The sequence below is a fragment of the Pelophylax lessonae genome (assembly GCF_965119305.1).
Source record: "Pelophylax lessonae genome assembly, chromosome: 1".
Taxonomy (NCBI): domain Eukaryota; kingdom Metazoa; phylum Chordata; class Amphibia; order Anura; family Ranidae; genus Pelophylax; species Pelophylax lessonae.
The window spans coordinates 330692963-330753541 of record NC_138768.1 but is presented as its reverse complement, the minus strand read 5'-3'; the positions used below and the strand labels follow the sequence as shown (position 1 = coordinate 330753541).

General features: G+C 43.1%; 1 protein-coding gene across 2 annotated transcripts; it reads right to left on the bottom strand.

The window, feature by feature from the left end:
* Window positions 1-14841: 14841 nt before the first annotated feature.
* Window positions 14842-59125, bottom strand: EFS (embryonal Fyn-associated substrate). 2 transcript variants are annotated; one of them, XM_082270432.1, is made up of 6 exons: window positions 58843-59125; window positions 35098-35400; window positions 32825-32929; window positions 26193-27170; window positions 25905-25985; window positions 14842-15465 (listed from the first exon to the last, which is right to left on the bottom strand). In XM_082270432.1, the coding sequence occupies exons 1-6, from the start codon at window positions 58846-58848 to the stop codon at window positions 15046-15048; spliced, it is 1893 nt and encodes a 630-aa protein (XP_082126558.1). In that variant the 5' UTR covers window positions 58849-59125; the 3' UTR covers window positions 14842-15045. The 2 variants fall into 2 exon arrangements, with proteins under 2 accessions (XP_082126558.1, XP_082126557.1); XM_082270431.1 differs by lacking the exon at window positions 58843-59125 and adding an exon at window positions 36521-36649.
* Between the last annotated feature and the right edge of the window lie 1454 nt (window positions 59126-60579).

The window sequence follows — 60579 nt, the reverse complement described above, 5'->3', positions numbered from 1 at the left end:
CATTTTTCTTCACTGCAAATATGCCGCTGACGAAAATGTTTTCGTCAACAAAATTAACACTGAATGGATATGAATATACCATGTATTCTGATGTACTCCAAGAAAAGGATTTTACAGGTAAACCAAAAATCCTTTTTTATTGGCATAGCAGAGCGTTATGAAGCAGGACAGGCATGGAATGATGCTGACACCCTGGTACTGATTTATCAGTGGAAAAGTAGTAGATCTTAAAAGGGTTTACCTATTATGCCTAAGAGTCTCACCTAGCAGAACCATATAGACCTCCGTGTCCTCAGCTGAAAAAAGCTGCAGTTTGGGTACATTTAACAATCGTTTGGTTATGTTGGCTGATGCTGCCACAGAACATGCCAGTTAATAATAATCACCAATTATGTTGGCATATACACTCAATCACCACTTTATTAGGTACACCTTGGTAGGACTGAGTTGGACCCACTTTTGCCTTAATTCTTTGTGGCATAGATTTTGATCCATATTGGTGAGATGATATGAGCTTTGTGACATGGAGCATTATCCTGCTGGAAGTTGTGTAAGAAGATGGGTATACTGTAGTCCTAAAGAGATGGTCAGCAGCAATACTCAGGTAGGCCATTGCCTTTAAACTAGGGATAGACCGATTATCGTCAGGGCCGATATGCCTTTTTCCCGATAAATCGGTATCGGCCCCGGTATTCTGCCTTTTTAGACCGCCTCCCTCGCCTTGGACAGCCTCGTCTGGATTTGGGACTAGTCTTGCGGGAGTGTATCACAGCCATACACCCACCCACAACAGACCGGTGCCAGCCACCCACATCCACAGGCCCTGTACCAGCCAGCCAGCCACAGGCACTGTACCAGCGAGCCAGCCAGCCAGCAACTGGCACTGTACCAGCCACCCACCCACCACAGGGTGCCAGCCAGCCAGCCACCCACCCACCACAGGGTGCAAGCCAGCCAGCCATCCACCACAGGGTGCCAGTAAGCCAGCCATCCACCACAGGGTGCTAGCAAGCCAGCCATCCACCACAGGGTGCCAGCAAGCCAGCCACCCACCACAGGGTGCCAGCAAGCCAGCCACCCACCCACCACAGGGTGCCAGACAGCCAGCCACCCACCACAGGGTGCCAGCCAGCCATCCACCACAGGGTGCCAGCCACCCACCACAGGGTGCCAGACAGCCAGCCACCCACCACAGGGTGCCAGCAAGCCAGCCATTAAGCGTTAAACGAAAATTAACATGTTCAGTACCAGATTTGTGTCAAAAATTATCTTTATTTTTCAAAACTTTAAACGTACAAAATATCAGCCCATAACGGCCGATACTGATACGTTGTGACCAAAATAATGGTATCTGTATCGGCCCTTTAAAAATCCATATCGGTCTATCCCTACTTTAAATGATGCTCAACTGGTACTAAGGGGCCCAAAGTGTGCCAAGAAAATATCCCCCACACCATTTTACCACCACCACCAGCCTGAATCGTTAATGTAAGGCAGTATGGATCGATGCTTTCATGTTTATGCCAAATTATGACCCTACCATCTGAATGTCGCAGCTGAAATCAAGACTCCCCAGACCAGGCAATGTTTTTCCAATCTTCTATTACATTTTTGTGAGCCTGTGTGAATTGTATCCTGTGTCCTGTTCTTAGCTGACAGGAGTGGCACCGGATGTGGTCTGCTGCTGCTGTAACCCATCATCTTCGATGTGTTGTGAATTCAGAGATGGTATTCTGCATACCTTGGTAGTAACAAGTGGCTATTTGAGTTACTGTTGCCTTTCTATTATCTCAAACCTCCCTTTTTCCCTCTGACTTCAACAAGGCATTTTCGTCCACATAGCTGCCACTCACTGGATATTTTCTCTTTTTTTGAGCCACTCTCTGTAAACTAGAGAGATGTTTGTGTGTAAAAATCCCAGCGGATCAGTAGTTTTTACAATACTTAGACCAGCCCACCTGGCACCAACAAAGTCACTTAAATACCCTTTCTTCCCTATTCTGATGCTCAGTATCAGCTTCAGCAAGTAGTCTCCATCACGTCTAGATGCCTAAATGCATTGAGTTGCTGCCATGTAAATTGGCTGATTAGCAATTTGTGTTACTAAGCTATTGAACAGGTGTACCTAATGAAGTGGCCGGTAAATATTTTTTCCTTTAAATTTAGACTCAAGACCCATGCATAGGGCAGACTGCATCAAATACTGTCAATCACATGAACAGAAAATGGTCTAAGATAAATATCTGAAAAATCTATCCAGGAATTTGGGGCTTATCTGTAACAAAGTGACAAAAACAGCAGATGGCTGAAAGAGCACATGGTATGTCTTGGCCATCTTTTATCTAATGTCTGTGGGTATGTTGCTTTGTATGCCTGCACAGACTTTGGCACTGTTTGTGTAATAATCCCTACCATTCCAGCCAAGTTTTGAGGAGCGCTGTTGCTGAGAGAACAGTTAAGCACTTAATTTAAATAAATATACATCCAATAGGACACAGCAAAAAACTGGCAGGGGTTTCTGCTTTATCCAAAATAAAGGTGTTTTAGATTCTTGTTAATGTATGGTTGCGTTCTGCGCAAGAGGGCAGTTAATGAATTGTACGGCTCCTAAGTATGTCTAAATCCAAAAACAAAAATGTATCATATTGCAGATTATTGGTACTTGTATAGCTGCATTTATTTTCAACTGATGATCCAGCCAGTAACAATTCAATCGTGGCTTTGAGCAGTCTTAGGCACCGTACACATGGGCTGAAATCAGCTGTTACGGTAGAAACCAGCCAAATTTCGACCCATGTGTACAGCTGCTTGTCTGACAGAAGCAGATCTCATGACCGGCTTCTGTAAATTGAGCATGCTGGAAAACCAGCAGCCGATCTCATCTGATCTAAGCTTCCACCCAATGGCTGCAAGCACTAGACCTGTGTGTTCAGGGGGGGACAAAAAAACAAAGAGGGGGGGAGATAGCCGTGCTAACATTGCATAGCTAGCACAGCGACCTCTCAGTTTTCTTTCGTTCGGCCCACTGGGTTGAGCGAAAAAAAAAAATAACGGAATGTGTACCAGGCTGTAGTAAGCGTCAGCTTTTTTTACTTGTGGAAGAGGGTATTGGATTACCTGTATTTAGGGCCGGTTTACACTGGATACGGTGCAAATTCACAGCGAATTTGCTGCAAATTCGCACTGCATCAAAATTGCAACCGATTCATGCAGACTGATTGCGAAGTGTATGTTAACCACACGCCGCAATCAGTTGGCAAAACACATCGCGATTTGCAGAATCAGATCACATAGGTGTAAACAGCCCTGCGATACGATTCAGGTGCAGACAAAAAAGGATCCTGTGCTAGTTTGGTTTGAATGCAATGCAAATTCAGCCATACAGACATCACATGTGATCAGCAATGCAATGCAAATCACATGCAATGTCTGCCATTGCACTAGTATGAACCGGCCCTTAGGTGAGTAAGAATTCTAGCTACAACTTTTTTTAACCCATTAAAGTTTTTCTTTTTTAATAAAGATTTTTAACTAAATGGAGGCTTTCACTAAGAAGTGAAAAGTGAGTGTAAAAATTGAGTACCATCAAATCTGCCCCTTGATGCAAGGCTAAAGCTGGTTACACACTATACAAGTTTCCTTATACTTTTTCCTTTAGATTTACCAAAACCATATAATATGAGGTCAAACCCAAACACTTGCAGTTTGTATGCAATCAGGCAGACCCTTGCACTACATAGTTGAAGGTAAAGCCCCGTACACACGTAGCGATTGTCGGCCGTAAATATTCGGCCGCCGAACGATCGGCTGATTGTCGGCTTGTTAGTATGATGCTTCCGACAACCGACAGCGACTTTTCGGCCTAACAGAATCGGGTGTGCAGGCATTAAAATTTTTGTTGGCCAACACCAGAACGGCCGATTGTTCGCCAGTCAGTACAGAATTCGGCCGACAAACAGCCGATTAGCAAGACTGGGCATGCTCAGAGAAGAAAAAACACACGGAAAGTTAACCATCACATGACATCACTACTGCAGTCGGCTGTTGTTGGCCGACAAAATTCATGTGCAGTCTTTTGCAGTTTTCAGCCGACAGGACAGCACCGGACAAAAGACGGCCGATCGTTCGGCCGACATTCGGTACGTGTGTACGGGGCTTTAATCTAAAGGAAATCTAACAACAAAATTTGTATAGTGTGTATCCAGCTTAAGTGTTGATCTAGACCTGCCTGAAGAACAGATGGGAATCATCCCACAAAGTACTTTCTGGTTTGGAAATGCCAAGCCTTTCGACATGTGAATAAAAATGATTGTAAAGTCCAGGCCATATTTTGCAATATGGCACTGCGTTACTTTAACTGACAACTGCAGGGTCGTGCAATGCTGTACCCAAATAAAATGTATGTCCTCCTTTTTTCCACAAATAGAGCTTTATTTTGGTGGTAGTTGATCAACTGTTTTTTTTTTTTGCACTATAAACAAAAACAAAACTGACAATTTAAAACATTTCTTTAACGTCCTCTGACAGTCGCCGCCCATTCAGTTAGCCTTCAGGAGTGGGTAATGGCGCCCTCTGCAGGAGCAGGCTAGGCAGTGAAAAGGTTAACAAACAAAAGCCTTTACACATAAAACACCTCTAGGGGGCTGTTCCTCAGCTATTACCCATCAGCCACTAGGAGCTGCTCTTCAGTTTTATGCTGCCTAGTGTGAGGAGTAGGCTAGGTCTTCCCTGCTGGGACCTAGTGTCTCAGTTTCTTTATAATTTTTTCCTTTGGCCGCAAAGTTTTGTGCGCTGCGGTTGTTTTGCAGAGACATGTGTTTCTGTCTCTTCTTGGGGTGTATTTGTCCAGGGTTGGCTCCTGTTGAGCTTTTGTTGCCCTGTTGGCTCCGTTTTTTTCGACTCTGGCCTGGTTGCACGTTGCCTTTTCTTTGGTTGCGTCTTCCCACCCCTTACACCTGCACTGCTTTGGGACATCCCATTTATGAAGGCTAACTGAACGGGCGGCGACTGTCAGAGGACGTAAGAGAAAATATAATTTTTGTAAGAACTTACCGTAAAATTATTTTCTCTGAGTCCTCTGACAGTCACCGCCCCTCTTCTTTTTGGGGTTGTTAGTCTTCATGTACTGCTTGCTACAAAACTGCTACAAAACTGACGAGCAGCTTCTCGTGGCTGATGGGTAATAGCTGAGGAACAGCCCCCTAGAGGTGTGTTATGTGTAAAGGCTTTTGTTTGTCCTTTTCACTGCCTAACCTGCTCCTGCAGAGGGCGCCATTACCCACTCGTGAAGGCTAACTGAACGGGCAGCGACTGTCAGAGGGTTCAGAGAAAATAATTTTACGGTAAGTTCTTACAAAAATTCTATTTTTTTTAGTTTCTGCCATAAAACCCAATAAAAAAAAAATTCTTAATCGATTTAGGCCTACATGCTACCTATTTTTGGTAAAAGAAATCCCAAAAAGCATGTCCTTTGTGTGAGCTAGGGGATCCTTGGATCTGGATATGAGTTTCTTAAATTTGTTGTTGCACCTGGAAGCCAGGAGCTCTGTGTCTCGCATCCTTCGTCTGTGACCAAGATCTTGAAATGCCTCCAGGTGAAGAGAGAGTTCCTTGGAGTCCAGACATTAATGACTAAGGAAATCCACCCACAACTTTTTTACTACGGGAAAATGGATGGTGGATAAGGCTGGAATGTGAAGTTCTGCCAAAGCCATAATCAAATCTGCCTCTTTTTCAGCAAGACATCTGGTTCCCCTTGGTGGTTTATGCAAACTGCTTAAGGGATAACCAAATAGTTCTGAGCTCCAAAATATTGATCAGGACATAAGCTTCCTGCAGAAGCGAAGTGATTTGAACCCAGGATACACAACCAACTGTGAGCCTATTGTAAGCTGGCCAGGCCTGTGTTACTGCTGCCTTTGTGGTTGTGATCCTGCATAACTATGCAATCAGTGAAAGTGTCCCCAATGGGTGGTGAGCTGAGGCCTGCGCGCGTTCACTGGCCAGACTGGGGGGGGGGGGAGGCCCCTTTGGATCTAGATTATCCAGTCCGTCGCCCAGTCCGGCAGTTGAATGTAGCTTCTCACAGAAAACAAAATAACAAAGATAAAAAAAAATTCCATGTAATAGGAAAAAAATTGCCAGGACCAGTGTAGTAGTGTCCTACTTCTGTAGGAGGCAGCATAACCCAATGGTCAAGAAGATAAGGAGCTGTTTCCATTAATGAACGAAAGAGGAAAAATGGCCTGGTCATGAAGGGGGGTACGTTTTCGGGAAGTAAAGTGGTTAAGGGTAGATTTGGATGTGAATCTAAATCTACCTCCTTCTCCTAAGGCATGTAGTAGTAACTTGTAGCAAATAATTTCCCATGCCTAGAGCAATGAGCAGATTTTAAAATTTGAAAAAAGAAGGTGCAAGAAAACACCTTTTTTCTTTTTTTCAAATTTTAAAAATGTGTCTGTGATGCCTCTTTGGATGTGGCTCCTTTGATTTCAAGACTGTCTGTCTCAGCAGTGGTCCTTATCTGGATGAAATGCTGGTCTGCGGATCAAACTTCTAAGAAGGCCTTATCTGACCCCCCATTTGTGGGGGATCGCCTGTTTGGAGTTTCCTTGGATGACATCATTAAGGGCCTCACAGGGGGGAAGAGTACTCTTTTTCCACAGGCTTCCAAGGTCAAGGAGCCCCGTCGTAGACAGGGGGCCATTTTTCTCAGATCATAAGAGGCCTTTTGTTCCTCAGGGTCTCAAGACAAGGAATCTAAGCCCACCAGAACCGGAGGTTCCAGGAGGACCTGGTCTGATAAGTCACGATCGGGCTCTTTCAGACCTGCAGACAAGGCTTCCTCTGCATGAAGGGGGCGTCCTCACGCATATCTGGGGTGGGGGGACATCTTCGCTGGTTTCCAGATCCGTGGACCTCTCTGGTAAAGGAGAAGTGGGTCCACGAAGTCATTCGGTGCGGCAACAAGATCGACTTTCGGTCTTATCCTCCAGAAAGGTTTTTCCCTTCCAACCTGCTTGTCCCCAGATCGCTTACAGGGTCTCTTTGGGGCAGTGCAAGACTTGTTACTTCAAGGGGTGATTGTCCCGGTTCTGACTTCCGAACGTTTTATGGGTTTTACTCAGACCTGTTTACAGTTTCCAGGAAGGGAGGCAAGGTACGTCCGATCCTGGACCTCAAAGCTCTAAACTGCTTTGTGCGGGTACAGAAGTTCCATAGTTACATAGTTAGTGAGGTTGAAAAAAGACATCAGTCCATCCAGTTCAACCTATGATGTGTGTGTGTGTTTTCTTTTAACCGTACATTGTATACCCCTGTATGTTGTTGTCTCTAAGGTGCCCATCTAATAGCTTTTTGAAACTATCAATGCTCCCTGCTGATACGACTGCTTGTGGAAGAAAATTCCACACCCTTACCGCTCTTACAGTAAAGAACCACTTACGCATTTTAAGGTTAAACCGCCTTTCCTCTAGTTTTAGTGAGTGGCCACGTGTCTTATTGTATCTCCTGTCTCTGAATAGTTTGTTCCTTATGCTAGGGTCGCCAGTACAGTATTTGTACATTGATATCATATCCCCCCTCAATCGTCTCTTCTCCAGAGAAAATAGGTTCAGTGCTTGTAGTCTTTCCTCATAGCTGATGTCCTCCATTCCCCTAATTATTTTTGTTGCCCTTCTCTGGACTCTTTCCAATTCCAGCACATCCTTCCTGAGGACCGGTGCCCAGAACTGGACAGCATATTCCAGATGTGGCCGGACCAGAGTCTTGTAGAGTGGTAGAATAATCTCTTTATTTCTGGAGTGAATCCCCTTTTTTATACATCCCAGTATTCTGTTGGCTTTGCTTGCAGCGGCTTGGCAGTGCATGCCACTGCCAAGCCTGTTGTCTACCAGTACCCCCAAGTCTTTTTCCATCCTAGACTCACCCAGAGGTTCCCCCCCTAGTGAGTAGCTTGCTTTCTGGTTTCTGGCCCCCAAGTGCATTACTTTACATTTTTCAACATTAAACCTCATCTGCCATGTAGTTGCCCACCCCGTTATTTTGTTCAGGTCCGCTTGTAAGGTTTCCACATCCCGCATAGAAGATATTGGCAAGCTTAGTTTAGTATCATCCGCAAATACTGAGATTGTACTAGATATCCCCTCCTCTAGATCATTTATGAATAAATTAAACAGGATTGGTCCCAGGACTGAACCCTGGGGGACCCCACTTTCCACACCTGCCCAATCCGAGTACTCCCCATTAATCATCACCCTCTGGATTCTCCCCTGGAGCCAGTTCTCTATCCAGGTACTCACCTTATGGTCCATACCTACCTTCCTTAATTTGTACAGTAAGCGTTTGTGGGGAACGGTGTCAGAGGCCTTTGCAGATACACCACATCCACAAGCTTTCCTTTATCTAGGTGGCAGCTCACTTCATCGTAGAAGGTTAATAGATTGGTTTGGCAAGAACGATTTTTCATGAATCCATGCTGATTACTACTAATAATAGTTTTCATTACTAAAGTCTTGTATGTGGTCCCTTAACATCCCCTCCAAAATCTTGCAGACTACAGATGTTAGGCTGACCGGCCTATAGTTACCCGGGATACACCTCGGCCCCTTTTTAAATATTGGTACCACGTTGACTTTTTTCCAATCAGCTGGCACCATACCCGTCTGTAAACTATCCTTAAAGATCAAGAATAATGGTCTGGCAATCACCTGGCTGAGCTCTTTAAGAACCCTCGGGTGCAAGCCACCCGGTCCCGGTGATTTATTTATGTTAAGTTTCTCTAGTTTAGTTTTAAGTCTATCTTCTGTTAGCCAGACGGTATTTCCTGAGGTGTGTTGTTTAGTTCGGCCTTACAAGCTAGGTTCTTGTAGCCCCCTGATTCTTTTGTGAAGACTGAAGAGAAGAAATTATTTAACACTTCCGCCTTTTCTCTGTCCTCAGTGGCCATATTTCCTTTGTCATCTTTTATGGGGCCAATGTGTTCTGGCCTCGCAAGTTCCGAATGGAGTCCATTGGCATGGTAGAGGTGTCTCTACATCAGGGGGATTTTCTCGCTTCTGTCAACATCAAGGATGCCTACCTTCACATTCCAATATGTGCCGGTCATCAGGGCTTCTTCTGCTTTGCAGTGGGCGAGGAGCATTATCGGTTTGTGGCGTTACCCTCTGCTCCTTGGGTCTTCACAAAAGTGTTGGCCCCGGTACTAGGATTGTTGCATCGGCGGGGGATCGCGGTACTGGGATACCTGGACGATTTTCTTCTGTGAGCAGAGTCTCTGACTGCTCTGATGGACAACTTGGAGATTACTCTGTGAACTCAGAGGGAGTTCAGTTGGATTCTGAACATTCAGAAGTCTGCTCTGGTTCCTTCCACCCGTCTGGACTATCTGGGTCTGACCCTGGACTCGGCCTCAGCCAGAGTGTTTCTTCCTCTGGAAAAACTCCAGAAATTGCAGGGGGCTATGACTAGCAGACAGTCATCCCTCTGAGCTTGAATGCGGCGCTGGGCCTGATGGTGTCTACCTTTGAGGCGGTTCCATTTGCACAGTTCCGCACGAGATCGCTGCAAAAAAAGATCCTGGTGAAATGGGACAGGAATCCTCAGTCTCTAGACAATCCTCTGTTGAGCTGGGGTACGAGAGGGTTCCTGATCTGGTGGCTTCGTTCTCCGGGACTTCTACAGGGTAAATCCTTTCTTCCCCTATACTGGACAGTTGTCACCAGGGATATCAGCCTGTCCAGGTGGGGAGGTGTTCTTGGCCCAGATTGTGCTCAGGGGGTCTGGACTCTGTCAGAGTCCAGACTGCCGATCAATGTACTGGAACTCCAAGCGATCAGACTTTGGCTCATTGGAAAATTCGTCTTCAGGGGTGTCTGGTATGTATTCAATCGGACAATGCCACGGCTGTGGCTTATATGAATCACCAAGGGGGCACAAGAAGTGCCCTGGCGGCTCAGGAAGTGCATGGAATTTTAGGGTGGGCAGAATGATTCTTTCCAGCTCTCTCTGCTGTACACATTCCAGGGGTGGAAAATTGGCAAGCAGATTACCTCAGTCGACAGGCGTTGGACCAAGGGGAATGGTCACTTCATCCGTCTTCGATGGGTTACTCCCGAGGTGGACCTGTTGGCCTCTTGTCTCAACAGGAAGGTACAGAGGTTTGTGACACGGTCTCTGGATCCTCTAGCCGATGCCACAGATGTCCTAGTGGCTCCCTGGAGTCAGTATTGTCTGATTTTCGCCTTTCCCACTCTCAAACTTCTGCCACGACTACAGCGCAGGATTGAAGCAGAAGGATTACGGTTGTTCTAGTGGCTCCAGACTGGCCTCACCGGTCTTGGTATGCCAATCTGGTACGGTTGGTCATTGACGTTCCGTGGAGACTTCCTCTTAGGGAAGATCTGCTGTCCCAAGGGCCAATCTTCCATCCTTCTTTACAGTTGCTGGCTTTAACGGCTTGGCTGAAAGGTGCAAAAGGATAGAGTTTCGTCAGAAATCATTGATTCCTACACTGTTAAAAGCTAGAAAATCTACCATCGTACTTGAAAGACGTACATTGCGTAGTGTGAATCTCTTGGAGTTCTCCCTTGCTCCTTTTCGGTGGCTCGGATTTTGGCTTTCCTCCAATGGGGGGTTGAGCAGCACCTGACCTTGAGTACCATCAAGGGTCAGGTTTCGGCCTTGGCGGTTTTCTTTCAGTGACCATTGGGCACACGTTCCTTTGTGCGTACCTTTATCTAGGGAGTTCAACACTTGGCTCCTGCAATGTGATCTCCATTGCCGCCATGGGACCTCATTTTGGTGCTGTCGGTGCTTCAGAAACTTCCCTTTGAAAGTCTTCGGGAAGTTCCCCTGCTTATGTTGTCCCAGAAGGTGGCCTTTTTGGTGACTATTACTTCTGCGCGCAGGGTGTTAGAGCTGGCTGCGTTATCTTGTTGTTCACCTTACTTGGTGGTTCTTTGTCCGTGTCCGTCATTCCTTCCAAAGGTCGTCTCTGATTTCCATTTGAATTGAGACATTGTGTTGCCTTTCCAATGTCCCAGGCCTAAACATGCTAAGAAAATTGCCTTGCATTCCCTGGATGTGGTTCGGGCAATCAGGGTATACCTGGCAGCTACGGAGTCTTTTAGGAAGACAGTGATTTAGGCCTATTCACTTAGGGGTCAGGTTCCTCCTTTCTCTGTTAAGGCGCACTCTACTCGGGCGTTTAATGCCTCCTGGACCTTCCGTCATCAGGCACCAGTGATGCAGGTTTACAAGGCAGCCACCTGGTCATCTGTGCATACTTTCACAAAGTTTTATAAGGTGGATGTGTTGGCATCTGTGAATGCTTCTTTTGGCCGCAAGGTTTTGCAAGCTGCTGTTTAGAGGATCTGGTCCTCTTTAAGGGTGTATTGTTTTTTTCAGGTGAGCTCCAGTTGTTTATGGTTGAGCTACATGTTACCTGGTTGGCTGTAGTTTAGCTTTGGGAAATTGTTCCTGCTGTTCCCACCTCTCATATTTGACACTGCTTTGGGAAGTCCCAATGGTTAAAAAGATAAGGAGCTGTGTACGTCAATGAACGAAAGAGAAAACTGGATTTTTGACTTACCGTAAAATCCTTTTCTCTTAAGTTCATTGACGGACACAGCACCAACCCCTCTATGGAATTTGTTGGAGTTCTTCTGACACTTTTTGTAACAAAACTGAATGGCTATAGCCAAGAGTGGGAGTATACCCCCAGGGACTGCCGAGAGTGGGAGTATACCCCCAGGTAGGGCTGAAACAACTAATCGATTAATCGTCAACTAATCGATTATCAAAATGGTTGTCAACTATTTTCATAATCGATTAATCGGTCAGCCGATTAGTTGTCCTGCATACAGAATGCATTATTTGTTTACATATCAGAAAATACAGTGCAACGCACATACAGCTTAGTACACCGTCCATATATGTCAGTAGATGACAGAGAACTTGTGAATGTGTGAGGAGCAATGCCTCATGGGAAATGTAGTCATGGGCAAGAGAAGGAACCAAGTCATTCTATAAGCAGAGTTTTTTTGTTACCTTGCTATAGGGACACTCTATACAGTATTATACTTTGCTGCTTTCTATAGGGGCAATTTGAAGGCAGGAGGGGCCAGAAGTGCCGTGGGGGTGGGGGGGGGCGCAGAAGACGAGAATCAGTGCTGCTCTGTGAAAAATCATTACACAGAGAGGGTAAGTATGACAAGATTGTTGTTAAAAAGAAGAAATCCAACGTTTACAATCACTTTAATGGCTCCTTGCAGGGGAGATGAGCATCTGAACCCAGAGAAGGTGGAGGCCGATAGACTAGAGGTGATATAAGGAATTACAACATTTAAAGTAAAAGTTTCCTAGTATTGTGCATTATATTTAAAATTATTATATCCATGAAAAAAAAAAAAAAAAGTCTCAGCTTTTAGTACTTCTTTAATATATTAAGTTATTCCCCCCCTCCACCCTTCATATACCTTCATGTCTGACTCCCAGTTACAATACCCTGCATATCCGACTTCTGGGCATATTTTTTTATATACATACACATGATACAAAATATAATACTTTCACTGTTTCACAGTAGAAATTATAATTATATATTATAGTAGTGATATTTGCTGTTTTTTTTACTATAAAGGGTTATTTTTTTTTTTTATCCCCATCATGACAGGTGATAAAAAAGCATGCTGCTGCTACTAAAGGTCTTCTGCTGCCCATATATGTATTCGATTTTTGGACAGAAATATTTGCATCTATATTTATACAAAAATTATTTGTATATTTGTTGAATGGACGAGTGTTGTTTTAAAATTCCACTTGCTTTTAACAATACATTTTAAAATGAATATAACTTCTGAGCAAAAATCACATACACTATGTGAAGATTTGTTTGATTGAGAAGTTTTCTACTCTGCTTCTTCAAATTTTCCTGTCACTGTGGTTTACACCGAACACCGAATAGACCCCACTATTGGTTAGAAAAATCAGATGAATGTTTTTAAAAATGTTCTAAAAAAATGTTGTATGTGTATGGCCAGCATAAGTGACAGCAGCCGCAGGGAGCTTGTATCCAGCTAAGGGAGTCTATCATGAATATTATATACCAATCCGGTCTGAAAATTTGCAAAACAGTGTTTTAAAAATATTGATCTCTGAGTCTTATATGTACCACATTTAAACCTCTAATAATACATAGATCTGTCTCAGAGTGGATTAAATATCCAACTATATAGCTGGATAGTTATATTTACCACTGCATATAGATATTCAAGAATATTAACTAAATTATACACTTTTTTTTCTTTAGAGGTTTTTATCCGATTAGTCGATTAATCGAAGCAATAATCGGCCAACTAATCGATTATGAAAACAAACGTTAGTTGCAGCCCTACCCCCAGGGACTGCCCCATAGGCGTGGTCAACTTTTTTTCCCCTGCCTAGTGTCATCCTCCTGTAGGGGGCAGCATAACCCAATGGTCAAGAAGAGAAGGACCTGTGCCCGTCGATGAACATCAGAGAAATTGATTTTACGGTAAGTCAAAAATCCCATTTTTTGCTATATGGCACTGCGTTACTTTACCTGACATTTACACGGTCACGCAATGCTGTACCCAAATAATATTTTTGTCATTTTTTCCCACAACTAGAGCTTTCTTTTGATGGTATTTGATCTTCACTGCGTTTTTTATTTTTTGTGCTATAAACAAAAAAAAAAAAAAAAAAAGACGAACAATTTGAAACAAAATATATATTTTTTACTTTCTGCGATAAAACATATCAAATAAAAAAAAATCTAATGTCTTTAAAAATTTAGACCAGTATGTATTCTGCTACATATGTTTGGTAAACCAATAAGCTTATAATTAATTGGTTTGCAAAAAAGTATATAATATAGTAATGGTGGTGATCAGTGACTTATAGCGGGACTGCTATATTGCGGAGGACAGTGACACTAACTGGCACTTTTTGGGGACCAGTGACACTAATACACAGTGATCAATGCTTAAAAATATGCACTGTCCCTGTACTAATGATACTGGATGGGAAGGGGTTAACTGTGTGCCTAGACAGCGTTTCACTATACTGTGTGAGGTGCTTTCACTAGGGGAAGAAATTTAATTTTTTCCCTGGTTTGCAGGGATACAAATTCCATCCCTTCCCTCGTGTCAGAACGGCGATCTGCCTTGTTTACAACTTTTTTTTTTTCCTCTTCCTTTTGGATAGAGCAAAGAGGGGTATGACCCTTGTCCGATTTTTTTTCGCCATCTGTGTCCCATTGGGGAGATTTCCCTTCACTTCCTGTCCCATAGCCAAACAGAAAGTGAGAGAGAATCCCTGCAAATTAAGGGAATCTCTTGGGAACCCCCAGGTCACCAGAACTAGTGCCCCAATTGGAAGATTTCCCTTCTTTTTTTTTTTTTCTAGGGATTTTCTATTAGTTTCATTTTCAATGATAATGGAAAACATGACAAAAAGAGGGGGTGAATCTCCCCAACAAGGGCACAGACAGCAATAAAAACTGACAAGCATTCTAATCATTCTCCTCTCTATCCAAAACAAAAAAAAAGTTTTGCCTTTAGTTATACTTTAAGAGTCGGTTCACACTATGGCGACACGACTTCGGGGGCGACTAGTGAAGTCGCCGTGCACCGTGACTTCGGTGCGACTTGCACGGACTTCACATAATGGAATGAGTCGAGTCACTCCTATTAGAACGGTTCCCATAGCACAGAATGGAGCACAACTTGTCAGGCGACCAAGTCGCGGTAGTGTGAACCGGCAGTTAGGCTTACTAGTACTATGTTGTTATATAAGAAAGAAATGTTTATATGCTACAAATAAATACAATAAGAGTGAATTTATTGTAGTTTTTCATATATATTTAAACATAACAGAGATCTTGATACAAAATAAATACTAAAATGAAAAAGTCAGTAACATGATTAGGCAGGTAGTACCATGAATTTCTCAAAATTATTGTAGATTTTTCTACCCATAATCCAAATCAACCTTCCAAATGTCAGAAGTTCTGTTTTTCATGAGTCAGACAGCCAGTTTTTGTAGAAGTTCTGTGAAGCTATGGGCACAGGTGCAGAGTACAGATACACTGGCTGCCATGGCTTTTAGTGCAACAGGAGATGGGTACAGTGCAGCAGCCTCCTTTGTGGCTAGCACAACTTCTTTAAGGGCTTGGCATAGGGCTCCTCCTTCTCCTGCTAATTTAACTTGCAGTTGAGTACAGCTGAGCAACCGGCCAAGTGTGTCCCCGATGAACACAAGCTTGTGTGCAGCAATCACCAGCTGTTTTCCATGTCCTACAAAAACACGTGGTGGTTGTGAGCTTGCACTTCCCAGAAATGTACCCACACAGGTCTCAAGGGTCTGTAGGTGTCCGTGACTTTGAGATGCATAAAAGCGCAGCAAATGACGGTCTTCTTCTGATGGCTCTGGACAAGGGTCAGTCTGGAATAAAAGAGTTCCAAGGTGAGTGTGCTTCCATTGTGATTCCTATATTGTAGTTGTACATTTTATTAACAGTCTTAAGCAGTATAAAAAAAAATAGGGCAAAGTGCAGCTAAAGCGTTGTATAATCTACATTTATGTCTACAAGTTAGGAAAAGTGTATGCTTGCAATTATTTTTTTTATGCAAGGAATACATTTAAAAACACAACTAATAAACATAATAACATGCCAGGGTTTCTTGTGTTCATGGTTATTACTAGAGATGGGCTCAGGTATGTTCAGGATCCTAGTCCCAACCTATCTGCCCGATCCCGCCAGGAAGCCCACACTGTACACCGCTAATCACAGGCAGTGAGATGTTCCTGGTCCACACCTGCACAGATCGGGAAATGTCTCACTGCCTGTGATTAGCGGTGTGCAGTGTCTGCTTCCTGGTGGGAAGGGGCGGATGGGTTGGGACTAGGATCCTAAATATGCCTGAGCCCATCTCTAGTTATTACTATTGCAGGGCACCCCTGACTTCTACCAGTAAGGGTGGAGGGTATTGTGTAAAGTTGGCCATAGAAAGTTCAAATCCCTGCTGAACCAGTTAAGATTCGAACAATGTATGGGCAGACTGATTGTACCCATGTTGATCGATCAACTTGGGTACAACCAGCATGTTGGATTTTTCATGTGATTATTGCCAGCAGTTAGAGACGGTAGCAATAAGCACTGTGTTCTCCTAGTAGCGATGGACCCCGCTGGAAGAACACCATAGCTCCATGGGAGGGATTTCCCCCATCAACACTGTGTTGATGGGAGAATCAAGCCATTTTCTTTCCTGCAGAGAAGAAAATGGCTTCATCTATTGTTGGCTTACTAGTATAACCTTATGTAACGATGCATTGTTTTTTTTTTTTTTTACCACAGGCTACATTATGTCAATCTCCTGCCACTCAGCAGTGAGTTGGCAATAAGATTGGCATGAGGTTCTAGAGGCACAACTTTCACAGCAGAACGGAATGGAGTACATTTTTGTTTTTCTCATTTAAAGCCATGCTATACTCACCTTCACTCTAGCGATGCAGTGTCTTGGAGCTCCCCTTCAGCCATGATATCTTCGGGTGACCGGCTCCCAGGTACTGCTTTCCTTGGCCGGGCAGAGATGATGTCCCACATGCGCAGGAGTTCTGTTATCCCGGCATTGTGGAACTTGTACAGTGAGCTGCACATGAGCGGCTCACTGTACAAGGACGGCCTGGCAGGTAAGTAGCTTTCATACATGGCCTGGCAGGTAAATAGCTTTCATGAGGAAGTGACAAAGCATGTCTCTTCTGCATTAAAAATCCTGCCTATTCACCCTTTTTTTATTGTTTTCATAAAGTTCCACTGTAACACATATACATTGTTATGACTGCATTAAAATGATTAAACTACACAGATACAATGGAAATATGCTTCATATATGAATTTAGAATTCATCTTCATCATGAGAAACATTCTTTCCAACCTGTTCAAAGTATCGAAGTAGGATTTACATACCAATCCAATGAATCTGCAAGTGATAGTTATTTATAAAAGAATTTGATGAATATCCCCTAATTTGGCATCTCCTGCACCTCTATGCCTGGAAAGCTACATATGATATTGTACAATTATTAGTACATTTTTTTTTTTTTTGCCTCATTAGAGCCTGCATCCCTTCTTTTGTCCACCAGAGGGGGATATACTAAAGAAACTACAATCTAAAAAAAATTCCATCTGAATTTAAATGGCGTTTCCTCTAGTCTCACAATTGTTTTAGAGACATCGTTACCACCTAGTCCTCTGAAAATATAAAACTTTTAACAGAAAAAAACTTTCTCTTACATTGACAGGTGGGGATTTTAAAGAATTTTGTTAGTTTGTTTCCTCTAAAATCTCAAAAATGAAATGCAAGATTAACATGTTGTGAAGTAAATATGGGGATTTCTATTGCTGACTTCCTTCAGACGGTCATTGACCTGGAACAAGGTTGCAGACCAGGGAAGTCATGTCTTTATTGACATACTTGCCATGGACTATTGATGTAAAGCTCTGATGCTAAAGAGTCAGCATGGCAGCCAGGTAACTAGTTTTGTTTTTAAGGAGTTCAGCAAGTGCATCCTCCATTTCTTTCATGACAGGTAAAACTGGCCACTAATACATTTTTATGTATTGTCGTTCATAGCAAACCTTTCATGAAAGAAATGCAGGGCCTGCTATTGCTGACCTTGTTCTGAAAAGATGCCTGGCTGTCAAAATTCTCCTTCCCATCTATAATTTGAGTGACTGACTAGTGACAAGCATGAAGATAAGGAAAGGGAGAGCTTTTTATCTGTATTCTTGTTCCAGGTTACTAATGCAAGTTGAACGATGGGGGTCAACATGACAGCCAGACAACTGTAATTTTCAGGAGAGGTGAGCAATGGCAGTCACCATGTTTTACACATTTCCTATAACAGATAAATGTACAGATGTGCAAATATCACCCCAGTATCAACCTTTCTCAGAAAATATTAGCTACAAAAGTCTTGCCCAGATTAAAACTACACAAGAAGCGTTCCTGGGGGTGTCTGCTGAGATGATAAAAGTAACACTACCTAATGCTGTATTTATCACCATTTAACTGCTAAACATGTAGGGATCACAAGGCACTCATCTAAAGATTTCACTGAAAAACAAAGCACACATCTGAACTTGCTTTATAGGAATAGTCCACCCTTTGACATAAATTCATAAATGCACCCAGATTGATCTTCTGCATACTCTTCTCCGAGCCCCAGCTCCATACTGAGGTAAAGACCTACCATTATTGGGCTGTAGGAAGTACACAATGGATTACAAAATTGGTGACATCAATGCATCAGAGAGAACTTTGAGTCCCTATGCCGTGGTGGCAGACTTGTAGTCTTCCCATTCACATAATTATGTGAATAGATCTGTGAACGGATGACATGGCCGTGTGGATGAAGCCATGTGCCAGATTCAAACACAGACAAAAGGCTGCAAGAAGAACCCTGCCATTCAAGTAAGTTGGTGTGTGTGTGTGGGGGGGGGGGGGGGGGGTTGGAGAATGTACCTATGTTTCATGTTAGACCTAGGGTCTCCAAACTTTCCAAACAAAGGGCCAATTTACTGTTTTTCACACTTCAGGGGGGAGTAGTGTCTCATTATTGGTATGGGTGTAAGGAATATTGTCCCATCAATGATGTCAGTGGGAGGAATAGTGCCCCATCATTGGTGTCAGTGGGAGAAATAGTTCGCCATCATTGGTTTTGGAAGAATTAGTGCCCCCATCATTGGTATCAGTGGAAGGAATAGTGACCCATTATAGGTGTCAGTGAGAGGAATAGTGCCCCATTATTGGTGTCAGTGGGAGAACTAGTTCCCCATCATTGGTATTGGAAGGAATGGGAGGAATAGTGCCCCATCATTGGTATTAGTGGAAGGAATAGCCCATCATTGTTGTCAGTTGGAGAAAAAGTGTCCTAAGGGCAAGCAAAGGGCCCTTTGGAGACCACTGTGTTAGACCTTAAATATTGGTGTAACATGAAACATGGTCTCAAAGGTGAACTAATCCTTAAAAGCTATCAATAGACAAACAGATTGCTTAAAGTATACGTAGCTTTTAATAAAGCATGGAAGAGTTAAGACCCCTGTCGTTTTTTGTCTGCCTGTGCCTCAGTGGGGAGATTTCCCTTCTCCACGCTATCCAAAATATAGTTTTTTGCTGGCACTGAGCATTAACTTCTTCACAGTAATGGCTACTGCCCATTATTAATTGTAAATTCCAAAAAATTATTAAGTGGATCTAATAAAAATTTTGTTTGCAATTCAGCCTCTGGTCACTAAAGTTGTAGAAAGTATTCCACTGCCCTAAGGCCCACCCTATGAGGAACAGATGTGTACAAAGACTCAACATCAATGGAAACAAGCATATCTTGTATTCCAATTGTGTCAAGTCTAAAACTTTGAAAATATCTTTACAATCTCAAACATAGAAGGGTTACCAGAGCTTTAGGCATCCTATCTACATATTCATCTACTCTATGGTTGGGGATACCTATAGCAGAAATGATTGGGTTTTCCTCTACACTCACAGTATATTCATACTCATCCTTTTGTAGAATACCCTCCATGTACAACCAATCTAACTTTTGATTCAATTTCCATACTAATTCAAGTACTCCTTTGCAGTGTTGCACATGGTGGTATATGGTGTTGGTATTTTGGTACTGATAAATTTATAAGGAAAATGTAGTGAAAGCATGTTTCTACCTCTAGTGTTTTTAAAAAGAACTGTATTTTTGTATCCTCTGATTCTCAGTTACCTATCATCTTTTTCCAGTTTTACTAACATGGTTAGAGTGCCCAATAAATTGTGTTGAGTTCCATTATCTAAGGAGAATCTGTAATAAGAGAAACTGCAACAGGTATAAAATGCAGGTATCTTTCCTTTCATGGGGGAATGCTGGATCATTCTGACAACCATTAAGTGTAATGGAGCAGACTCCAGACATTTTCTACAGAAAAAAATCTATATTTGCAGAATATACAGCTGCTTGTATCTTGATCTATTTATAGTGTGATGATTACCTTTAACTGACAGTAACCTTTGTATTTGCATTTGTTTCATCATGTGATCCGTTTAACCTGCCTAGGTATGTGACCGGTTTACTTTAAACAATGCTTGTGTTTGTCAGATTTAATACAACTATTTAAAGAATTCTGGTAGAAACACAAAATGAGATTTTTGACTGTAAAATCCATTTCTCTGATGTTCATTGGCAGACACAGCTTCAGATCTTCATGACTGAATCCTGAAAACGTTCCAAATCGGAACCGGGACAATCACCCCTTGATGTAACAGGTCTGGTACCCCCCCAAACAGACCCTGTAAGCGGTCCAGGGACAGGCACAAGTTGGAAGGAAAGAACCTTGCTGGGGGACAAGAGCGAAACTCAATCTTGTAGCCGGAACGAATGACTTTGTGGACCCGTCTTGCACCAGGGAAGTCCATGGGTCCAGAAACCAGCGAAGACGTCCCCCCCACCCCGATACTGGTGAGGGCGCACCTTCATGCTGAAAGAGCCTTGTCCGCGGGTCTGGAGAAGCCCGCTCTGGGCTTGCCAGACCAGGTTCTTTTGGATCCTCCAGAGGAGGCCCTAAAGGGCTTTGAGTCCTTGTCAGTCGACCCTGAGGGATGAAAAAAACTTCTTATGAGCCGAAAAGGAAGGCCCACGTCTACAAAGAGGTTCCTTGCCCTTAGTAGCCTGCGGAAGAAAGGTACTCTTCCCTCCTGTGAGACCTTTTATGATGTCATCCAGGGTAGCTCCAAACAGGCGATCTCCTTGACAAGGAAGATCAGTCAAGGCCTTTTTAGAAGTCTGGTCCGCAGAACAGCATTTGCGCCAAAAGACACGCCGAAGGACTTCTCCCAAAACAGAGAGCCGAGCCACTAGGGGAGCCGCATCCAAAGAGGCATCACAGATGAACTGCAGCCCCTGGACCAGCTGGTCCCCCAGATCAGCAAATGCAAGGGGGAGCTGTTCTCCATCCAGGTCACGGCGTAAAAGCTTAGCCCATTCAGTCAGAGTTTGCGACACCAGGGCAATAGTGAATACCGGCCTCAGGGCCGTACCAGCCAGTGTACAGATTGCGGGCAACAGCCTCCGCCTTCCTGTCAGCCAGATCCTTAAGGGCCGGAGAATCTTCAACTGGAATCAAGGTTGCCTTGTTCAATCTGGAAACCGGAGGATCCACCCCCGGTGGAACAGTCAACTTCTTAAGAAGGGACTCCTCATAGGGGTAACGCCTAGTAAAGTGCTTAGGAACCCCACGGGGACACTTTGGTCATCCCCACTCTTTAGCGACAATTCTGTCAAAATAGGCAGGGAAAGGAAACTCCTTTGCCGCTCTGGATGGCTTGTGAGTGCCAAAGAGAACCTGCACCTCTGTCACAGCTGCATCCTCCATCTTCAAGGTCTCACGCACAGATAAATTCAGTGCTTCCACCAGCGCCTTTTCTAGCGTGGTTGCAGACGTGGAGGAATCATCCTCACTATCACAGAATTCTGAGCGCGTGATCGCAGACCCACCAGGGTGACCCACATCCACGACAGCTGAATCAGATTCAGGATCTGATGAGACAAATGAGGCGGGGGTGCTTTTTGCTAGCCCTTCGCCCGAAGACCACATCAACCATATGTGGAGGGGGATAGGATGTGGACAGATGACAAGGGGGGTGCCTGACATGAAGGAGGGGAACCCTGGGGACCAACCGTCCCAAGGAGGTGCCCACGTCCACCCCAAAACCCTCCAGGGGGAGAGGGGGGACAGCTAATTGCCATACCAGGAACCAGGCGGGCACCGCTCCAGACAGAACTCCTCTCCATCTAAATGGGGGGCTATCGGCCAGAAGGAACGCTGTGAGGTAGTTTATTGTAGATCTCACAGGAAAAATCCAGTAGAAAAAATTTCTATCTAAAAAAAAAAAATTTGCCAGGAACACAGATCCTAGCAAGAAACTAGGTCCTTACTCCTGACTAGGCAGAAAAAAAACAGTGCCTATAGCAGAGAGAGGGAGTATACCCCCTGGGGCTGCCCATGGGTGTAGCCAGACTTTTTTTTCTGCCTAGTGTCCTCTTGTAGGGGGCAGTATAACCCAACGGTTTATGATATATAACATGTGGAGAAATCATAGTTTTTTAGGTAGAAAACCCACAAGCATTTACATATTTAATTATGTGCATGTACAGTACATGGGGTCGGGGAGGGGGGGGGGGGGTTTAGACTCCTGATGACTCCCTTATAATGCAGCTTCCTGGTACATTCATTGGAGAAAGGATCAGCCAATGGATGCCTTTCTGACCTACCCAACATTATATGCCCGCTGCAGACCCACAATTAGGACAGTGGGACCTGGAAAAAATGCTGAGGGGGGGGTGTGTGGTCTTTTCTGCTGCCAATTAGCTGAGCTGTATTGTCTGACACAAGGGAAAATAGCTTCTACTGATTCATTGGAGCAGATATTGTTAGATATGCTCAGTTATAAGCAAAGGAGAAGAGGTAGCATACACATGTTAGTTTTTTAACAAGTATATGACCATGTGGACACCATCAACGCACTAGGGTTACATCACGTTACCTTCAATATATCTTTAATGTATATCTGAAGGCAACATTTTTTTGTTGCTTGTGGAGTGGTGGGATTAAAACCCCTGTCAGGTTTTTATTGCTGTCTGAGGAAGATTCATGCTTTTTATTTGTCCTGGTGATCATTATAGCTGAACATGTAAGAAGATCCCAAATTCTGAGTGGTTGCCAGAATGAGGATAGAAGAGAGATCTTCCAATGGGGAAATTAGTTCTGATGACCCCTATGACTAACAGGGATTTCTCTCACTCTGGAAGCCTTTCTTCTAATCTCCTGTTGTGGCTACAAGGCAGAAAGTGAAGGGAAATAGTACACAAATGGTAAACAAATTAACAGGGGCCTATGATCCTGCCTTACTCCATCCAAAGTTAAAAAAAAAAGGTTTTGCTTTCAGTTCTATGAATAACTGCATTTATGTAGCACTAAAGTTTGGCAGCTGGATTTATAACTTATTTGACCATACGTTTAGAAAATTTTGAAAGATGCAGCAGTTTTGCAGAGTTTAATGTCTGGATGACAAAAAGGACAACAATCATTTTCATAACACTGATGGGGTCCTCTTTTACTGCTGAGGCAGGTCATACATGCATACCATGGGTTGCAGGAAAAATATTTGCTCAATCCCCTCCTCAACACAGACCCGGCGGATGGGGGGAACCATTCTCGTTTGGGAGTGATTATTGCTAGTGATAATCGCAAGTAAAAGTCGGCAGGCTGGTGGTACTCAAGTTCATCGATCGATCAACTTGGTACATTCAGCCTGTCCATATAGGGTTCTAATCTTGTCCGGTTCCTGCTGAACCAGCTGAGATTTGAACTGTCTATGGCCAGCATAAGAGATCATCAGAGTGATCCATAGGACAAATACTAGCAATTTAGGCACATAAAGATGTAATCAGTTCCATCCTAGCCTGCAAAAACAAGTATTTATTGTTTATGATTAACAGTACGGCAGTCTATTGTAAATGAGTCCATAATTACAAGACTGTTGGGTGCCATATAGGAGGAACATGAACTCAGAACCAGGAGAGGAGCGAGGGAGATTTCGAGTGCACCCTTGGTGGAGGAGACCACCCCAAGCCTGATTGATCCCCCTTGCCGTAGGGCAAGAGGGGATCCACCATATCTGGTGTTCATTTACAGAAACGGAAAGCTATGTACCCATGTCGCACATAAGGAGCAATCAGAACCAAGGTGCAGAAACTGCAAGGTGTCTCCTATCACCTTTTCTTAGTCAGACATCCTAACTTGGATGCCCTTGGTAGCTGAGTTGTGGAGCCTGTGGTGTACAATTCACTGTTCCCTACATAACACTGCAAAAAATGCTCGATGATTCATGCAGAGGCTGGTCCCATAACGTAGATCGGTTACATGACCTTTTCCTAGCACCCCCTTTCCACATTCATTAAAATATTGGGGCTTCACTAAACACATTTGTAAAGCACATTGCTGAACACAGTCTGTTTTTAAAGGCTTAGTTCACCTTTGGGACCACATTTCACGTTACACCCACATTTAGGGTGTAACATAAAAACAAAGTCACATTTGCAAACCCCCCACCCTCAAACGCCCTTTTGTGTTCAGATTCAGCATAGCTGTGCTTGGCTCCACCCACATATCTGCATCATCCATTCACAGAGTCTGAGAAACTTGCAGATCTCAATCGAGCACAAGAATGATATGATGACTGATGTCAGTGAATAACTGATATATACACTGCTCAAAAAAATTAAATGAACACTTTGAAAACACATCAGATCTCAATGGAGAAAAATATTATGCTGGATATATATACTGATATGGACTGTGTAATGTGTTAGGAATAAAAGGATGCCACATTGTTTGATGGAAATGAAGACTATCAACCTACAGAGGGCTGAATTCAAAGACACCCCAAAAATCAAAGTGACAAAATTATGCAGCAGGCTAGTCCGAATTGCTGAAATTTCATTGTACTCAAAATGGTACTCAGTAGTTTGTATGGCCCCCATGTGCTTGTATGTCAGGGCATGCGCCTAATGAGACGACAGATGGTGTCCTGGGGTATTTCCTCCTAGATATGGACCAGGGCATCACTGAGCTTCCGAACAGACTGAGGTGTAACCTGGCAGCGTTGGATGGACCAAAACATAATGTCCCAGAGGTGTTCTATTGGATTCAGGTCAGACAAGTGTGGGGGTCTATTCAATGGTATCAATTCCCTCATTCTCCAGGAACTGGCCGCATACTCTCGCCACATGAGCCTGGGCTTTGTCATGCACCAGGAAGAACCCAGGACCCACTGCACCAGCGTAGGGTTTGACAATGGGTCCAAGAATTTCATCCCGATTCCTAATGGCAGTCATGGTGCCATTGTCTAGCCTGTAGAGGTCTGTTTGTCCCTCCATGGATATGCCTCCCTAGACCATCACTTACCCACCACCAAACCGATCATGCTGAATGATGTTACAGGCAGCATAACCTTCTCCACGGCTTCTCCAGACCCTTTCATGTCTGTCACGTGTGCCCAGGGTGAACCTGCTCTCATCTGTAAAAAGCACAGGGCGCAAGTGTTGGACCTACCAATTCTGGTGTTCAATGGCAAATACCACCTCCACGGTGCTGGGTAGTGAGCACCGGACCCACTAGAGGACGTTGGGCCCTCAGGCTACCCTCATTAAGTCTGTTTCCGGTTGTTTGGTCTGAGACATTCACACCAGTGGCCTTCTGGAGGTCATTTTGTAGGGCTCTGGCAGTGCTCACCCTGTTCCTCTGTGCACAAAGGAACAGATACCAGTCCTGCTGATGGGTTAAGGACCTTCTATGGCCCTGTCCAGCTCTTCTAGAGTAACTGCCTGTCTCCTGGAATCTCCTCCATGCTCTTGAGACTGTGCTGGGAGACACAGCAAAACTTCTTCCAGGTATCGCCTCCTGCTACCAGTAGTGACACTGAAATTTTTTTCCCTACTCATTTTTTCTGTTTTTCATTAGTTTTGCATTTGGCTAGGGTCAATGATCTCCACCTGTAAAACCATTCCTGTTTTGGGGGTTGTCTCATTGTTGCCCATCTAGTGCACCTGTTGTTAATTTAATTAACACCAAAGCATCTGAAACTGATTAACATCTCCTTAACTGACCAGATCAATATCCCAGGAGTTTAACTGACTTGATGCTATAATCTGATTTAAAAGTTTTTCTTTCGTTTTTTTTGAGCAGTTATGATTAGATTCTCACATACCATTTATTGTCCATACAGAATAAAGTACAATATGGGAAAATTAAACTATATAACTACACTCACCTTTTTCTCCTGTGAATTGCGCTGATCTATGTCTGTAGGTCTGTCTTTGGATTTTTGCATTGTCTGAGAGGTGACAGTACCCTGGGAGAAAAAAGGGTCACAGTTATAAACATGCAAACAAATGTACTGGATGGTGAAAGTGCTGAAACATACAATGGCACTTTCTTTGAGAAATGATTTTCAGTGGCATTACCATAACATATTGTTTGGACAACATACATGTAAGCTGAACAAAACTGGACTAACGAAATAAGCACAGAATTATGTCATCTTCAGTGTATATTTTACCTGTAGATGAACATAATGATTGTCTCTGCACTGAATCCTCTCATATTCACTATGTGCATCTTCTCCAGGATCAGTAGGAGTGCAGTGCATGATAGGTGGTGGTGGCAGAGGTCGGTCCTGGATGCTGCCTTTACGATGTGTAGCAGGGGAGGCTGTGGGTAGTGCAGGAAGTGGCCGCCGGGAAAGGCTTTCACTAGAAGAGAGTCGTGGTCGTGGGAAAAGAAGGCCAGCATTGATGCTTACGAGTGCTAAAATAAACCCACTCTGCTCCTGAATTGTATTAACCACTGATAACTCAATATTGGCTTCCTGCAGTGCCAGTAAAGCAAGCTCAAGTTTTTCAAGGTGCCCTGAGAGTTGTCGATGCAATGATGGATCCGAGGCTTGGCAGGAGTGAAGGAGAACAACCTGGGCCAAACCCACAAAGTCTTTAAGGGCTTCCACTACCTGAGCTGTAACTTGATAATCCAAGCACCCCTGTACTGAACTCTCTTGCATCTTTTCAAACATAAGTACCACTGTCCTTTGCAGTTCTTGGTGCAACAGTCTCAATGACTCCATGGTGGAAACTCCATCACTACGAGGATCCCTTGACAGGACAGATGGCAGACCAGACTCCCGACTTCCTCCAGAGTCTGCGGAACGAGCGCTGCCTGTACTCGAAACTGAAAGACGATGAGTTTGAGGGGGTTCAAGAGTTTCTGGTAAGTTGCCACAACTTAAAATGTCTTCTGGTGCTTCATAGAGATTCTGGAGCCCTGAAACCCGTTTTAAGTTTGAGGGCATAGAATAAATACCCTCATCTTCCTCATTATCTGATAGTGGCACATTCTGGAACATTGGTGGCACATCATATATATCTTCAGGTATCTCTTCAGGGGGTTGAGCAGCCACATCTTTCACACGCAACACAGGACTATCGTATGTTTCAGATGCAGATTGTATATCCCTCAGTAAAGATGATGGCTTATCATAAACCTAGAGAATTAAGAAAAAAAATAATACATTAACATAATATCAGATAAACAAGCCTGCAACAGAACAGTTGGGACACATGCAATAAAGGAACCATATACATGAGTGGTGTAAAAATGCTTAAAGGTTAAGTTCACCTTTTGGAACATGTTACATGTTCCACTTATATTTAGGATGGAACATACGGTGCATCCAGAAAGTATTCACAGCGTCTCACTTTTTCCATATTTTGTTATATTACAGCCTTATTCCAAAATGGAATAAATTCATTATTTTCCTCAAAATTATATAAACAATACCCCATAATGACAACATGAAAAAAGTTTGTTTGAAATCTTTGCAAATTTATTAAAAATAAAAAATGAAACAAATCCCATGTACGTAAGTATTCACAGCCATGGCTCAATACTTTGTTGAAGCACATTTGGCACCAATTACAGCCTCAAGTTTTTTTTGAGTATGATGCTACAAGCTTGGCACACCTATTTTTGGGCAGTTTCTCCCATTCTTCTTTGCAAGACCTCTCAAGCTCCATCGGGTTGGATGAGGAGTGTTGGTGTACAGCCATTTTCAGATCTCTCTAGAGATGTTCAATTGGGTTCAAGTCTGGACTCTGGCTGAGCCACTCAAAAACATTCACAGAGTTGTCCCATAGCCATTCCTTTGTTATCTCGTCTGTGTGCTTAGGGATGTCCTGTTGGAGGATGAACCTTCGCCCCTGTCTGAGGTCCAGAGCGGTCTGGAGAAGGTTTTCATCAAGGACGTCTCTGTACATTGCTGCATTTATCTTTCCCTCAATCCTGACTAGTCTCCCAGTTCCTTCTGCTGAAAAACATCCCGCCAGCCTGGATCTGCCACCACCATGCTTCACTGTAGGGATGGTATTGGCCAGGTGATGAGCGGTGCCTGGTTTCCTACAGACATGACGCTTGCCATTCAGGCCAAAGAGTTCAATACTTGTTTCATCAGACAAGAGAATTTTGTTTCTCATGGTGTGAGTCCTTCAGGTGCCTTTTGGCTGTCATGTGCCTTTTACTGAGAGTGGCTTCATTTTGGAATAAGGCTGTTTCCAGCAGGAGCCATTGATCATGGCTCCTGCTGGAAAAAAATGAATGCACATTTTTTTTTCAAAAATATGTGCATTTATTATTTTTTATGGGAAGTGAACTTATCCTTTTAAAGGTGAACTCCATGTATATATAAACAAGACAAATGAATGCAGCTCTGTAATTCATAATACATAAATACAAATTTACTCACCATAACATTTATTTCAAATCCATTAAGGCTCTGTTCACACCAATGCAACTCCAAATCACGCAATTTGGAGTAAAACTTTGTGTCCAAAGTCGCAGGACAAGTCGCAATAGTGTGAATAGAGCTTTAGGAACACAGGGATATGGACAGATTATGCTGCCACATTCAGGTAGTAGCCTCAGTATAACCCCTCCAGGTTTGTGAGAAAGCAAAACATACCACAAAATAAAAAAGGACGAAACCTGTATCCCTCAATGAACTCAAAGTAACAGATTTTATATTAATTACAAAAATATTACATCCCCCACAGGACAGGAATTCAGAAAAAATCAGGACACCCAAAAGCAGTCCAAATGAGGGGTCAACAGCTATTGAGGGATCTAAGATGGAATCAGGAACCAAGACCAATCAGGTGAAGCAGAAGGGACATCTGAACCAACCCACTAACCCTAAGCAACTCAGGGTTCATACAAGGCCACAAGTCCATAGGAACCATCTAAATGTCTTGCCTCAAGGTCAGGCTCTCAGATATAGATAGGGAGGCTGCAGAAGAATGAGAGTCAACAACAGAAGGAGAGACAATGTAAGGAAGGCAATCCTGCAACACCATATAAGCCCCCAAAGGTGAAGGGGGAAAATCCCTGACTGTTAAGGAAAGATACTGACCAACAGGATGTAGCGTCTGTCAGCAAGGATTTTTATTTTACTTATTAGCCTTGCTTGTTGGTGACCAATAGTTACCAAAACTAGACACCTGTGAAGCCCCATCCATGAAAGCTTGCAGGAAATGGGTCCTTCTAAATAATTCTACGTGCAAGAGTCCAGAAAGCTGACTCTCTTTAAGGAAGACCATCTAAGTGTTTCACAGTGAGGATTCCAAATTCATTCCCTAGGGTGGACATAAAGTCCACTGCTCAAGCAACAACAGGTGCCTTCAAATGACATTAAGAGGTAAGGTCCCTTGTAGGGAAGGAAGCAGTAGAAACTGGTTCCAGCTAACTCTGTAAGTCAAATGAGTGGGGAGGAGGAATACTAAAGGGTGCCCAGTACCATAGGGGATCAACATTGTCCAAGAATACAGAATACTACTGGAGGGGGTAAAGAGAACCCATGTGGAACAAGAGGTATCAGGTAAACCTAATTGGATACACAGCTACATGCAGTAACAGAGGAGACATGGTGAGCGGTAGCTGAAAGAGAGCTGTACCAAAGAGGCTAGCTTGTGAGCTAAAAAGGTTGTCTTGAGTGCCCAAATGCCAAAAAGGCACAATACCTAGGGACCCACCTGGATGTACAAACAGCCCCCACTTATATAAGGGGGGGCACCTTTTTTCAGAAGGCTTAAGAGAGAGGGTAGCAGACCCTATGGTCCAAGTGTGAGTGAGACTCAGAAAGTTTACAAGTACTGCCAGAGCAGATGAGGGAGAAGGGCAGGCTTCCTTTGACCGTTCTGCAGATCTCCTGTGCTCAGGGTAAATGAAAAGGTTGTTCTTTAGACATTTCATTAGCTTCCCACACACACATAGCCAAAGCGTCCTGTGTATTTGTGAGGACATCAGTCTTGTGCGAGACACAAGTTCAGAGGCTTGTAACAAGCTGTCACAACTAAAGCACAAGGCTTCAACTGCACCATTCTGATATGGTTTGACAAATGAAAGTTGCTGTCAACACAGGACAGAGGGCCAAACCAGTTTACAGTATAACTAAAGGCAAAACTTTTTTTTTTTTTTCGTTTTGGATAGAGTGTAGAGGGATTAGAACTCTTGTCAATTAATTTTGCTGTATGTGCCATCCTCTCTATTTGTTCTGTTTACCATTATCATTGAAAGTTAAAGTAAAAGAGGGGAAATCTTCCAATGAGGACGCTGCTTCTGGTGACCTGGGGGTTCTAACAGAATTCCCTAATTTCCAAGGATTTCCTCTCACTTCCAGTTTGGCTATGGGACAGGAAGTCAAGGGAAATCTCCACAATGGGACACAGATTGCAAAAACAAAACTGACAGGGGTTATAACGCTTCCTTCCCCTATCCAAAATGAAGAAAAGTTTTGCCTATAGTTCTACTTTAAATTAAACTGGGACCTAAGTGGAATTTAACTTCCTGTCAGTGAAGTATTTGAAGTGAGTCTTTTGTGTTCTGATACAAGTGCAGGTAGGGCCCAGGATCCTTCAGGGTGTATCCAGTTCCCATAGAGCAGTGGTCCCCAGATTGCGCCCCTGAAGCCTGAAGGACAGTAAACTGTCCCTTTGTAAAGAAAGTTTGGAGACCCCTGCCATAGAGGAATGTCCCAAAATGTGGGTGTAACAGAAAGGTATTTGAAGCCATAGGAGCTATTAAAGACTCAAGGCCTCGAACAGCAGACTGATCCTCCACATGCAAAGTGTACACACTGCATTACTATGGCTTTAAAAAAAAAAACCCTGTATATCTGAGTGACAAGCAGATGGCCCAAAAAAAGCCTCTCCCTTTATAGACTGTGGGGTCTGTGAATCTGAATCAGAGATGATACCAGGTACTGCAGGCCTGGAATTTACTACAGGCTCAGGAGCATCAGAGACACTGTACTGGGGATTGCGCCAGAGTGCGTTTAAAGTCTCTGTAAGCAGAATGCTCCAGTAACTAAACACACAAAACTTTATGTAATCCATAGTAGACATGAATACCTCTGGGGATGGCATGCAGGAGGCCTCAACCCCTATCTGACAAAGCTGAGGTAGACTCTGCAGATGATGGCTAAATAACAATGGGGGTTCCTGCTTCCAGATTACTGGTGTGGGTTCCATCTAGAGATAAATGCCACTAGAACCACTGGATGGAGTATGGGCTAAGGTCAACTGTGACAGGAATACTGTCTTCTGTGTGTCTTTAGGAAGACATATTGCACTGTTTTGGGTTCAGCAACTAGGCTCAATGTAAAGCAAGACCTCAAGTACTCACAAACTCAAATAGCTGGTGCTGATGAGGTTTTCAGATAGCTGGAGGTGTCCAACTGACTTTAGGTGGTAGTGGAATCAAACCAGAGCCTGGAGATTCATTTGGTGCTTGAGGAGCAGGAACAGCAGAGAAATGGATGCTTTCTCTAGGCTGATGGTGAGAAAGAGAGCATGGACCAGGCAGCACTGCACCTAACAGATCCCCCGGTCTTAACGCTCACTGCAGTAAAACTGGAAGTCACCATTTTTTTAAAAAGAGGCTCTGCAGTGCAAATGGTAAGGTAGCTTCCAGTGCTTCAGCCTGTTGAGTCTTACTCTCTTCAGAGACAAGGTTATACCAGAGACTGTGCTACAACTCTGGACCCTAAAAGCACTTTGTAGCTAACACAGTACACAAAGGTGTGGAAAGCGCCACAATGCAGAGCTCAATGTCTGAAGGTCACATTTGGAACTAGCTCTGAAATGGTCAGAGGTCCACTCACAAAGTGGGTCTGTAGAGACGGGTCACACCTGAGTTTGTGTCAAGGCTCTGAATTCAGAAGGCATTCCCCAGCTAGCTTTAACATTACACTTAGGTCTGGAAAGCGCAATAATGTAAAGCCCAGTGTCCAAAAAGTCACATTCCAGGTTGGCCCTGCAACTATTCAGTCTGGGGAAGAGGTGTGGGTATGGCTTATAAAGCTATTGTTTAAGAAACGCTGACTGAGATAGCTGTGTAGAGACCAGCTCAAGCATCTCATAAAGGAATCTTAACTGATGAAATAGATGAGGGGATCTGTAATCATCTTGATGATGGCAGCATAAGCCAAATGCTTACAAATTCCTGTGTCCCTTAATGGGAAATGGAGAGTTTTTTTTTTAAATGCATACAGCGTTAGTGTGTCATTCATTTGCAGTCTATTGTACAGCAGAGCTAAAAGAGAGGGAGGGAAACATAGCACAAGGAGTCAGTTAGGCATGTTGCAATAGAAAGAGCATGTTGATAGGCAGAAACCGAGCATGGTGGCAGAGAGCTGAGCTCATCCTTATGCTGCATCTTCTTTCACTGTCCAATGACAGGGTGGGGATGCCTGTAAGTAAAAGTGAAACTGCAACAGAAAAAGATCAAGTCCTACTAGACACGGCTGTGGGGCAGAGCTGTGTAGGACTATGGACTGGTGGACAGAATTACAAATCCTTTGGTAGGTAAAACAACTCTCGTACAGTGCCTTGAAAAAGTATTCACACCCCTTGAAAGTTTCCACATTTTGTCAAGTTACAACCAAAAAGGTAAATGTATTTTATTGAGATTTTATGTGATAGACCAACACAAAGTGGCACATAATTGTGAAGTGGAAGGAAAATGATAAATGTTTTTTACATATTTTACAAAGAAATATCTGAAAAGTGTGGCATGCAATGCATGTATATGTATTTCATCTGTATTTTCAGCTTTAAAGATTTCTGTTAAGGACGAATTTATGCTTACCTCTTGTGGACAGGGCTGAGATGTCTCGATATGACGTGGAGAGTTGTAGATTTCATCCTGAGTTGATGAGATGCAGAGGCGTGCAATTGATGGAACTTGATATACCTGTAATTAGGGTTAAGATTACATTTTAAAATATTATCTACCATGAGATCAAAGAATGGGTACTTAAAAGAGAAGTTTATCTTTCTGACCATGTTTTTTCTTACACACACATTTAGTCCCCATCGGTCCTTGTCATTATTTAAATTCTGTGCTGTACAGCTGTGTAATTCATTCAAAAGAATCTGGGAATTGCACAACAGAGAGACTTGTAGTTCTCAATGGAGCACGATGTGGTGATGTCACCACAGCTGTAGTCCACTGACCCTTCCTGCACCCCCACTATTGAAGGTTCAAACCTTGGTACAGACCTGCGGCTGGAAGAATAGTCAGCAGGAGCAGACTTTTGCAAGTTCCAATACAAAAAAAAACAAAACAAAAGCACAGTTTTTTTATTAATCAATATGGGTGCTTTTATTTTTTTTGGAAAAGGTGGACTATGGCTCTATTAAAACACAAAGAATAATAAAATGTACAAGAAATGGGCCTCAAATCAGCAATACACGGTAACAGTCTCTGGGAATAATTAGTCATATACACTGCTAAAAAAATGAAAGGAACACTTTGAAAACACATCAGATCTGAATGGGGAAAATATAATGATGGTTATATATACTGATATGGACTGGGTAATGTGTTAGGAAGGAAAGGATGCCACATAATTTGATAGAAATGAAAATTATCAACCTACAAAGGGCTGAATTCAAAGCCCCCCCGAAAATCAAAGTAAAAAAATGATGCAGCAGGCTAGTCCATTTTGATGAAATTTCATTGTGGGGTGAACCTGCTCTCATCTGTGAAAAGCACAGGGTGCCAGTGGCAGACCTGCCAATTCTGGTGTTCAATGGCAAATGCCAATTGAGCTCCATGTTGCCGGGCAGAGAGCACAGGGCCCACTAGAGGAGGTCGGGCCCTCAGGCTACCCTCATGAAGTCTGTTTGTTTGATCAGAGACATTTACACCAGTGGCCTGGTGGAGGTCATTTTGTAGGGCTCTGGCAGTGCTCATCCTGTTCCTCCTTGCACAAAGGAGCAGATATCGGTCCTGCTGATGGGTTAAGGACCTTCTACAGCCCTGTCCAGCTCTCCTAGAGTAACTACCCGTCTCCTGGAATCTCCTCCATGCTCTTGAGACTGTGGTGGGTGACAAAGCAAACCTTCTGGCAATGGCACGTATTGATGTGCCATCCTGGGGAGTTGGACTGCCTGTGCAACCTCTATAGGGTCCATGTATTGCTTCATGCTACCAGTAGTGACACTGACCCTAGCCAAATGCAAAACTAGTGAAAAACAGTCAGAAAAGATAAATAGGGTAAAAAAATGTCAGTGGCCTCCACCTGTAAAACCATTCCTGTTTTGGAGGTTGTCTCATTTTTGCCCATCTAGTGCACCTGTTGTTAATTTCATTTACACCAAAGCAGCTTAAACTGATTAACAACCCCCTCTGCTACTTACTTGACCAGATCAATATCCCAGGATTTTAATTGACTTGATGCTATACTCTGATTAAAAAGTGTTCCTTTCATTTTTTGAGCAGTGTATTATGTACATGTGTAAAGCAAAGACTGTAAATAAAAAACAAGCATAAAAGAGAAATACACTGTAAAAACAAAACATAAAACTAAAAATTAAATTGGCCATAACTCTTGAGCCAAGTACGCACGTTAAGTTTTTTTTTTTTTTTTCGTTCAATCTAACAGGCTGAGAAAAAAAAAAAACTGAGAGGTCGCCATACTATCTATGTGATGTTAGCGTGGCAAACCCCCCTGCTGAACTATTGTTTTCTGACAGGGGACTGCTCCCCCGCCAGAACCCACTGATCAGCTATCACAGCCAGTGGCTGCCAGCGCGGATCGCTGCTGGTCAGATGCTGCTTTCCCAGGATGTCCCTTCAACAAAAGCCAGGGGTTGGACTGGCTTCTGTCAGACAGCTGTACACACTGTCCGAATGTCGGCCTGTTCCTGCTGAATTGGCCAATATTCGGACCTCGTGTGCCCACCACCATTACAGTTTTCTTTATTTCATTTGTTTAAATAAGGCCACTCTATAACTTTTTATTTTGGGTAGGCGCTTCATTTAATTCGCTATATGTTACATTAATAAGGTATCTTGTCTTCTGTAAATATATGAAAGAAATGATAATGTTGATACATATAGGAAATGCATTTCACCTCAGATTGTTGCTCCTCTGTGGAATTTTGAGGCATAACTTCAGGTTTCTGTAACTTTGGGGTTACAGCAGTGGCTCCAATGAGACGAGGTGCCTGGTATTCATTTTCCTGTGTGTTTTCTTCTGGCAGAAGTCGCAATCGATTTCCAGGCGCGATACCTTGTTTTCCCCTCAGAGAACAACGCCACCACCCCCCAAGTGTTTGAGCATCTCTTTCTAGGACAAGCATCACGTCACCTCTGCGAAAACTAAGCTCTTCGGGGCTCTCAGCTGCATTATCATACAACGCCTGGGCCAGCTGCGCCTGAGGATAAAAATAAAGAAACATATTCACGTTGGACTTAGGAACTGCAATCAGAATAACTGTTTATTGCGTGTGTATAAACAATGTTTCTGTCCACATGAATGAGATGTTCCAATGCACTAAAATCACACTACTAGCATGGGTTTAAACACTTCCACACACCATAACTATCAGGAAGTTTTTTGCACATTTTCTGAAACTTGTATAACCTGCAATGTAAGTTGCATCTGTCAGCATTCTATAAATTAAATATTTTTATGACATTTTCCTGTATACATAAAAAATGCCTGATAATGCTAGTTTTTCTGGTTTTCATTAAAACAAGTTTAAATAAACAATGTTCCCTGTTTGACCCGTGTACATTTGCTGGCTTCCCTTTTGCCACAAACAGAAACTGCAACGTTGATGATTGCACTCAATATCTCAAAACAGGTTTAATTATCAGAGGACTTGGCAGGCCAAGGCACATAATGAAGCCAAAAGCATTTGATGAACTATTATAACCTTTCCCAGGTCATACATATATTTTGACAATAACATACAGTATATACCACAGTCTAGAGGCCCATAACACACATGTTAACACACAACAAAATATAAAAATGATGGCATCTTGGGACACAGGTCTTGTGAAACAGGAAAATAACGGGAAATGTATACAAACTAAATCTGTAACCACACCACACAGATAAACAAGAAGATCCAGTTGCAACTTACAGCCTCAGGAATGTAAAGAGAAACAGTTGTTATGCCTTTGATTATGTCCATCCGCTTTTCAGTACCCATCAGATTTCTAAACCCTTATATAACCATCCCCTCAATTCACCAAACTGTACACAAAGGACCCATGCAGATTCCCAGCAAAGCTGATGGTATAGGCGTGACAGGTACTTCAAAATGCAGGTTATTACTGTGAAGGACACATTCAGTCCATAGATACCAACTCCTCAATGCACAGCGTTGTGGATTGCCCCTGAACAACTACAGCATTATACACTATACTAGGGAGGAACATCTGTTCTCTCAGGCCTGATACTAATTCTATATACATTCAGCTGTCGTTGTTTAATTGCTTCTGAAGGTTACCGCTATTGGTATTTCATGAGATCACCCTCCTCACCCTTCCATGTCTCTCGCCCATTATGTAGAAGGATCCTGTCTCTTTAAGAGAGCAGAACATGTGGCGGTGACATCATCCTTGATACAGAATAAAGAGAAAGGAAGCTCTGTATCCAAGTCAATGCCCCGAATGAGCTGCACGGCGATGGGGATTTCTCCCAGCGATTCAACATTAAATAGACAGCGGACCTTTTTGTTGAAATCTCTTCTTATGTCATCACTGAGCTTTAGCCTGTGCGTTATATCTGATTTACAGAAACTGCACCAACCCCCCACCCCTTCCATCTCTTTCATTATAACAACTATGCACAAATACCTCCTGAAATATACCAAAACATTCAGCCATAGCTAGCCCCAGCCCCCCCCCCCCCCAATCACTTGAATACACGGCACAAGACAGCTGTCTTCAGTCATAATATCTATTTCAAACCATACAGGGCGCTTACTTAGCAAGGCTCGTGCAGCTACCCAGACAACAACTGGCAACGTGTACACTTCAGGGTGAAGAAAAATCAATAGACTTCAATTAATGCTTTCATTTATAAATAAAATACTCAGAGTTCTCTGTGACTTGCTGATCCTAACCAACTTTATAGCACAATTCTGCCCTAAATTTCTCCAAGAAAAAAATCATAATCTCAGGATTGCAATATTCTGCTTTCTCCTCCTGTAAGCAAGTTCTCAGGGCTAGATTACCGTATAGTTATTTTTCCCTAAATAATAATGTGGATCCAAGATCATCATTCTGCCTGATCAAAATCAATGCAAGACATATTTTTACATCACATCATACCTCACACTTCTCGATTCCTTTTCATAATATTAACTCCATTTTTTTTTTCAAACATGAAACCTTTTACAGCTCTAACAAAGTATCTCTTTTGCTGTTTTAGGCTAATGTCAGATGGGTCAGTCTGCCACCGGAGAAAAATCGCCAGCAGCAGGATCACCAAACACACTGCCCCTATGGAATCGCTTCCTATGTACCCAGGCACAGCAAGATGTTGCTCTGTGGCTGCCCCAAATGCTGTTACACCCCAGTAGAAGATTCCATAGGAACAGAACAGGCAGCCTCTTAGCAATCCTGCCACTGGCAATTTTGACAAACTGTCAGGGGCAGAATCGCTAGCGGCACAGTTGCCCATCTGACATCAGCCTTACACAGATTAAAAAAATGTGTTTCTACCTTTAGTTGCATACCTTATGATAGTCTCATTCTTAAAGAGGAAGTAAACCCTCCTCTGTAACTTGTACCTATAGGTAAGCCTATGATAAGGCTTACATATAGGTACTGTAAATATCTCCTAAACATGTACGGTTTAGGAGATATTTACCTTTAATGCAGCCAGTGACGTCACTGGCGCATGCGCTCTGAAGGAACGGCTGATCGTGCCGTTCCTTCAGAGCCCCGTGCCGTGACCGTCGGCTCCCGTGCGCGTGCGCGGGAGTGACGTCACCGCGGCTCCGGCCAATCAGATGGCCGGATACCGCGATCCCGGAAGACGGGCGACTGAAGATGTCGCTCGTCATACAGGTAAGAGAGCGGCACGGCGGGGGCTCGTTCTAAGGTAAGTATTTCATAATGAGCTAGTATGCGATGCATACTAGCTCATTATGTCTTTCTCTTGCAGGTTGTAAGAAAAAAAAAATTTTTTTGACCGAGTTTACAACCTCTTTAAGTTATAATGATTTGTAAAAATTTGAGAAGTAAAAAAAAAAATCATATTTTTTGTCCAAATCTTAAGGTGGGTCTACAGTAAACCCCCGCTCCATCGCGGTTCAGTTTTTGCGGTCCCGGTATATTGCAGTTTTTTTTGTAATGTTATTTTACTATATAAATCATTACAAATGAAATATTTTTGTGTTTTCCATAGCTCTTGCTCTGTCTCTTAGTATCTTTTATGTGTTTAAATGAGTTTCTATTGTTTTAAAAGTGTGTTTAAAGACCTTAAAATGCTTTTACACGTACAGTGATGGTAAAATAAACATGCCTACAATGCATTTTAATAGGGTTTTTCTATTTCACGGATTTTCACTTTTCACGGCTGGGTCCGGAACGTAACCCCCGCAATGGAGGGGGGTTTACTGTATTAGTAATTTCACAATTCTGCATGAAAGTAGTAATAAGCCTCACAATAAGCACACAACACATACAGGGGGAGATTTACTAAAACTGGTGCAGCTGTGTATGGTAGCCAATCAGCTTCTAGGTTCAGCTTAAATAAGCTTTGACAATAAAATCTGGGAGCTGGTTGGTTTCTATGCACAGCTACAACAGATTTTGCACTCCAGTTTTAGTAAATTCCCATACGAGTCTAGCAAGGGTCAGAAGCAGTTACATTTTAGTCCATTTATAGCTGAATCCTTTGGCTTCCTGTGTACTGATGATGAAGTCCAAATAGGAAAGACCGCTCCAGGTGGGCTGGGTATCGGGTGCTGGTCGGATCCGTCAATCCAAAATCATATGAAGCAAAAAGAGATGACCGCACTCCGATGTAAATAAAAAATTGGAGTAAATTTATTCCACGTCACTTGGCAATGAGTAAGCGACATCTCTAAGTCGTGAAACGCGTCTGCCTTTGTGTCCTGCATCCACAGTGTGTTGTTCCAGTTGCCTATTGTTTGATGTGGAATAAATTTACTCCAATTTTTGATTTACATCGGAGTGCGGTCATCTCTTTTTGTTTCCTGTGTACTGCTCTCACAAGTCATTGCTGGTCACTCCTCAAGACTACATGTCCCATGATGCACTCCAGGCAAAGGAGTGACCCTAAAATTTGAAATCAGCACCAGCAAAAACTAGGGATGCACCGATCCGATATTCGGATCGGAAATCGGCCCCGATCCGGACAAAATAGCTGGATCGGAGATCGGTAAAATTTAGCCGTCCCACGGGCCGATCCGGTTTTTGCTGAGTAACGGCTCAGCCGTCCCTTACTAGGTGCAGTAATAGTATGGGATGGGAGCCGCTACTTCCTGTATAGGTCCGGCTCAAAGGCGGAATGATATCAGATGCACTCCGCCTGTGAATGGAGGAGCCACACACATGAAGCAGCGGCTTTGCAGCGGCTTTGTATCGGTATCAGCGATTTCACCTCGCCAGATATCGGTATCCGCTCCAAAAAAGCCGGATCAATGCATCCCTAGCAAAAACGTGTGACACAGGGGAAAAGCTAAGATTTATAACATAAACATGGGATATACAATGTAAGTGTTTACTTAAGCAGCTGAAATTGCTAAAAAATGTTAGGGCGTATCACTTTGACGGTATCATTTATAAAAAAACATAGAACTTGAGCTCCAGGCTAGTGACTGTGTCTAATCTGAAAGAATTATGTCACTAGTCTACAGTACTTCAAGCAGGAGGAACCAATTTCTAAGACTTTCCTGCATCAGTGATCACTCAGACTACAACATTATAAATTTGTACCAAGTTAAACAGTAAGAGCCAGCAGCAAGGGGCTGATCTGTGTGAGACATGTATACACACAGCCCAGAATATAAAGACTGCCACACAGCCACTGGAAGTTGCATGACTGTATCATCTAGGTTGAGGATTTTAGTCCAAGAAGTAAAGACTGCCACTGGATGATGCCTGAACAAGAATGGTGCCATCCTTCTGGGCAGCAAGGAAGAAGTAGGCATTGTTAAGAGGTAGTAACTGGCTTCAAGCATTACACATACACATTACCTAACATTCGTGTACACAATATGGAACAAAATATATGGGATGCTAGATCCAATTTAATTATTCCACTGTGGGCGGAAGAACTTTTGGAAGGCATGTAATTTTTTTTTTTTTTATAAATATGATTTGACCCAAAACAGCTTTGGAAAACTTGGACAGTGCTGTCTTACATTACAACATAAAGTATAAAGCAGATGCGACCACATTTGCTAACCCCAGGACTGAATAATGCATCATTTTCCCAGAATAGAATGGGTGGACACACTTCAGATTCCAAGCCATAATTATAGGACAAAGCAGCTTTAAAAGAGTGCATCTTCAGCCCTATACATTGTCGGCTATGTAGCATTCACCAGTGCAAAAATCTAAATTTGTAGGAATTGAAGATACTACTACTAGGAAACAAATCTGATATTCTGTACTGCATAAGGCAGATGTAATATTTAACTGGATAGTGCTTAGATCGCAAAAGCATCATGTATCATAAATGCCTTGGTTCTTTATTAAAAAAAATACAGTTTTTACATTATTTCATCCTTTTTTGCATCTCAATGCTGCTGATCTCCTCTAGCCCCTTTCAGCCACTTCCTGTCTACATGCACTCACTCCAGTGCTGGTTGCACATCATCTCTCTGATCCAACTTCCAAATCATGCATGAATCATAAACAAAGTAAGTGACCAAATATATAAATAAATATATATATTCAACCAATATGTGAATGTTCACACTTAATAATTAGGCAATAGAGTGACAAAACCAAATGAATATGCACACTAATAATGAAACAATAAAGTGACAAAGTCAAAGAAACTATTTATAAAAACACACAATAACAAGGGTAATGAAAGTCCCAGAAACACTCGGTGTATAGAGTATATAGAAATACAAAGACCTCCACCACAGCAGTAAGGCTAGGTTTCCACTAGTGCGGCTACGAAGTCGTGCTACTTCTAGCACGACTTCGTAGCAAAAGTAAACCGCGGCTTCAGTTAGACTTGTCCCTCATATATAGAGGGAAGTGGCGCTCAAAAGTAGTACACGATTTACTTTTGAGGTCGCGGCAACTGAAGCCGCGGCAGTGGAAACGTGCCCCATTGAAAACAATGGGTTTTGACTTGCTGTGCGACTTGACATGTGTCAAGTCGCACCGCAAGTCGCACTAGTGGAAACCGAGCCTAAATCAAGGTTCTCCTCCACGGTGCATCTGTCAATAAGGCATGCCAGTGTGCTTACCAGATATTGGTAATAAATACACCAATCAACTCAATTTCAGATGGAGGAGCCGGTATGGATCAGGTATACCCGGGACCGTCACTGGCTAGATGTTCCGCCATATACCACACTCCATATATGTCATAAGCAGCAACCATCCAAGGGTTAACATACAGGGAATAAAAGAACCTCCATAGTGTAATATGTAAGAACAACACTTTAATGATAAAAGGAGAGGAACTCACATTCAGCAGATAAACTAGCGCTATGTTCAAAGGAAAGCCGGCCACATACACTATCGCCCGTCCTGGGTTTTGCTTGGGTGTTATCACACTTTGAGCTGCAGCTTTGTTTTTCGTTTATTAGTGCGGTTATTATTTATACTATACATGAATGAATCATGCCTGTGTAATGTGTGTCAGAACAATCCACTGTGGTCTTCATCTTAAATATATGCAGACTGGAATATGCTGCATAGGGGCAGTACTTGTGTTGGTACAAAGCAAGGGACTGTTCACTTTTTAGTTTTATTTATTGAAGTGTCACAAACTGATGCTTCATACAAGTCTATGTATTGCTGTATGTTGAGACGTGCTGCGGTGAGTTAGTTGCATTGCATGTCTACATTTTTACAGAGCGCATTGCAACCCTCCTCAACATAGTGTTTGTTGTGCTGTGAACAAGGCACAATGAAAAACAACCTTGCAGATCAACGCAGCTAAACTGCCATAGTGTGACCGAGTTCCTTAGAGTTTGGAGAAACGTATGTCAGCTTTTGCTACAGAGACAGAGACACTTTTTTAATGCACAGTGTAAATGATGATGCATATTTGCATTTGAATTTGCCCATACATACACATCTGATATATTTCCCGAGAGTGAAACCTCCACATTTGGGAAATACATCAAAAGCGCATATGCAGATAAATACAAATGCTAAGAAGTGTCTTCGTTTACAGAGCACGGCCGCGTACAGGCTGTACATGGTATGTGCGGCTGCCTGAAAATGGGAAAGCACCAGCAAATGTACGCTGGGCATGAAAAAGCCTATAACTGTCTGTGTGCATGAACCCTATGGTGGCTGCCATTGCTAGCCCTACCCAAAACTTCTAGCTGCCCTGATCTCATGTTAATCCAACCACTTTAATACTTCTGATGCACTAATCTAGAACAATATTTCTTGACATCTTTGGCTTTTCTGGCTGCATAGAATCAGTAGCTTAAAGCGGAGTTCCACCCTAAAAAAAAAAATTTTCACCGCCCGCTAGCTTAGATGAACCTGAAAAAGAATTGGATAATTAAATTATTTTTTTTCACTTACCTTGTTTTTAATAAAAATATACTTACCTTCCTTCCTCTTCCTCCCTTTGCGGACACGGCCCAAGCCGTCACTTCCTCCTCGCATTGACTCCTGGGAGAGAGAGTCAATGCGCCGGCACCGACACTGCTCGTCACTTCCGATTCAGGCGCGTCATTCCCTGCTGTACAGCTTCTGGGGATGCCCAGAAGCTGTGCAGGGATGACGCGCCTGCACCGGAAGTGATGAGCAGGCCCAGTGCAGGGCATTCTGGGACTCCAACGTCACCGAAGAGGACGCTCCGGCTTCAGCTGCCCACACCTGAGATGGCAGCGCTGGACAAGACATTTTCAAGGTAAATATTTCTTCATAAAGGTAAGTGAAACAGGGGACAGTTCAGAGGCTATCGTTGCTTAAATGCACTAGCCCTGACTGTCCCGGGGGTATTTTTAGGTAAAAGATATTTTTCAGGGTGGAACTCTGCTTTAAGCTGGCCATACACTGGGCAAATTTCACTCAGTGGGTAGCCCTGCAAGACCTGCTCCATTCTACAAAAGACATTTGCTGGAAATGTGTCGACCAAACAAGTAGCTGCATTTGATCAGGTACAGCCACTGTTAAAGTATTCTGACAGCCGCTGTCAGAATACAACATAAAGATTTGTGCACCCACACCAATTAGCTTAGATAGACAAAAATGGAATCCAGAGACAGACAAGCAGCTAGCATTTTCAAAAAGTATATGGTCTATGTTGAGTGGAGCATACAGATTTTGAATTCCAAATCACAGAAAAGCCATGTTACTGTCCCCATCAGAGTAGCTCCTCAGCTGTATACTACTCATGTACAGTACTGCTATTATTAAGAAGCAGTTCTTACTGCACTAACTTGTAGGCACAAGCCACTAATCCTGTCATCATAACAGCTAAAACTTCCTGATGTAAACAGACCTGGCCAGTTCTGCACCACACCCCCAATAACGTCATTCAGAGTTTACAGTTCCCAACTGATACTCTCCCATCCAGGATTTTCACTTTCAGTAAAATTACCTTTGTCTATGGAAAGTCAGCCAAAGTGTGAAGCAGGAAACATTCTTAAAAGGCTATATATGCTGACACGATCAATTCCAAGCAAACTATTTAGCATCACAACAATACACTGACACTCACTGCTAATATCTTTCTGGGAACACATTCATTGACTTTTATCTTCAGGAAGGACTGAAATACTGTATATCAGCACTGCTTCCCACTTATACACCTCCATTCACGCTACTAAGCGTTTTACATATTTTATTTATGTTCACGATAGACAGCAACAATATTTGCCTATTTCTATCCTTCTAGCTTTCTGCATAGAAATATTTTATATTTATCCCTTGAAGCTAGCAGGTGGAGAACTCACAAGGCTCAGAGAGCAAATGTTATACTAAAATAGATCTGAATTTGTGTGTGTGTGGAGGGGGGGGGGGGGGGGTAAGGGGGATGGATATCTTTCCTATCAGAGGTGATGATATCCAAATTTACTGAGTTTAGAAAGTCTGACAAAAAAAACAGGCAGTGCTGGGTTTTCCTATAAGAAGCCCAGTATACAATACAAAATGAGGGGTTGATTTACTAAGGGCTCTTTCACACGGGCGATCCAATCAGATCCGCCTGTCAGTTTTTTAGGCGGATCTGATCGGATCCTCCATGCAGCTCTATGGGGCAGCGGGTGTCAGCCGTATCCGATCCTGTCCGTGAAATCTGGACGGATGGAAACCCTATTTTTCCATCCGTTCAGGTATCGGATCGGATGAGAGTGGACAGGCGGTCCGCTCTCATCCGATCCCCCATAGAGCGCTGACACCTCCCTCTCCGCTCTGCAAGTGGAGACGGAGCTGTCATCCGCCGGCTCAGCGGGGATTGGCGGATCGATCCCCGCTGAGCAGCACGGATCCGCCTACGGAGGCGGACCGTGTGAAAGAGCCCTTAAACTGGAAAGTGCAAAATCTGGTGCAGCTGTGCATGGTAACCAATCAGCTTCTAACTTCAGCTTGTTCAAATAAGCTTTGACAAAATAAAAACCTGAAAGCTGATTGGTTTATGTGCAGAGCTTCACCAGATTTTGCACTCTCCATTCTTAGTAAATCTAGTAGGTGTCCCTGATACAGCCTATAAAAATGTTTGTCTGGTAAATAATGAATTTATACTCTTAGATTGTGAGCTCTAATGAGCAGGGCCTTCTGATTCCTCCTGCATTGAATTGTATTGTAACTGTACTGTCTGCCCTCATGTTGGCGCTATATAAATCCTGTATAATAATTACAAGATACAAGTATAATTATTAAAAAAAAAAGTTTAAACAATATGTAATATATAAAAGAAAGTATCAATTACATCATACACAACATTTCAGGGTGTTTTGCCAAGCAAATAATAACCAGATTTTCCAGTTGAGCGCTTGTCTGATTTAACTCCCCACTATTAGGGTCCATTCAGATTGTGCTGATGCACTGCATTCGGTTATGTGCACTATTTTGTGCGTGGATATGCACTGCAGTAAGGCGGCCTATTCATTCTGTACAAGCTGCCCAAGCTCCACAACACATATTCTAACTGACATGCCCTTGTATTTAAAGGAACACACTACAGGGCAGAGATAGTTCTAAATGTATGCACAAAATAAATGGCATGTACAGAAAGCCGCGAGTTAAATACACATTTTGGTTACACTTGTTATCATAACAATAAATTGTCCATACATTATACAATTTCATTTAGAGTTACTAAAACTATGTAATATGAGGAAAAAGCTAAACAAGTTGCATTGCATGTCTACATTTTTACAGAGCGCATTGCAACCCACCTCAACATAGTGTTTGTTGTGCTGTGAACAAGGCACAATGAAAAACAACCTTGCAAATCAACGCAGCTAAACTGCCATAGTGTGACCGAGTTCCTTAGAGTTTGGAGAAACGTATTTCAGCTTTTGCTACAGAGACAGAGGCACTACAGTGTAAAAAGCTAAACAACCCATTCAATTAGCATCATATCAGGCAGGTCCTTGCATTACATAGTGGATGGTAGAGCTGAAGGAGACTGTAAAGTGTATAGTCAGCCATACAGTGTGAATTGCTCCTTGTCTGGCTATTTATCATAACAAAGGATCAGTAGAAGCAGAGGAAGTAAGTGGGGGTATGGCTGGTTTACATTATTTGTTTGATTTTTTTTTTTGCCACAGGTTTACTTTTAAATGCACAGTCCACCTTTTGCAAAAATGTAATAAATGCACCCACATTAATAAAATAAAAAATGCGTACATCTTACATTCTGCAATGAAGTCTGCAAAGCACTGCAACCAGATTGCAAGCAAATGCAATGCACAGGCTTCTACATTGTTTATGTGCAGATGTACAAATCTACCAGCATGGGGCTGGAGGAAGTAATCATTTCTACAAATGCAGTGACATCACCACACCTGTGCTGGTGTCATCTGAGTCCCTCTGTCTTGGTGGCAGACAGGGCTAGTAATCTTTCCACTCACAGATCCCGGTAAATGGACCTATGAATGGATGACGCGGCTGTGCAGTCACAGCTGCACACAGTCAAATTAAATTCAAATATTCACAGGACACATAAATTGGAGGGTGGGGGTTGGAAAATGTGACCATGTTTCATGTTACGCTCTATAAGGCCTCTTGCACACTGCAGCTTGAAAAAGCTGTACAGCTCTTTTTTTTTCTGAGCTAAAATAGAGCCCATTCATTGTAATGTGCCTATACACACAGGCGCATAAATGAGGGCCGTGCATTCTTCAGTAAGAACAAAATAGAAAAATCTGCATTCTTGGACAGTAATTTACGCCTAATGTGCGCAAATACGCGTGATTGCGAACAAATGAACGCATGCGAACATACTGTTGATCTGAAAAATGCAAATTTGCATATTTTACAACAATGCAAGAATGCATTTGCGTGAAAAGATGCAAATTTGTGCAAATGCATATGCGCGAAAATGTACGCGAACGCGCACATTTCAATAAAACAAATACGCCTATAATTTACGGCTGAGAAAGGAGATGCTCAAACAGGAGTATCGTGTGTAAGAGGCCTAAGTATGGCTAGGACATGAGGCAAGGTCAGAAAGATAAACATTTGACAAAAAAAAACATTTAACATTTTCCCTTTAAGATTAAGAGCTGCCTAGTTTTCATATCTCTCGGTGTTAGCTAACATACCTTTGTGTCTTGTACACAATCTGAAAACACACACTTTTCTGTTGACTTTACCCTCAAACAATTGAATTTGTTCTTGCCACTGCCTAAAAAAAAAAAAAAACGTGTAGGGGCGTATCCCAAAATAAATCTTTTAAAGATGTCACTGAAAGTTTCTTATAAAAAATGAAGGCTGTGGCTGTGAAAACGCTATTTTCCTGGTTTCCAATCAACCAGCAACAAGTATGCAATTCTGCCTTGATGGGCTAATGACTGCATCAGGGTGCAATAAACCGTACTGTGACAATTGTGTTGTTTTAAATTGTATTGGGAAGTTTTAACATATAAAGTACAGTATACAAGCTTGTTATGCCTCATCTGCTTTCACAGCTCTTTCCCAAACTTGTCCAAGCACCATGATATCCAAAAAATCCCTTCATGAAATGTCGGAAGGGAAGAACTATATTGATCAATTGGAATATTTCAAGGAAAAAAATGTACCTCTCTTTCCACAAGAGGACATTTTTATATCTGCTCATCTTGGATTCTGTTCAAATAAACACGTGCATATACAAACTTGCTATATAATTAAATCTACAATTATTTGTTCAATTTTTATTTATATATTCGATAAATTGAGGCAATAAAATGTCATGTAGCGTCTGAGATATCCTTTAGGCTACGTTCACATGTGGGCGTAGCGGATCGTGGGCAGAATCACTGCGATTCTGCCCCTGATGTGGAAATCATTGCAAATCGCGGGATTCATGACGCACAAAAGAAGCTCTTGTACCTTTTTTGGGTGCCATGCATCCCGCAAATCTGTCTGCGCGATGTTACCGCGATTCAGCAGGCGGAAATCGCGGCAACATCGCACAGCGTTTGGGGTGCCATTGCAAATTGCGGGCACAGGCGTCCCGCAATTTGCAATGATTTCCGGATGGCGGGCAGAATCGCGGTGATTCTGCCCACGATCCACTACGCCCACATGTGAACGTAGCCTTAAAGTTCTCTTTATTTCTGCAGCTTAGTGCATTGTGAGGCGTACAGAAGTCAATTTCAGAAAATCAAAATGCATGAAACAAGCATTTTGATGCACTGGCAACAGCAATTAACAAGCCTTGGTCAAGCCCCATCCATTCCGAGTTCTAAATTCCAAAACGCATTAAAGAAGTGCATCAAAACGCATTAGGATTCACAAAGCTAAAACATGTTGAAGCATGATACTACACCTGTCTAAAGCTACAAACAAAGTAACACTACACACAAGCACACATCTAAGGCCCCGTTCACATTGCAGCGACCCGACTTTGCCGGGCGACCTCACAGGTCGCGGCGCGCTGCTCGCCCCGTGACCTCGGAGCGGCCGGCACGGACTTCATAACATTGAAGTCTATGCAGGTCGCTCCGGGTCGCCCCAAAGAAGCTCCGGACCCTTTTTCTAAGTCGGAGCGACTTGTGTCGCTCCTATTAGAACGGGTCCGCAGCTTCTCTATGGAAGGCGACCTACGGCGACCTGTCAGGTCGCCCCAGTGTAAACAGGGGCTGAGCCATGGATGTAAACAAATAGTGGTGGATGTAAACAAACACCAGAAGCCATGGCCATCAGATCAAGGTGCATCAGGTTAATATGAATCTATGTGTGTCGCTTCAGGGCAGCCTAAACAAATGGGCCTCCCAATGCACAAAAGTCACACAGCTTACTTTTTTTTATGGGTTACCACATGTTTTGTTTAGGCCACACATCACTTTAGCAAAATAAATGACATTCAGTTAGGGCTTACATCTACGTTACTATAACTCAAATAAAATGCTCCACGTGCCACAACTGTCATATAGACCTGCAGGATTAGTATTTTTATTCTGTGCAATAATAAAGAGGAATATAATATTACCTCACATCATTCTCTTTCTTTGGTGACTGTTTTATGACTACATCTACATGTAATGTAGTTCAGCTGAAAACCCCCCAACATCCCTTCTTTCCCTCGCCCACTATCCAAGCTTTTTTTTTTTTCTTAAAGCTGCATTTTTCTTCTTCATTTAGGTTAAGTATTAAGTTTCACTTCCTTATTTTTATACTATATGGTGACATGTTGTTTTTTATATTGAACTTATATTTTATTTCCTCTTCTCATTTCCTTTTTAAAATAAAATTGTAATGTATTTATAAAAATAAACAAAAACCTCAGCCCTGGTTCTTTTCTAGATGCTTTTCTAGCATTTGAAAAGGTAATAAACAGCTGGTGGAAGCTATAGTTACGTTAATTTTCTGCTTTAGATGATTATTGTATTCCTGTAAATTTATTTAACATTTATTTATTTTTGATGTACTAGTGTCTCTGGAACCTGTATGTTTGTAAGGCCTCTTTCACACAGGCGGACCGTTCAGATCCGCCTCTCAGTTTTTTTGGCGGATCTGAACGGTCACCCCATGCATCTCTATGGACATGTCCGCTGACATCCGATCAGATTTGTCAAATCTGGACGGATGGAAACCCTATTTTCCATCCGTCCAGCGGATCGGATGAGAACGGACCGACGGTCCGTTCCCATCCGATTCCCCCTTAAAGATGTATGGGGAACTGACAGCTGTGTCTCCGCACACAGCACGGAGAACAGCTGTCATTCTCCTGCTCAGCGGGGGATCAGCGGATCGATCCCCCGCTGAGAAAAATGGAGTCCGTCCGACGGACTCCATGTGTAAAAGAGACCTCCAAACCTCCTCTCCTGGGGTCCCCCGCTGGCCATCTTGGTTTTTGCTTTTGCTTTTCTGTGTCTGCCCTGTCAAGTGCTTGTTACGGGGGCCGACATGCAGGCTTTACCTGCCTCCAATGACACACACAGCTCGGCATGGTCCTACTCCCCACTCTCTGCTTGCAGGATTTGGTTGACACAAGCTTGTGGGAGTGGGAAAAGAAGAGAGAAGACTGACACCTAGGCACAGCGCTGGACTGATACAGGGCTTAGGTAAGTATGTAGGTGGGAGGAGGGGGGGGGGGTACAGCAAGTGGCAAAACCTTTTTTTTTTTCACCTAATGCAGGGAACACATTAGGGTGAAAAACGTTTACCTTTAGAACCACTTTCAGTGTTTGACATGAGAATTTCTTACTGTATCCTACAGTGCCTGTGCACACCTGAGCGCTGTGTTGCTTGGAGCGTGTCGTATGAAAAGGTAGTTGAGCTTCCTCTGCATAAGCCTATGGTGCCAGGGTGGTGAGGTTTGTGGGACGCTTCTCCACAAATTCCATACTCAAAATATTTTTTATATTGGTTACCATATGGTTCAGAGGATCATTCATCTGTATATGATTGTTGTATAAAGCTGGCCATAGATGGATCAGAATTTGTCTGGTTCAACAGGGATCAGCAGAATTTTGATGCATCTAAAGTATTGCTGTTCCCGCCACAGATGTTGCTCTAACGATAACAGTAATTGGAGATTTCGACAAGTTGGCTGTTTTGACATAATAGTTGCAGTGTATACACTCCGGTACACAATATAATGAGTGGGGATTGTTAGTCTGCCCGCTAGTAACCAAAAACATGGCCGCCTTTAAGGCGGCGACAACTTTTTTCCTCCTTACAGGCTGTTCTGTCAAAACAGCCAACTTGTTGTGTACCGGAGTATATATATATATATATATATATATATATATATAATCTGCCGGTGTTCTGTCAAAACAGCAAACTCGCCGTGTACTGGAGTATATATATATATATATATATATATATATATATACGCAGACGGTGGTCTGTCAAAACAGCCAACTCGTCGTGTACCGGAGTATATATATATATATATATATATATAGGCAGCCGGTGGTCTGTCAAAACAGCCAACTCGCCATGTACCAGAGTATACATATATATATATATACAGTACAGACCAAAAGTTTGGACACACCTTCTCATTCAAAGAGTTTTCTTTATTTTCATGACCATGAAAATTGTAGAGTCACACTTCAAGAGGTAGTCATCTGAAATGGTTTTCACTTCACAGGTGTGCCCCGTCAGGTTTAATAAGTGTGATTTCTTGCCTTAGGCCCCTTTCACACAGGCAGACCGTTCAGATCCGCCTGTTCGTTTTTTTGGTGGATCTGAACGGTCCCCCCATGCATTCCTATAGGGCATCGGATGTCAGCGGAGACATGTCCGCTGACATCCGACCCGATCCGATCCGATCCGTCAAATCTGGACGGATGGAAACCCTATTTTCCATCCGTCCAGCGGATGGGATCGGATGAGAATGGACCGACGGTCCGTTACAATCTGATTTCCCCCATAGAGAAGTATGGGGAACTGACAGCTGTGTCTCCGCACACAGCACGGAGACACAGCTGTCATCCTTCTGCTCAGCGGGGGATCGGCGGATCGATCCCCTGCTGAGAAAAGCGGAGTCCGTTTGACGGACACAGTGTGTGAAAGAGCCCTTATAAATGGGGTTGGGACCATCAGTTGTGTTGTGTTGTGCAGAAGTCAGGTGGATACACAGCTGATAGTCCTACTGAATAAACTGTTAGAATTTGTATTATGGCAAGAAAAAAGCAGCTAAGTACAGGAAAACGAGTGGCCATCATTACTTTAAGAAATGAAGGTCAATCAGTCCGAAAAATTGGGAAAACTTTGAAAGTGTCCCCAAGTGCAGTCACAAAAACCATCAAGCGCTACAAAGAAACTGGCTGACATGCGGACCGCCCCAGGAAAGGAAGACCAAGAGTCACCTCTGCAGAAGAGACTTGTTTGGGCTAAAGAACACAAGGAATGGACATTAGACCAGTGGAAATCTGTGCTTTGGTCTGATGAGTCCAAATTTGAGATCTTTGGTTCCAACCACTGTGTCTTTGTGCGATGCAGAAAAGGTGAACGGATGGACTCTACATGCCTGGTTCCCACCGTGAAGCATGGAGAAGGAGGTGTGATGGTGTGGGGGTGCTTTGCTGGTGACACTGTTGGGGATTTATTCAAAATTGAAGGCATACTGAAGCAGCATGGCTACCACAGCATCTTGCAGCGGCATGCTATTCCATCCGGTTTGCGTTTAGTTGGACCGTCATTTATTTTTCAACAGGACAATGACCCCAAACACACCTTCAGGCTGTGTAAGGGCTATTTGACCAAGAAGGAGAGTGATGGGGTGCTGCGCCAGATGACCTGGCCTCCACAGTCATTGGACCTGAACCCAATCGAGATGGTTTGGGGTGAGCTGGACCGCAGAGTGAAGGCAAAAGGGCCAACAAGTGCTAAGCATCTCTGGGAACTCCTTCAAGACTGTTGGAAGCACAGGCGTAACTAGAACATTCAGGGCCCCATGCAAGGAACCATGAAGGGCCCCCCAGACCCCTGGCCTGGGACCCTTCCGTTCAAGCGCCTGGGGCCTTTTACTCTCGTTGTGACCCTTTCACAAGTTCTGCAGTGAGCCCCTTTCCTGTCACCTTGGGGCCTCCCCACGGTGGTGGAATGCCAGGGCCCGGTCGCAAGTGTGACCTTGCGATCCTGGAAGTTCACCCACTGGTGTCAGTAGTTTTTATTTTTCAGTATTTTAATTGTATTTTTTTTTTATCATTTTATTTAATTTTTTTACAATGTGACTGACTATGACTCTGTCCATTCAGAAAAGTAAGGAGCTGGTAAATTACATATTTACCGACCCCTTCCTGGTTCTCTATTGTGACACATCCCCTGCAGCAGCCGGCAGGAGAGGGAAGGGAGCACAGTGGGGACAGCAGAGACAGCAGAACACAAGTGAACTGGATTGGAGGAGTGGCGGGGGCAGCATACAGAGGAACCAATTTCCTCCATTTTCCTCCTGCAGCTACAGGAGGAAAAAGGAGGACAGTGATTTCTCTACATGCTGCCCCCACCACTCCTCCTATCCAGGTGTACAGGGGAGCCGCACAGGCCCCCTGGAGCATGGGGCCCGGTTGCAATTGCAACCCCTGCAGTTACGCCCCTGGTTGGAAGACCATTTCAGGTGACTACCTCTTGAAGTGTGACTCTACAATTTTCATAGTCATGAAAATAAAGAAAACTCTTTGAATGAGAAGGTGTGTCCAAACTTTTGGTCTGTACTGTATATATATATATATATATATATATATATATATATATATATATATATATATATATACGCTGCCGTTGTTCTGTCATAACAGCCAACTCGTCATGTACCGGAGTATATATATATATACACTGCCTGTGTTCTGTCATAACAGCCAACTCGCCATGTACCGGGGTATATATATATATATATATATATATACGCTGCCGGTGTTCTGTCAAAACAGCCAACTTGTTGAAATCTCAAATCACTGATGCTGGAGAGTCACCGGGAGTGATGTGATAGGAGATTTTGACAGAACACTATGACTGAGAACTGACCTCTGACCTCTTGACTGTTTACTTCTTGGTCTTCTTGGAACAGGGAGTTGTGACTGTCAGTCACTGCTCTCTGCTTTGCCCCACCAGCATTAACTGGAGCAGCAGGCAGGAGAAGAGGCGGATGCAACTGGCTCAGGCTCTTAGCAGGGCGCTGAGAGGCTGATCAGGCATTCAGGTGGATCCTGACAATAGGTTGGGATCCTTTTAGAGAATAGATAGCTTTAGCCCACTGTCAGCTGATACTGGGTCACAGGAGAGCAATAGAAATGCACACTCCTGCGACCCACATGAGACATATGGCAAAAAAAGCTTTGTTTATTCTTCTCTGTTAAGTTGCTGTACAAACCGTACAAGGTTGATTTACTAAAGGCAAATAGACTGTGCACTTTGCAGGTGTAGTTTCACTTTGACAGGGAAATTTGCCCCAGAGCTTAGTAAATGAGGTGAAGCTTCACTTTGCAAAGAATACCCAATCACATGCAAGCAAAATGAAAATTAACCACCTAAGCTCCAGATGGTTTTACCCCCTTAGTGACGAGGGCATTTTTTGCTATTCAGCACTGTGCTACTAACTGCTAATTGTTTGTCATGCAACACTGTACCCAAATTAAGTTTTTATCATTTTTTTCACACAAATATAGCTCTTTTGATAGTATTTGACCACCACTGATTTTTTTTTTTTTTTGCAATATATATGGGGGAAAAAAATAAAAATTAAAAAAAAATATATATATATTTTTCACTTTCTGTTCTAAAACAAATGCAATAAAATCAGATTTCTTCATAAATTTAGGCCAAAATGTATTCTGCTACATGTCTTTGGTAAAAAAAAAGAATCATGGTAGATCATTGTAACAGCAAAGTTTTCAAATGTCATGAATGGGTTACATTCATGATAGCTGTGATCACTAGTGATCGGTGATTGGCTACAGCTATTCACACGGTACAGGGTGCTGTGATTGGTCCAGGTACCATGTGATAGCTGTGGGCCAATCATAGCATAGGAAACACAGCTGTTATGAATGAATGCATTCATAATAGCTTTGTTGACATTGTGATCACATGATCACTGGGCCTCAGGTACCAGGATCCCCAAATTTGCTGTGTCACAGGGTTGCTGTGAGCCCCTAAACCCAGAACAGGCACATGGCGTACATGGACGTGATTGTGCATGCACGTACTGCCCCTCCGCAGTTTATGTACTATGGCAGGGCAGTAGGTGGTTAAAAAAAACAGAATTTTTCCTTAAACATAATTAAATGATGGAAGTCAGCAGAGATTCCCCTCATTTCTAAGCTCTGGAGCAAAATGCCCTTGCAAAGTGCACAGTCTATTTGCCTTTAGTAAATTCACATCACAGTGTACCACACTTCACAGTTCTATGGGCAACTTTGTGTAATATGGAGGGAATGTATCAAAACTGGAGCAGCCATGTATGGCAAGCAATCAGCTTCTATCTTCAACTTATTCTGCTAGGCAAGCCACAGACGTGGTGAATTTCTTTGTATGATTCCACCATCGACACAGACAGTGCTGACAGGGTATTACCTCCCGCTGAGCCATTACCTTCTCCTGGGGGGAATTGGCTAGGGTGGATGGCAGGGGAAGCTGTCTCCGCTGGGAGAAGAGCAGCCACTAGCGATGATTGCTAGCGAATCCAGCAGGCTGGTTGTACCCAAGCTGGTCGATTGATCAACTTGATTCAGCCTGCCCATTAAAGGTTTGATTCTTAGCCGGTTCAGCAAGAAGAGGCTGAAATATGAACTGTGTGTATGCCTTAGGCTTTGAAAACAAAAACTAAAAGCTGACTTGCAGATATACACAGCTGCTCCACATTCTGACTGCTCTATTTTTGATAAATTCTCCTCTACAGGTATATTTACTAAAGGCAAATAGCCTATACACTTTGCCAATGCAGTTGCACTTTTTTCCCCAGAGCCTAGTAAGGCTTAATGCACACTAGTGTTTATTTAAACTCCTAGAAGCTGTTATTAGCATTTTTGAGCTTCAACATCTAGGAGCAGAAAAAAAAATAGTTTTTGTAGTGTTTTTTGGAGCGTTTTTCCAGCAGAGAAAAATGCTGAATGATCTTAAACGCTCATAATTGCTCCTAACTGCTTCTAAATGCTACTAAAATGCTACTGCTTTTCTTACTTTTTCTTCACGTTCTGCAAAAACACAAATAAAATGCTAATGCTTCTAAATGCTCCTAAAAGCTACTAAAATGCTACTAGAAGCTGACACAAAAATGATATTATCAGCATTTTTTTCCAGCTTTTTTTGAGCTTATGAAAAATGCCAATGTGCATGGAGCCTAAATGTGGTAAAGCTTTGCTGGTTTCCATCATCCAATAAAGTGCAGTCAAACATTATTATTTTTATTTTTAATATCCTTGCACTCGACTGGATATTGTTTACAAAGTGACACTTCACCACATTTACTAAGCTCTGCGGAAAATGAGTGCAACTGCACTTCCAAAGTACAAAATCTGTTAACCTTTAGTAAATCCACTTTTGTCTCCAATTTTTAGTTATGATGCTCTTGTTTAAGGCTGAGTTCACACTTTTGCAATGTTAGACATTGCATGTGATTCGCACTGCACTGCTGTGCAAATCACATGCGATGTCTGTGTGATGCGAATTCAGCCATACAGTTTGTATGGCTGAATTTGCATCGCATTCTCACCAAAATGGGGCAGGACCCTTTTTTGGTCCGGACTGGAATTGAATCACATTGGGTGTTCACACCGTTTGGCAGTTCGCACTGCCATCTGTGAACTGATCTGGGGGTCTCATTAACTTTTTACTGACACCCAAAGTGGTTCGCATATGGCAGTGTGAACTGCCTGCCAGAGACATGCGAAGCAGGAACCCGCACTGGAATCGCGCTGGTTCCTATATCGCAATCGTGTGAACCAAGACTTAAAGATAATGAATACAAAAAAAAAAAGTGAATACATTCTTTGAGGCAAAATCACGCATTTCTGGTCCTAAAGGCTCGTACATGCTATAAGAAAACCGGGCCAGAATTTTCCTCCAAAGAACTTTCATATGATTTTTGTTTAGTGTGTACACAGCTTTCAACAGCCGATTCCAACTTTCTGTACGAAAATTCCCAAAGGGAAAAACTCCAAAATGTTTCTCGTACAGGAACAGTACGAACAATTTTCATTCAATGTGTACTGTTTTCGTACAAGAAAAATCAGAATAGAAAGACTGCGCATGATCAGAAACAATAAACAAAAAAAAAAAAAAAAAAAAGACTGTCGTACGAGAATTTTCGTTCATCGGTTTCGATTTACTGTGAAACATTGAGGAAAATCGAATGATTGTTTGCCCCATTTTCTTATAGTGTGTACCACACTTAACCACTTCTGGACCGCCTGCCGCATATATACTGCAGCAGGGCGGCCCGGCTGCACAAAATCACGTACATGTATGTGATTCTTGGGGCACGTGCGTGCCCCACCGAAGCACTGCTCCCACTGTGATTGGACACAGCGGGAGCCAATCAGTGGGTCTAGCAGCCGCGATGGGCTGGGACCGGCTCATCGTTCAGAGGAGAGGCAGAATGGCCACAGAGGAAAATGGAGATCTTGTGTTTCTGCTAAGCAGAAACACAGATCGCTGTTTTCCTCTAGTGCATCCATCCCCCCCCCCCCCACCAGTTAAAAAGCACTCCCCAGGAGCACACTTAACACTTTGATCACCTCTGATGTTAATACCTTCCATGCCAGTGTCATTCATACAGTTACAGTGCATTTTTTTTTTAGCACTGATCACTGTATTGGTGTCACTGGTCACCAAAAAGTGTCACTTAGTGTCACATTTGTGCTCTGCAATGTCGCAGCCCCACTAAAAATCAGAGGTCGCGGTGCGAGCAGCGCGCCGTGACCTCGGAGCGGCCACCACGGACTTCATAACATTAAAGTCTATGGCGGTCGCCTCCTGGTCGCCCCAAAGAAGCTCCGGACCCTTTTTCTAAGTCAGAGCGACTTGTGTCGCTCCTATTAGAACGGGTCCACAGCTTCCCTATGGGAGGCGACCTACGGCGACCTGTGAGGCGACCAGGTCGCCTCACAGGTCGCCCTAGTGTGAACGGGGACTAAGTCTACTAAAATATGACTAAAACAAAAACAATTCAATGACTAAAATAAAAATAAAATGGCATTTTAGTCAAAAGACTAGAACTAAAACTAAATCAAAGCTCCACATTTCCAGCAGTTTTTTTCCTTTCTCCACAAAGTGCGCTGCGAATCACATGCGATGTCTGACATTGCATATGCGTGAACCGGCACTTAAAATTAGATTTTAGTCTACTAAAATATGACAAAAACAAAAACAATTCAGATGACTAAACTAAAACTAAAATGGCATTTTAGTCAAAAGACTAGAACTAAAACTAAATGGAAGCTCCAAATTTCCAGCAGTTTTTTTCCTTTCTCCACAAAGTGCGCTGCGAATCACATGCGATGTCTAACATTGCATATGTGTGAACAGGCACTTAAATGTATGACATTTTAGTCGACTAAAATGTGCTGGAGATTTTAGTTGACTAAAATATGACTAAAACAAATTTAGATAACTAAACTAAAACTAAAATTGCATTTTTGTCAAAAGACTAGAACTAAAACAAAACTCCACATTTCCAGCTGTTTTTTTTCCTTTCTCCACAAAGTGCGGTGCGAATCACATGCGATGTCTGGCATCGCATATGTATGAACAGGAACTTAAATGTATGAGATTTTAGTTGACTAAAATATGACTAAAACAATTCAGATGACTAAACTAAAACAGCATTTTAGTCAAAAGACTAGAACTAAAACGAAACTCCACATTTCCAGCTGTTTCTTTCCTTTCTCCACAAAGTGCGCTCTGAATCTCATGCGATGTCTGAAATCGCATATGTGTGAACCGGCCCTTAATTGTATGAGATTTCAGACGACTAACATGTGCTGGAGATTTTAGTCGACTAAAATATGACTAAAACAAAACAATTCAGATGACTAAACTAAAATGGCATTTTAGTCAAAAATAGAACTAAAACTAAATGGAAGCTCCACATTTCCAGCTGTTTTTTCCTTTCTCCACAAAGTGCGGTGCGAATCACATGCAATGTCTGAAATCGCATATGTGTAAACGGGCACTTAAATGTATGAGATTTTAGTCGACTAACACGTGCTGGAGATTTTAGTTGACTAAAATATGACTAAAACAAATTCAAATGACTAAACTAAAACTAAAATGGCATTTTAGTCAAAAGACTAGAAGTAAATGGAAGCTCCACATTTCCAGCTGCTTTTTGTTTTCCTTTCTCCACAAACAAGTGAGAATATTGTAGAATACAGACGGTAAATAATGTGGAAGTCTGTTACATTGTATGTATAAAGTAGCTTCTACCAGTCCTGGGGGCCTCCATGTCCTGGCCATCATCAATCCCACACAGAAAGCCCCTTCACCCTGTATGACTTCATGTACACAACCTCCCACTAGGACTAATAAGCCTCCCCACCCTAACACACACACACTTACACACACACATGACTTACTGGCATTGCTCCTCACATGCCCCAGCCCAGGGAGCTCCAACAGCAGCCGTGGCGTCCTCCTCACACACCCGGCACCTGCAAAGACAAACAGCCACCCAGTCAGTGGCAGGAGAGTGCAGTCCGGGGGAAGAATGGAGACGGGACGCACACAGGAGTTCAGTCACACACAATCATGGAGGAGAAGAAAAGCCATGTCACCTGCCCACTTCCTAACTCCCCAGTCACCTAGGCTCCTGCCCCGTCCTCCAGCCCGGTGTTCACTGTGTGTGTGTGTGGAGAAAACGAGGGAGGGAGGGAAGGAGAGACGGCACAAAGGTGGGGGGGGGGGGGGGAATGGGAGGAGAAGGAGGAGAGCCATGACACGACGGAGCAACCCCCTCCGTCTACTATTGTAGTGTGCATGGCGGGGGAGGGGGACACCGCCACACTGCTTCTCCTCACACCTTCCTGGCTACATGGGGACACCTTTCCTCACACATCCCACATGGAGGAGGAATCCTTCAAAGAACTTTCAGGGAACCCCCTCCTGCTTTGTCTACAGCTCAGGAACAGTACTGTGTACACAGAAAAAGGGATAGAGTGTGCTTACACTGGCCATAGATGAATAGAATTTCAAAGGAAAATTCTCTAGAGAACTCTATGAAAATTCTCAGAAAATTCCAATGTCATTTGAAAGATTCCGTTTGCTTTTAACATTTGATTTTTGAAATGAACGGACTTTACTGCATGAAATCCGGCTCCTTCCAGTTTTCTTGTCACGCCAGTCAAAAACGAACCCAAGAGCCCAGGGCTGCTGTTAGAAATTATGGGGCCCCGTACAGCCTACCTGGCAGGGCCCCCCCTGAATATATCAAGACAATATTTTCACTAAAATGATTTTTAGCGGACACAAACATAACATAGAACCTGTGTGAAAGTGGGGTACACATTATAAGAAAATCGGGTGAATGATCGTCCGATTTTCCTCGTTGTTTCAAAGCAAATCGGAACCGATGAACGAAAATTCGTACAAAAATCTCATACGACAAATACTTTTTTTTTGTTATTTATTGTTTTTGATCACGTGCAGTCTTTCTTTTATGATTTTTTTTTTTGTACAGAAATGATACGAAAACGGTACACATTAAACGAAAATCGTTCGTTTTTCCCGTACGAGAAAAATTTTGGAGTTTGTCCCTTGGAGAATTTTCGTATGGAAATTCGGAATCGGCTGTAGAAAGTTGTGTACACACTAGTGATCGAAGGATATCATTTTTTAATGCCGTTACCAACATTTTGGTCATCGGATATCGATATCACCAATATGTTTGGACATGTAAACATTTTTTTTTTTACATTTTTTTTTTCACAGGTACTTGTTGTGGAGGGATCTGGGGGTCTAAAAGACCCCAAACCTCTCCTCAGCACTGAAAAGCATTCAAAACGCCAAGTTTGGCTGTTTTGAATGCTGTCAGTTTTTTTAATTTGGCGCAGAATACCCGGAAGTGATGTCATGACATCACTTCCGGATTTTTTACATGGAGACCCGATCAGAGCCGAATGCGGCTTTGATCAGGTCTTTGGCGGCCGTGCAGGTAGGATGCCCGACGTCTCCTTCCACTCCTTGTAATGACAGCCGAGCAGCTTCCCAGCCGCATCGGTTGTCATTACAAGACAGCCGACAGTCAGCTATGGACGCCGGTACCGGGGTGATGCCTCTAGCTGCAGGCATCACTCCGGTACAGCACTTTCTCGAAA

Excerpts from the sequence above, each read along its gene's own strand:
- EFS (XM_082270431.1), bottom strand. The coding sequence starts at position 36,580 with ATGTTCTGCTCTCTTAAAGAGACAGGATCCTTCTACATAATGGGCGAG. Across the intron at positions 35,401-36,520 it reads TGGGCGAGAGACATGGAAGG|GCGCAGCTGGCCCAGGCGTT; the intron begins GTGAGGAGGGTG and ends TTTTATCCTCAG. Across the intron at positions 27,171-32,824 it reads CTCAGCCCTGTCCACAAGAG|GTTTATGATAAGCCATCATC; the intron begins GTAAGCATAAAT and ends TTAATTCTCTAG.